Below are 72089 nucleotides of genomic sequence, written 5' to 3'. Positions count from 1 at the left end.
TGGCTGAACAATTTAGGCCACCATGTGGCCTTAAAAGAGCCACAATAATTAACAAGAAGTTTAAATTTATAATTTTTATTCCCTTGCTGCAATATACACTAATAATTGTGCACATTTGTGCATGCCTCCCTAGGAGGAAAACTGTCAACATAATTACCACATTTAAATATTATTTCTGAGATCAAATTGGTTTAAACCAAAGAAAGATATAGCAACTCACTCATCTTCACTGTCTGCCACTTCTGCATTAGCATTGTGGAATGAGTTTTTCCTTTCAGCCTTTCTAGGTAGGAAACACTAAGCTTTCCATTCCAAACTTTCTATGTGCACCCTGTAACAGCTGTTACAATGCCAATTAAATGTGTTACTGCTGTCCATGCTGTTCTTCAGCTAGAGCAGCCACACTAGGCTTCTGTAATTCATAGCAAGTCATAACAATAATGTTATTGTCTGTGGATAATCATCTGTGAGAACTGCTGACAGAGGGGAAGGAAAGACTCTCCATTATGTTAAATCCATAAAAGAGCCCAGAGGGAGGAAGAAGCACAGATTCATGGCCCTGAGGTGCTTTCAGAGCACCCTACTACACTCCATGCAATATCTTCCCTCAGCTTTCCAAAGCTCTGACATGTCCAAGTATGGCCACACAGCAGGGCCAAAGGCAGCTTGTGTCTCTCTGCAGCAGCTCTGTTTCTTGGAGACTCTACGTAATAAAATGACCAGAAAGCCAGAAAGGGGATTGAATGCCACCTCCTATTCTACAAGACAGAGGATGAGGGCAGAAAATATTTCTTCTGTAACATCACCCACATTATGGAGAAAGCTTGGCTTATCACAAGAGCCTGTGTTGTCTCAAGAGCATTGAGAAATCAGGAGTTTAGACCTACACGAGTGCTATGGGTAGACCTACAGGACAACCTTTGCAGCTTGCAACTATCCCACTCATCTTCAGTGGCATTTAATAATGAGCAGCAAAGCGAGCACTTTGTTGGTTTGAAGATTTTTTAAAACAGATTTTCTTCTACAGGTGTGTAGAATAGTGAAAACAGAAGGGAAGGCTGCTGTGAAAAATTAAAGTAGATCAGAAAAGAGAGAGAAAAGAAAAGATGTTATATTCCTTCACTGGTGCAGGTGTGCTGTTTTGCTTCAGCAATATGTTTCTTGCTGCTGTGAAATAGGACATTGATTGGAGAGAGTAGAAACAACGAACCCAAAAAACCCTGAAATATCAAAATTGCTTAAGTATGTCAATTTTAGGAAATATCTAGTCTAGAATACTCCAAAGAGCATTTGATCTTTGCTTTATTTTCTTTTCACTCTCACTCACAGCTGTAAATCTAGGTCTGGAAAAACAAGGGTTTAGTTGCAAAAAGAAAAATATTAATTTTAGAAGATGCTTTATGTCTCTTATTTCTGATTATCAGGTATGTAGCATATTTGCTCATGTTTGCTTTTTCTTTGTTCAAGTAGAGGTCCAAATTCATTAACATACTGTACTTGTTTTATTCTAGCCCAAAGAAGAAAAGCGGCCATAAACTCTGCTGAAGAATGCCTGATTACACTGGCTTTGTATGGACAGAATTAAAAAAAAATATCAGCAAGAATATATCAGTCAGGGTGGAAATAAAAATCAATTTCTACTCGTAATAGGTAATTTGCCATCCTAAAATGTTAAGCTTTAAATGGCAAATGTGCATCTTTATTTCTGACATAATTTCCATCTTTGATATAACATTGAGATACATCTTAAAAAATACACAGTATGATTGTAGTTCAATTTTTTTAAAGGTTACTTTTACCACATTTCCAAATCTGCTGATGATTGAGCTTAAGCACCAGAGGAATGATTCCTGTGATGGCTTTGTTCAGTGTCTTTTTCTCTCTATTTCCTGAGAGAAATCAAATCATGAGGAATATTTAAGTCCCTGGTCACATATGTGAAAAGTTCAAAAGAGACTTCTGTATTTATTTTCTAAGAGAAAAGGGATTCATCTTGTCTGAATTACTCTGTTTATAAAGTGCTACATCCAAAGCACACAAAAGTCAATTCAAGTCTTCTGAATAACATTAGTAGACTTAACATCAGGCCTTAAAGTCATTTATGGGAGAACAAAGATGTCCCTGTATGCCTGGATTTTTAGATTGAAAGCTGTTGAACTTGTTCATTGTGAATAAGTTGATGATTTAAACATAATTTGTTGTGCTTTCAACTTCAGATACGATCCGAGACATCTTGGATGGCCACTTCATCATTTTCTCCTCACCTCCCTTACTGTTACACATTGCAGCCAAAGACACTGTCAGGTCTATATGCAGCAATCTGGGGGAGTACACACAAGATATGTGTGTTATTCAGTTGTTTTCTTTTTAGTTTGCAGCACTTTTCCTGAGCTGTTAATGGAGCTGTCTGGGTATTGGCTCAGCCAGACCAAGAGCTGTTTACTTGTCTTCCTCTCTCTGCTGGATAATCTACATTTTCACAGGAGGTAGAAGATGAAAAGTTCTCAAAACTCAGTGATTTAATACACTCACCTTTTAAAAAATGTAACACCTTGCAGATCTCAGTGACAATCAGCAATGCAATGTAGAGGTTGTTTAACTAGAATCCCCCCCTTCACTGAAAGTTTCACAATATTTTAAAAAGTTTGGAAGGTTTTTAATTACCCTAGAGACAAAAGAAAGAAACAACAACTTTTTTTTCCTCTCTCCCAACAGTGTCTTCATACCAATTTCAAGATACTGTTTTCTTTAGGAAAGACACAGTCAGCAGACCATCAGCTTGTAGTGTTCAAGTAAAAGAAATACATTGTTGGGAACCCTTCCTGCTAGACTTCAGCTGTGCTGCTTATTTAATTTCTTGATTTAATAATGCAATATTCCCTCTTGGACTCATCTGAAAGCAACAATATAATATTTTGAGGACAGAATTTTAAGCAGACCTACCCTGAAGTAGTAATGATGCTGGCAGTGCAGTGCATGTGATTTGCATAACTTTTAAATGTAGTTGAAAGTATTAGACTGCAAAGACTGAAGAGAGTTTCTAACAGACCAGGTGCAATCTTCACTTTGGAGTTATTGGATCCCAAATCACCAATATTGAATGAGTCTCAATCACCCTGAAAGCATCCTGAGTTAACAGCAAGTGAAACTCAGATCTACCAGCAGAAAGGGGCTTTCCCTGGTTAGTCATTATTGCACTCTAACACTTGGATGCTGAAACCCTGGGAACTTCTTCCCTGTTGTTCTTGCAACTTCTAAAGGAGCAGATCTTCCTTTGCTTTTGAAACTCAGAGCCATTGTAGCTTATTAAACAAGATGAATAGAGTTGCCATCAGACATGCAGAAACTCTGAGAGTCCTGGTGTTAGGAAGAACCAAGTCAGAGCTTCACCTGACCATATTCAACGTGACAGGACAGAGATATCTCATATGAACAGAACAATTATACAAAATATGAAATATAGATAAAAGGCCTCCTGAAGAGGGAGTCATACTCATACAAGTTTTAGCTCTTTGCTCAGCAAATTTGCCATAATCGACAGGATTTTTGTCTTTTTTGTAGGACAGTGATAACCCTAAATTTCTGAATGTATTTTTTTTTATCTATGGATTCTAGATCCCTCCTGTATGATGGGTACATATACCACCTATATGGATGATATGGGATACATTGAAACTGAATTCTGAAAACAGGACAATCTTTCTGATTTTTACAGTAAGCTGATGCATTGCCCCAGTGACTGTTTTCATTCTCCTTCAGTTTTTCACTCATAGGAAGAGACTAACTATTTATTTCTTTTAATAAAATCCTTTGACTGAATATTAATATATTTATATGAATAAATTCTGTAGTATGAATAAACTCTGCAACACTGTGCTACCAATAATTTCTGTTACATAAGTATCACAGCATATTGATTTTTGAAGAATTTAAGGATTAATAAGATTCATATGAATCTTGATTAAATGTCTGCATTAAGGTAAAACACTTCACAATGCACAGTACAAAAGGTAGCTGAAAATTTTCAATGCACTGAGGACAATCCTTCCTCTTAAGCCAAGTACACATGAATGTCAAACACTTCAAACAGTATCAAAAATGTCTATTGCTTGGAAAAAAGGGATTAAGAAAATAAATTGAATGTGTCAGGGCTGAAATTAATAATTTCTGAGATTAGACTTCTTTTTGGAGCCTCATGTGCAACCACTACACTCTTAAGCAGACCGTACCAACCTGTTCAAAGGAGGGGAAAAAAACCCAAAAACTCCAACAAACCAGAAAAAGGAAGAAAACTTACTGGAATTTGGAATATAATTTATAATCTTTGTGCTAACACAAAAATATCATTGCTGTTAAAGTAATCTCCTTAAACAGTTTCATGGGTTACAAATTTCATTTGAAACAAATAGCTTTGGCTTAAGTCAAGGCACTTGAAAAGATAATTTTTCATCTGTTAAAATTTAAATTATCATTATTTTCTAGAAAATAGGTGATTAATTAAAAAGACACTGAACTCCCTTTATTGGGACAATAAAGTAGTTTTTATTTTTATTCTTTTTGTTGTTTACTTGGTTTTGCATTTTTTAAAAACAAATAATAGTTCTAAAAGCCCAAAATTTGTCTCTTACATTATCATGTGATTTTATTAAATGAAGAAATGAAGGGAATAAGGGCCTGAAATAAATATTACTAGCTCTGTAGACATAAGGAACACAACATAAAATACCTGGGATTTACCACCAGCTTTATCACTTAAGAAAAAAACCTACATGAGTAGAAATACATTATTTTTTTTCCCTTTCCAAATTACAACAGATATCCCTGAAGAAAAGCCAAATGACCCTGCCTTCCCATTTTAACTGCATATTGGCTCAGCCTCATTGCTAATCAGAGGTCATTTCTCTGAAACACAGGATTGTGGAACACAATTACTACTCCTGCTCTCAGGGCCTAACCCTTGCTCTAGAAGGGTGACATCATTGCAAGCACCAGTAAACTGAAATAAGACCAAGCTGATTTCCTGTTACTTTGTGTACCACCCTGAAAGATGTACTTTACAGTCCAAGTTCATTGCCTTGCAGGAAAAGGATGCTTATTTTTAGCAACATCCTTGAGTGTTTCGACCAGTGTGCAGATATAGAAGCAAACAGGACAATTGCTAAATCTCAGTGCTCTAGGTTTTTTTTTTTTTTTTTTGTTACTGAAGAATAAAGTTAAATAGAATACAATGGTAGATTTATATAGTACAATCAAGCATCAATGATTGGGAAAAAAAAATATATAATAATCTTATGTTCTTTTTATTACCTTTTTATTAAAAAAAAAAAAAAGTAAGAAAACAAATTGAGGTCACAACTTATTTTTCCAAATGGTATGATTCACATCTACAGTTATGAAAACATTAAAAAATTCTGACTATGCAATCAAATCCTATGGTAATGCAGACCAGATTCAGAAGATTTGACTTAGAAACCTCCAGCAGCAAACCTGCACTTTTCCTTCTCTTCCCACACCAACAGCATCTGTTCTGCCATAAGATTCCTGAAAGGAATTCCATTCTATTTCCTCAGAGTTTTCTTCACCCCTCAGTTCAGAACCAGTATTTCCTGAATTGAGACAAAGACAGAAGTTGCAGATTCTCAGATTTGCCATTTGGCAGCTCAGAATTCACATCTCTGTGGTAGCTTTCCTCTGTTTTGGGAAATCTGAAGTATTCCATATGATATAACTGCATGGACTCAGTGCCTCTGAGGCATTTGAAGGACTCAAACACATCATCATCACTTTCCTGCCTCAGTCACAAACAGCCCACCCCAGCCCCATGATGGTAAGGCAAGGAGCAGGAGCATCCCTGCATGGCTTGGGTTGTGTTTGTGTGGGCAGGAGGATGTGCCAACAGCAGCTACCTGCTGGGGACACATGGCATGGGATCAAAGCAAGCAGCTGTGGGAGAGGGACACCACAAAACATGAGTCATGCAGTATGGAGCACCTAATTACTATCCCACTGGCATCTTCCCTGGCATACCCACTCCACCTTCTTCCCACAAAACCACTCCAAGTTTCTAAGACTGCTTATCCTCTACCAGGACAGCCCAGCCCTGGTATGGATCCCAAATATTGACTTCCCCAGAAGAAGGAATACCAGTAGATTTTCCTGCAGTATTTTGCTGCCACCAGGAAGAGCAGCAGATCCCATAATCCCAGATGTGGCTGAGAAGAGCAACTCCCAGCAGAAGGGCATGTTTGCTCAAAGGATGATGTGGCTACTGCGATTAATGACAGAGGGAATCCTTACACCAGTGAAAAGGCAGCAATCCAATCCCTTCCAAGCATGCAACAAGGAAAAAACAGGAATGGACCAGTAGTATCAAACCCTTCCCACAACAGACCCAGCCCAACACTCCCAACTCAACTGCTTTTCCCACAGAAAAACCCATTCCAGGTTCCCATCCCTAGCCTATTATGAAAACAGGGAGATCATTCAGACTGCACACAGGACACTGCCATCCTCTCCCTGTCCACACCGAAGGATGCTTAGCAGTACTTAGTAAATTATTTCAGTAAACACCCTTCTCTGGATATCTGATAGCCGAGTTGTTCACCTCCAGAGGAATTTGCTTGCTTCTGGCTCTGCCTTAAAGGACTCCTGTCACAATCTTTTCTTAGTTGAGCTACACTAACACCAGGGCACCAGTTGTGCGGCCCCTCAGGGCCTCTGAGGCTCCCTTGATGGAGGAAAACTTCTTATTAATAGTTTTGTGTTAGGATTGAGAGACGCATGGGACTATTTTGGTTTTTAAGTAGTTAGCAACAGGCATTTTACTTGAATAAATCTGCTTCTTGCAGTCTGTGCTGCTTGCTATCAGCTGTAGCCAAGGTGAGTGTGAAACAAGTGATCCACAAGCACAGGTGAACGAGAGACACACTCCAAAAAAAAGCTAGAGTTGGTATTGCAGCTGAACCACTGCACAGCCCAGGGAAGCCACTGCAGAGCACAAGCAAGAACAGCATGGTAAAAAGCCAGTCTGCATGTACTTGGAAGGAGGACTTAAATGTCCCCCCAATGATCCTTACAAAAAGTATCAGAGACACAATTCTCCACAGATTCTTTCTATTTGCAAGGTGTGATACAAGTGTTCTGTTTTCCTCTAATGGATATAAAAAGCATGTCATGCTGGAACAGGTCTGGCAATTTGAGTTTCAGCTACCAGCTGGTTTTAGTACCAGCTTTTATGAATCCTTTCAAAGATGTTCAATTTTGCTTTAACAGGATTGCTGACAGATCATATTGTAAAGTGTTAATACATAACATTTACTACCTTGCATCTGGGCTTGAGAACACTATATCTAAAGAGAAGCTATGAAATCTATTTTCTATGGAGAAGTTAATACCACTCTGAAGTCAGCTATTTTTAATCAGAGAGAAAATATGATAAAACCAACTAATTTAACATAAGGTTCATATAAACATGTTTTCTAGAAGGAGATAAGCACACATTTTCCAAGAAAAAGGTTGTAGATCTAGTTTCTAAAGTAGTATTTCACCCTGTCTCTTTGGAAAGTTTAGACTGCTTTTCTAACCTATGCCTTTAAAGAAAGGCTGAGTACCTTTCCAGGACATGAGGGTAATTAAATACTAAACAGATGATCTGTACTACATCACTGCAGATCAGAGAGCCAGATCTCAGAAATAGCTAAGGGGTAATAGTGCAGTTTTAGAGATATCTAAAGAGTAAGGCTGAATATGATTATCTCACACTCACTTGCTCTGATGCAGACTTCACATGTAAGAAATGTATTATAATGAGTGAGGTATGCCAGGAAATGGTCTTTCAGAGATTCTACAGAAGTCAGTTGGCTTCTGTTTTCAGTAACAGAGTAACACTTCATGCCATTTCCATCAGTGGAAAAGAAGTTCCAGTTTGTTCTTACAGAAAATATCTTTAACACATGATAGCACATTATAGCATGAAAAGGGACTGTTTTACGGGTAGAAGAACCCTTCTCACCTATACTGGACATGGTATTGTTTATATAATAATTCGTAATAAAAACAACTGAACTCAGAATGAAAGGGGGATTTTAAAATATACAGAAGAAACATCCAGTTGCTAGCATTACATGAGGTTATTGTTTATGACAGCATTTGGATTTTATTGCATCAGACTAAACAGAGACCATCTTAAATGCTCACTGGATACTAAATACCATGCTAAAAAGTTCTGCTATTAAATCATTACACATCAGCCAGCATCCATTATAAGTCCTGCCATGTTAAAAGGTGGATGCTCACTTGACTTACTGGTCAGCATGGGGTTTTGTGGTCATCACAGGTAAGTCAGCACTGGATTAGATGGTTGTCCTCTAACCTTAGTGGAAGCAGAATTCAGCTGTGTGGGACAGACAACGCTGCACACAAAACTCCCATCTATGTTGCCAGCAAAGCAATGGGAAGCACTTTCAAGTATGTTTTAGCATTGTATTTTAATTACAGTACCTTTTGCTTGGGTCTTGAGAGAAATTCTCAACCTCTGATGCTGGTTTTGAGGGATGAAATGTGATGTGTTTTGATGTTTGTGAGGTTTTTTTCAAAACCCTCTCCAGAGCAAGCTAACACCTCAAGCTTATTTACAGTAGTGAAACCCTGTCTGACTGGTAAACCATAATGCCCCTTGCAGATGCTGCAGACTCCTTTGGCTGTGGTTCACTTTGTGGAATCACTTCTTACATCTCCTGAATAACTGTGGGGAATTGAATACTACCCATGTCTTATTCATTAAATGGTATTCCAGACATCATTTATGGGAGCAAAGCAAAAAGACGTTTGCATATGTGGTCAGAGCAGATATTTGTGTAGGAAATGAGGCAACTTCCAATTCAGGATGAGTTTGTTCACTTTACATGGCAAAGATCTAGAAAGTCTGGTTTTGGTAGTCCTCTAGCTCATCTTGGACCATCACTGTTTCATCTCTGATTTAGCATGGTTTCACAATTGGCATTCCACTGCCTTGGGTCAGGCTGACCTGCTGTGTCTCCCACCATAAAACAGCCAGGAGTTTTTGTTCCATCAGCAGTGTAAGAGTGACTGAAAACAACACTTTTAAAAGTACCAACCCCAATAAAGCCAAATGATTACAGTTTATAGTGGGACATAAAGCATTTAAGAACACAACACAGTAAGTGGTCAGCAACAGGTACTGAAATTTTCTTTGATCATACATAAAACATGTAGCTTAGGAGTTGCATGGAGGACAGCTAGAGGCTGTGTATATGACCATAATTTGGAAGCTGTTACAGAAGAGGAAACACGTAAGGATTCTATATTGCTTTAAATGGGCTTATTCTTTATCTTTCCACAGTGTGCAGATCTGACAGCCTCTTTCCCTCTGCTTCCTCTCCAAAACACTAAATATGGCATTCACAAGACAGATGTTAAAATCTTATTTTTCAGCTATAACACATCCCACAGCCACCGGCATCCTCAGCTGCTTCCTCTTCCCCAAGATCCACTCACTACATTTCCTGTTACCTCCCTCTCCTAATAAAAATCCCCCTAAATCAATTCATCACTTGGCAAGGGCATTTATAGTAGCTGCAGATAAATAATAAAAGAGAGGCAAAAAAGCCCTGTAAATAGAAAGGTACACTGGTCACAGTTTCATGGCACTACTCAGCTTTTCTCAAAGTGAGTTTTGTGAGCTAATGGCCCAAATTAAACTACAGAGAGATTTCAGGCAGCTTGAACTAAAAAGTAATTTTCAAAAGCACAAGGCTTCAAGTGCAGTACTAAAACAGAAAAAGAAAACATGCATGATGTTTCTAAACTGCAGAGGAAACAATTCTTGCTCTCCATAATAATTGATGTATCAGCAAGACTATAAGTACTTGTGGGCTTTTTTAAAAGTATTTTTAACACAGCTGCAGTACTATAGAACATAGTAAAGAGTGCAACAGAAAAAAATAAAAAAAAGACCTTTAAGTTAGACCCATTAAATATTTAAACACATAGCAGGACAATGAGAAAGCTTAGTATAGTTATTTGAGGTATTTTCCACATATTGTGTAAGATTATAGCTCTAGAAGACAGATAGTGATGAGGGAAAACTTTCCAACAAAGACAGTACAATTTTTTTTTTAAAGCATTACAAGCTACCATGGCCACAAAACCACCCACCTGCCTCTTGAGCTGAAGAGCCTTCAGGGAACAGCTCAGACCTAAAGCAAAGATCTATTGAACAAAACTGTTCAAATATCCCACAGAACTACTGAGTTCTGTCACTTGGCTCTAGCTCTTCCATTATCTATAGTCTTGGGCATCAGAAGCAAAATCATCCTGGTGAAAAAATACATTCTGATTATGCTGTTCCAGGATTATCATTCTCTGTGGCATGACTTCCAGGTTGTTTGGCAGCAATAAAAAAACAAATCAGATATTAAAGATTAATCAATATAGGAGGATAAATGATTGTACTTTTTCATCATACTTCTCATGGCATTTCTCCTTCAAAGAATTCAGCCCCACTGGGCACCTAACAAAGAATACAAATGAAGAGGTGTGCTGATAGAATGGCTAACAGAGTACTTTACTTTGGTATAATGAAATGCTATAAACATCACTTTGCTGTGCTTAAAGCACAGAAGCCTGTGTAGACACATTAACTCAACAATTTTATGTTCCAGAACAAAGCTCATAAGAAAGATCTGCCTTAGAAGCCCAGCTTATACCTCCTGAGCCATTGGAAACTTGACTTCCTAAGAGTTTCTTTTGAACACAGCAAAGATTAATGGCTCTAAAGCAGAATAGTGGTTGGCAATGAGGCGAAGAAATGCTTTTATAGCAACCTTTAGTTAGAGCCAATTCAGGCAAGGGACAAACACCTTGCAAGGAAGCTGCATGCCTTCATTCAGCAATTTAAAAGTGTTCCATTATCCAGTTAAACTCCTGCAGTCCTGTTTCATCATTCAGCCTTTACTCAGTGTGCCACCTGAATTCTTCTGGAATGAACAGAGCATTCTGATTTTGTCTGTCTTTCCCTAGTCTAATGGCATCATGAGTTAATGAAGCCATCAAATAACTATCCTTGTCTGACCAGAAATAGGACAGAGGTAAAAATGGGTTTTAGTAATTTATCAGTCTTATTTTCAATCAGATTTTTTTAAGTGTATTAAATTGTTTAGTAATCTACAAGCCTCTCAAATAATGTCTAATCTTTAGGAATGGAAAATTTTGAAGCTTGTTGAGATGATTCAAACTGGTATTTTTTTAGTAAGACACTAATTTCATATTCCATCCCCATCCATCTTACCAAAAGGAAATTTAAAAAAACCAGCTTTCCACTTTTAAACCCCTTTCATTTATAAATAATTTCACAATTCAAGATACACAAGGAGAAATAGAAACTGATTAAAGAAAAAACTGCGAGAATGAATGGACTAAAAAACGCATTGTACAGAAAGTCTTCTCAGGCCAAATCCATCCAGCTCAAAAGAGAAACAGCTGAAGGATGACCAAGTCAGCTGGTAGCTCAAAAAAGTATTAATCTCAAATTGAATTAGACATTGTGAACTATTACAAATAAGATGTTATCTGTGGGGGGAAAAAAGTCTGTAAGGATGATTTTGTTATGATCCAAAGCTGAAGAGGAGGGACAGCAATATTCTCACACACCAGAGCACCACTGGTTCAGGTCCCCCCCTCAGGATACTGACAGAGTTCAGCTTCAGTTCAGAGCAAGGAGCTGAGTAAGGGTCTCACTCTGAGACCTTCTACTGAACTTATTTTACTTAGTAAAAGATACAGATATTTGTTGCAAAGGAACGAATGATTAGTATTGGTAACTGGGACCTAGATTCTAGTCCTTGCAGGAAGTCAGTATCATATAAATGAAATCAAATCAACAGGACAAGGTAAAAAAAATAATTTTAGAGTATTTACTTACCCACCATGTCACTCAGATTTCAGCAGGCCAAATGTAATTCAAAAATCAGACTGAGTTTGGGTCTTAGCATGCCAACTGCCAGCTGAACATCATTGCAACTGGACTACAGAAAATACTATTAGTAACATCATCCCCTCACTTTTGTAGAAAGTATGGCAATGAGAAATGCTACTTGGCATAGATCTATTTCAAAAATTGAGTTTCTGAAATGCTGGCATAACATGATGATGTGTGTGTTATTGAAAGAATGCAAGTCTTAGTTACCTAATATGCAATTTTAACTTTTCAAATTATTTCCTTAGTGATCATGCCTTCCTTACTTCTCAGAAGTATAAGTTTTGTTGTTTTAAATAACGTGAACAACACATTTGGTAAAGGTTCAGAAAATATATTACTCCATGTCAGCTGACAGGCAATCACTTGAGAAACTCTTTTAACTCACTTGAAAAGCTGAACATTAAAGTGGAGCAAATTATGCATTTCTAGCAGGACTGCTCATTGCTTTCTGCAGTCCTTTTAAGGTGATGGAACAGGTAGCTCCTTTCAAAGCCTTTTCTGAAAGTCAGTTTATGTAAACAACCCATCTGCAGCAGCCATCATAGTTTGGGCTCAAATGACCTCAACATTTGTACTCCTGTAATTTAGGGTCTTACATATTTCATACAATTCCAGTATTTCTTTCTTCTTGGCCAAGCATGTCAACTATCAGCGTACTGGATTAAAAACACCAGTGCTATCAAGAAGTGCTATCAGTTCTTTGTTGTAATTCCACAGGAGATACAAATGCTTCATTCTGTTTCTCTTACAGCCTAAGGAAGCATCATATTTCAACACTGGTCTTGGGAAGACTCACACAGAGCACTTGGAGTTCTCTATTCATCTTCATTTCACAGAGTTAAGGGGGGAAAATGAAGTGATATAAAATAGCTTGTTCCTGTCTCTGCACTTTAATATTTAAAACACTATAAAACTCACTTAACCTCACGATTTATCTTTCAGATCATCTTTGAAATGCTGCAACACTAAAATTTCTGGTGGTGAAGACAAAAGTCATTCAAGAGTAACAAACTATTACTCTGCAGCTCTACTAGCATTTCCTTCTGGCATAACTTTTAAGTAGAGGAAGAAAGATCTTGAAGCACTGAGAATGTGGATAGGACAGGATGCTCCAAGTTTAAGTGTACAACATACCAACAACTGTCTCCAAATACATTATCTCTACTTGCAAAACTGTATTAAGCCCTGATGCCATTCAAATACAAGCTTAATAGACATCATAAGTGCACCTGTGTCCGTCCTCCTCTTCCACTTCTCTTCCCTACTGAAGGGTGCTCCCTCTCTCCTCTCCAGGAGGATCAGGGTGCCTCCTGCCCATTTCTTTTTGCTGGGTAGCTAAGAACCCTTTCCCTCTGTGGATGCCAGCCTGGTCAGGGAGAGAGAAATGGCAATCATTTCTCACAGTGGCTTGTGAGAATTTTTAGGGAGCTGTAGGTATGTGTTAACTTGTTAGTATAAACAATCTGCAGGTGGTGTTTTTCCACCTTGTTTTTCTGTTCTTCTCAAGGACGGTGCGTGAGAAAGATATTTTTATTAACTAGCCAGTCAAGTAGAATGTATCCTATTGGTCTATATAAGCTGGAGAATCCTTTGTATTAAAGCTTCTTTTTTCCTCCTGCAATTTGGTCTCTCATCTGTTCTTGTGTCATACTTGGAGCAAGAGTGACATCCCTCAATATATGGAAGATCAGGCTCCGTGGGCCTTTAAAACACAGACATTAACAGCCTCACCTGGGAAAGGGATAAGTAGCTGAGCAACTGCACACACCTCACTGTTATTGTCTCACTAGAGCTCCAGACAACAAAAGCAGGCAAGAATATACCAAAAAACAACTTTATACCACAACACTCTCTCAAAGCTGCTTTCTTCAAATGTTGGACAGAGCTGTGAAGATCATTGCTGAATATTTTCTTTAATGCTTTCCCAGAACATTAATCTCATATATGCCCAAGTGACTACAAATATCTTGAAAATGTTTTTTTTTTTTTGTCTCAGTAGATGATAAAATTTATTACTTTCTTCCATTCCTTAAATTGAATCAGAGGGCCAAAGACTGAGAACTCGACAAATAATTAAGTTAATAGGTAGAAAAACAAGGCAAACTAAGGACTTCTAAGCCAAACCAACATAATTTGGCTATGAAAGATATGGGCAGAATCTATATGCAACAACTTCAGATTTTGATCAAACATACTCATGTTCATGTGCAGTCCCTAACAAATTCAATTTTTTTTCAATCATCTGCCCAGAAAATTCACATCTTCAAGATATGTTCTAATGTTTGCAGCAATAAAATCACAATGTAATTTTTTTTCTGGTTGTTGTGTTCAGTTTTACATTCTAACTTATGCAGTTGATAGCTACAGTTCGTTTTTTGTTTTTTTTTTTTATAAATTCACCTTTAATTCTCATTAATAGGAATAGAAATATAAGTTTTGGCAATTCACATCAAGTCAAAGTTAATAGTATTCTCACAAAAAAATCTGAGTTTTCATAAAGCTCTTGAAAGTTAGACAAGATGTTATAAGTTTGTGATTTATAGAATCAAAAGAGGAATAGCTTCATCTTTGTTTTAATCTATAAAAAAAAATCCTGACTTACAGGACAAGTATTAACATTTTTTAATCAGAACTATTTAACATTCTCAGGATGACAGTTTCATAGCATTTTTAGAATAGATTTTGTGGGTTGGGGTTTTTTTTAATCATAATTCAAGAGAATCACGACACTGGAACAGAGGAAGAGTGAAAATTTGTGACCGTACCTCCCTGTATTTTTTCCACAGGAAGATTTTATAGTTCCTGAGACAAATTATTACGAAACTATGTACAAAATAGATGGTTTATTCTTTTGATTTAGTCTAGAAAGCTGTTCATTTTTTCTTGACAAATGGAGAAAACCTAGAAGTATGTTTCTATTTGCAATGTGTTCACTCTCAGTCACTTGTACTGTACTCTCTCACAGTGCCTTCTGATTCTGTAGGCAGGAGGACACTTTTAAGAGGTATTTGGGATGTGTGGATCACTGTGGAACTGTAAACTACAGAACTAAAAAGCTTCACCTGCTCAAGTTCCTTGTTTCCTAGACTTCATACTTTTCTATACAAACACATGCAGTTTTAAGTACACTTATTTTCTAATCAATCTGCATATTCTTACATTACCTTAATAATAATCTTAAATCAGGCATCTGCATATTCTTTAACTGCAAAAGAAAGTACAGATCAGCATATTCTGCAGGATTCAAGGTACCCATTACTCATATGTTGACACAAATAGCACAACCCGTGAGGGAAAGCACAGTGACACCACCTCTCCCCAAACTTCTCTTAGTGGGAGGATGGAAAAGGAGGAAGACTAAGGTAGCTGGGAACAACTAGTTCTGTGAAGCTGCAGTGACTTCCAGTGACAATGTATTCGGTTTTAAATGCCTTTTGTTCCACTGCAATTAAAAAGAGTCAATTTTCAGATAGCACATTCTTATCAGTACATCCTTGCATGCATAAATCTTTCTTTTGTAACAGATGCTCTGACATTCCTTTCAGAATTGACATATAGCACAAGAGAAGTACAGTTCTACAGACCTGTATTTCTACACGGTGGGCTCAATTTTTCCTGTCCTAATACCCAGAAGGGAGTATGACCAAAAATGGTATAGCATTACACTGCCCTGTATAGATCTCACCCTACTGACTTTTAAAAATAAGCCTAACTAAGCCTTAGATCAAATAAATTACTCCTACAACAAACTGCTCAATAATCCTGATCTCTGTTGTGTCAGGTAATAGTCAAAGTCTTCTCACTACCACAAAAAAGAAGACACAAGCAGAGCAACCCAGCCAGAAGCACCTTGTCTGGAATCATGACCAACTTTGAAAAGCACTGCTTCTAAATACACTAGGGACAAAAAGCTTGATAATTGCATTTTAACAGCCATTTTTAAGTACAGCATATTTTCATAACTGAGAAATATAACCAAGTAAAACTCCGGTCCTAGTTCCCTCGATGTCAAACCAGCTTCTTTGCAAGAACTCCAGAGACAAAACCAAAAAATGGTTTTCTTGCAGCTATGCAACTGAAATTTCAATATTACTGTTCATCAGAGTCCAAAAACTCGACAATTTTTGCAAAAACTACAAGCACTGCTTATAGTCCATGACTGATTAAGTTCCTCTTTTACCAGTCTCATGTTCCGCATTCATGGACTGTGACTGCACTTCCACAGGCTATGAATTATTCAAGGATGAGGTGCTTAAAGACTCTTGTTGCACCTTCTACACTTTTTAAAAAATGAAATATAGTCAAGGCTTTGAAGCTTACAACCCTGGCATTACTCTTTGACCCACAGGATCTTAGTTACTAATATGAACTATAACAACTTCAAGGCACATTCACACAGTAGGATAGCCAGCATCCTGGCAGGGTTCCCTTTTTGCTTGATTTGAAACAGACAATTATCCTTTAATTTTCCCCAATTCTGAATGCACACCAGCCACCATGCTGTTCAGCATGCTGTAGATGGATCTCTTTTGCTCCCTAAGGTTGAATGTACACTTTAAATCATGAAGCTGCTAATCGCCTACACGGAACCAGAAACAGCAATCCAGTAAATCTACATTGTTCCCATACTGTGATCCTGGACCTTGTTTTAATTAATGAGAGATTACTACATTTAACATCAAATTAACCTCCAGATCCCATAGGTGGCATAATGAAGCCAAATAGCACATTTTCCAAACCACGCTTCCACAGTGTTAAGCCTCTTAAAATAACTACATGTTTAATGACGGCTGCATTTTACTGAGAGACTTCAACCACAGATGTGCACAAGACCACAGGACTGGAGAAGTCTCCACAAAGGTGTGGTTTTTTTTACATTTGGTACATTTACAATATCCTGAAGGAATTTCTTAGGTAATAGAGCTTCTTTGTGTCATGCTAGAGAAAGCAGTTTGCCTGCACACTCTGCAAGAAGAAAGCAGAGGAATGGGAAACTGGAAGAGAACAGAGCTCAGGCTGCTGAGGGCCAAGACTGTCCCCCTTAGACAGTAGTGTACCTGCAGCATTTCCTCCATTTTCTGCAGTGCTCTGACAGAGAAGCAGGTTCCTGATGGAAGAGAGATGTGGAGCCTTATTACAGCTGCAGTGAAACTAAGTGTATGGCTCCCACAACTACTGCATGGAAATCTTCTTGGAGCTTTTCCTAGAGAAGTGGCCTAAGCTGACAACTTTATCTCTGGACAAAGATTGATCTACCAGTGCAGCACCTCTACAAGGAAGCACCTCTGCTGGCTATGCATCAGGTCAGAAAAAACAAGATTATCTGTTGATTAGCCAGGCAAATTAGTTCACAATTTTGTTCTGTGTTAATGTACGAATACTTCATAAACCACTAGTTACAAAATTCCAAAAATTCTCCAATGGAAGGTGCTAAGAAATGTATTAATTAATTAATAAAGAAATCTAATGCTTCTAGCACGAAGTTTTTACATTTACTCTTGACTTCCTATCTTCTCATTTTTACTACCTAGTTACCGCCACAGAATGGATGCAAAGACTTCCATCAGCACATTTAATGAAAAACATTTCTTTCAAGCAAGGCACAAAATTTAGATTTATTTAATTTGATTAATCCCAATTTTTGTTTTACATTAAGTACAAAAACCAGCTGGAACGTAGGTGTAAATACAATTCCACAAAGTAGCTCAGTGAGATTTAAAATCATATCCAGAACCGTAAAGCACACTTAAAAGCAGCCCAGGATATACAGATTGCTTACCATAACTGCTGAAAGAGCTCATAATGTATCAACATATTTAACAACCTCCAGCAATAACTTATCTCCCTTCTAATCTTTCATTTAAAATGCATTTAGCAATTCTGTACCTAACAAAGAAAGCTTTAAAGAATGAGAAAGGCAGGTAAGTTTTACTCAAGCAGAGGCCTAACTTAAACACATACACAATCAAAATTTAAACAACAGAACAATGACTTCAATATTTTGAACATTTCGAAGAACATAAATGCTAAGATAATATAGAAAAATAGCCACAGGCTCCAAGACTTATTTACTTCTCAAAGAACTTATGGTGTACTGTAGCTGCCTGAAATATTTTAACAATTATAGAAAATTGTATCTCCAGGTTTGGTACGTTCGTGTTTTCTAGATGACAACATACATTTAAGACAACCATCAACTTATTTACAGTTACAAGCTTATTCCTTTTAAAAACTGTATGAAAAAAATCAGTTTTGGCACTATCCCTAAGGCAATGGATGATAGGTACCTAAGACAGCAAATCACATAATGAAAGCATAACCAGAAGAAAATAATGTTTAACTTATAAGAAACTGTGAAGCTATAATTAAAGAGGAAATTAAAAAATCAGCACTTCTAAGTCACTAAATCACCCTACTCAAAACATTGAAGACTCTTGCTATATGCAACAGGAATTTGCTTTAATCTGTGAAGCCCCCTTGTCTTGTGGGGGAACCCAGTCTTTCTATGGTTATTAAGTTATCCAACTAGTTTTATTACCAGAAAATAGCAAAAAGTTTAAGGAGAACATGAATTTATGTTTTAAGTAAGCAGAAAAAACATTACTCTGAAGTTCAGCCTTTGCTGTCTATTTAAAACACCCCAAAGGTAATTGTTCCATTCCATTCACTGAGTAAAGACCACAGCATCGATTTTTTTTATTGATATGAATAGTTTTAACAACTTCCTTTTTGCATTTCCATCAGTTTCAGTCGTAGCTGATCCTTAAACAACAATTTCCCAGTGTTACCACATTTCCACTGCAAAGACTGCAAGCCTGGATTTCATAAACTGTGGATTTAATTTAAATTTTAAAATAATCTTTGTGTTTATCCTAAATTTATAAAAAGATTTTTTTTTCAAAACTTAAGGCAAAAAATAAGTTTATTGGTTATGTTTTCTTTAAGTCTGAGAAGGTGAATGAGGCTGTTTAAATATCAAAAATGCTAACGCCATATACAGTATTACCAACAAAAATAAAGAATAAGGCAGCATGCACCCTTAAGATGAAAAGAAAATTTAATTTTACAAGATGTTTAAATAATCCAAAGGCAAAAAGTGTCTGTCTCCTCTAAGAGTATCTTCATAAAACATGGAAATTTTAGAGGAATGTTTTAGAGGACATCAAGTTACTAAAATATTCCATTCAACGTTTATACAAATACATTACTACAACTGTAAGTTTACATACAATCAACTGACATCTCAGTGTTAACTAATTACTTAAATTTACAAGACAAACATAAATAAAGCTGTTAAAACAGGCAAGTACAGTACTGATCTATCATTGAGCACAATGCATTTTGTACTTCTTTCACCTTGAAAAGAATAAGATTAGAATTGTGCGAAGTCTATCTCCAAACCTAAAAATAAAATAAAAGAGAATTAAGTATATCTATGCAGGTTTTACACAGCGTGGGCATATTCCAAATGTTTAAGTCCTGTTTTCAGGCATGTAATTCACCATTGAACAACCTTTTGTCTGTTCTCAGAAGAGGCCACAGTCCTTAAGGTTATTTTTAATAATGACATCAGTTACAGCATCAAAAACAAACTGCACATTTTTTGTGTCTGTGGCACATGTGAAGTGAGTGTAGATTTCCTTTGTGTCTTTCCTCTTGTTCAGATCTTCAAACTGACACTGAATGTAAGCAGCTGCTTCTTCATAAGTGTTTGACCCTAGAAGAAGAAAATTGCTCAGTAAGAAGGTTTCCAACAGAGAAGAACGAGTTCCTTCCAAAGAGCTATCTTTGAAGGAAGGGGTTCTTTGGAAACAGTTAACCTAAACCTGAAGAGGAGAAATTCCACACCACTGCTTTAAGATACCATTAAAAAAACCTTGGAAGGAGACCTTTTGAATGCATTTGTAATATTAAAAACTTAGCACTCAATTCAGTTCCAGGTGCAGGAATAGTCTCTCCTTTTACTCCAGTGCCAGAGGAACAAATCATTAATGACCCTTCACTTTCCTAGTTTAGGATATATTGTTTCCTTCATTTAAGTTACTTGCTTTAAATTTTAATGTTTTTAAAAGCTTTGAGGTTTTCCCACACTCAGTTAAAGACACTTGGCATACACATTTCTCTCAAGCTTTTTACCTCTAACATGCTATTTTCTGTTTGAAGTTACAATGAAAATGATACATAAAAACACTAAGACTTGTTAAATGAATTAATGCTCTTTTGTTGTATATTTCCTCAATAAGCCACAATGTCAAAATGTATGTACACTCCCTGTTCAAAAACCTCTCATGTATCTCAGGAATTCCTACTTATATCAAAGTACAAAAGTAGTTTCTTTTTTCTTAGAAATAAGAACGGGCTAAATAAATAAGCCTGAACAGTTGCAGCAGTAACATGTAAATGCTATCAGTGGACCAGCATTATTTCACCCGGTTAAAAACACTTAAGCACTGTTTTGTGACCCATCAGAACAACCCCCATCTTAAATTTTAGGTCATATAAATATTTATCCCTCCAATACCTGCATATTCAGGATAGCAAATAGTGAGAGGACTTCTTTTGATTTTTTCTTCAAAAAGATCTTTCTTGTTCAGGAATAGAATAATAGAAGTGTCTGTGAACCATTTATTGTTACAGATACTGTCAAACAATTTCATGCTCTCATGCATCCGATTCTGTAATTGAAAAAGAAACCATCACTTTCTATTTTATCAGACTTCAATAGTAAAATAAGGATACATATTTTTAATTACTTACAAATGAACCAGTTACAAAACTATGTTTTTAGCAAACAAAATCACATTTTACTGCAGGGAAATACAGAGAGGCCAAAACTACCACAAAGATCACTTCCACAAGCAGGGTTTAAGAAACTACTTTTTTCTCATTTCCAGGTTTAAATTTTCAATATTTCAGAAATTTTTTGTGTGTTTCGACATTTTGCAGTAGAGATATTCTACAAGAATTGCTGAGTTACCTGAATTCGTCTTAACACTGATTAGATCTTCTGGAAATTGAAAATAAATTCTGCACCTAGCTGATATTCCAGAATAAGGAAGAAAGTTCTACAAAGCTAGAGAATCAAGTAAGCAGGTATTTTAACTCTTACCATAATATTTAACTCTGTAGAAAAATTATCCAACATGTAAGTACTTTGGCCAAGTTCCGGTCATTTAAGTAGCAGGATGCTAGCTACGACCTTCTTTGACACTATATTTGACTTGAAAGGTTTTCTTATTTCTCTTTCCTCCCCAAATTATATTTTATAGAAAGTTGCAGAACACAAGGAAGAGCATAAGAGTCTGTTAATGATTCACATACAGAGGGTAAGCATCACTTCAGACCACTCAAGATAGTAAAATGCAGCCTGTGCACAGTGACACAGAAGGAGTAAACTCTTGAAAGAGGAGTAAGGAGCCGAGGGTGTTGGAAAGGAAAAAGAAGAGAAACATTTCTGCAACTAAGACAAGAGATTGGAGAAACACAGTTAGAAAGAAACAAAAACTGAAGACTGAGGAAGGAAAGGAAAACAAAATGTAGTAGATACAGGTAAGTAAAAAAATTTCTTACTATGTACTTCTAGCATCCATAAAGAGACTAAAATGTGTATTACTGACAATGTATCCTCATTAATTTATGCTTCCTTTAAAACATGAAAAGCGTAGCTAAAAGAATACTTATCTCTTAGTATTCCTTATGAGAATACAAGGAAATACTTTGGAACCCAAAAGCATGAATTCTATCACCATTTCACTGAGACCTTTTGCACAAACCCCATCCATCTTATAAAACAGTAATACTTCAAAAGACCCATTTATAGCTTTTATTCAAAGCTTAGCTTCTGTCCAACCACTATTCCCTTCTTCAACATTATGGTACTTGCCATTTCCTCGTCTTCAGCCAAGACCAAATCATAATCACTCAGTGCCACACAAAAAATAATTGCTGTAACACCCTCAAAACAATGAATCCACTTCTTCCGCTCTGATCTTTGGCCTCCAACATCAAACATTCTGCAAAACGGAAGTAAAAAGCAGTGAATGAACTTTGGAATCTTTAGCTTTCTGAATATTAATCAACAAAATCTGGAATTAGCAGCTGTGTAAGTCTGAGAACAACATCTTAAAAAGAAGGCAAAAAACTCTGTATCTTATATTTTCTCAATATACACTGCAATTTTAATAAAGCTTTGAAAATCTTCCTATACATTTTAGATAACATAAGACAGTCTGAGATGAAAGAGAAACAAAATCAACTATTTACAATATTATACTTCATTAACAAAGTTAATTGTAATCTGTATAAAATAAAAACATACAGTTAGCTTTACTAAAAAGTCTACCATAATAAAAGATACTGATCAACAATGTGGACTGTCAGTCCTGGTGAGTTTTAGCTCCTCTCTTTTCTAAGTCAAAATACAACTTAAATCTGTTCTTCAATTGGTCATGTTTAAATGGGATGTTTTTACGAGATTATCATAGAAGACAAAATAAGCATTATATAGTAAAAATAACCCTCACTTTCCCTCCAATAAAGGCATTTTTTGAAATGCAATTAAGTTTTACATATGACACTTACTGAAGCTGACTAGTGTTTTTTATTAGCCCCCTTTCCTGTTTTCCATGAGTTGTAAGGTTGCAAGTATGGGGCAGGTAAAAAACTCTACCGATTTAATCTTAGTACGCTACACAAACACTCTAAATTGCACTTGAAGGGATTCAATTACAGTTGTTATTTTTAGATCTCTTCAAGTGTTCCAAGTTGCTAGGTTTTAATTTGAAAAAAAACCCACAGTAAAAGTAAGTAGAGAAGGAAACAAATTAGAAGAAAAAGAAAGTCTCTTTGCTTTCTCGTGGAAAATTGTCAGAAACACTGTAACCTTTAACAAGGTCTTCTACTTGGGCAAACTACTGCAGAAGTGACAATGCTCACTGCACTTTTAATGTTCTACATTGAGATAATGCCATGTCAAAAACACTTGAAAGATAATTCCTGCTGAAAAAAAGGATTCCTTAGAGGTGCTCCTTACCTTCAGAAAAATCTTTGAAGGGAAGTCTTTGGATATCACTCTATACAAATGTGAGCCAGCCACCTACTACTTAGTTCTCAAACAATTAGCAATGGCTGTACCTATAGAATATATTTTGTACTTAATAACGAACTTTGTATTGTATCTTAATAATTAATCCCTTATATTTTAGTAATTACTTCTGTCAATTCTAATGCTATGTTTTGTACCTTTATACTGAGACCTCATTTTCCATAAGAATTAACACTTCTACAAAAAAAGTGTTCTTTGAACATAAAGGTAGTAAATAATCACACTCAATTTTTGGACTAGGCTATAGAAACAGGATGAAGATGACTTGCTATTTGCAATTTGGATTGAACCAATAATCAAAGCCATGTTAATTGCTTTATAGAGAAGGCTGAATTGAGGCCCAACCTGAAGGAATCTAAACACACACAGCAGAACTGGAAAGAAAAGAAAATGAAAGAAACTGATCCTGTGCAGCTAGTCATACTTATGTACCCTTGTCTTAGTATAATCAAGCCTTTCAGGTGTTTGGCTGATCTTAAAAGTTCATTTCAAGGTTATGTACGAGTGTACTTCAAGCCCTCACAATAACTCATTAAGTCTATTGCCTAAGGCACAGGTACAGGTGTTTGAATGTACAACATTACAGCTAAACAATTCCACAGGCCTGGCTCAAAGATACATTTTACAGAAGTGTAACCATATGGTCCTTGTAACAGTCACAGTAATCCACAGAGACTGGACCCATCTACAGTAGGGAACAAGAAACATTGGAAAGTGAGAAGATGGAGGGCTCCTGAGAATACTGAAGTTTTCTATTCAGGTTGGGCTAAGGACTACTCTTCTTTGGTAATGAATCTCTTGCAAACCTTTTATCAGCTATTCTTTTGTGGATTAATACAAATTTTGTATTCTTAAACTATAAAACAAGGAAACAAAACAGATTTCCACAGTATTGATTGTCCTGAAGTATCCATATTTCAGTATTTGCCAGGCATTTCCATGATAAAAAATATTTTCCACAAAGATACTAAGCAAATATATAATACAGACATGCTGAAGAATTTCTGCAGAATCTAAATCCATATTTAAAGTGTGTTTTACTGAGTTTTCTTCTCATTCTTCCTCACCAGTAGGAGGTAGAGTATGCTGATGGCTAACACTATCTTGTGTTTTCACATTGAATGCTGCACGTGCATCAGGGCAAACTTTTTACAAGAGCATATTGTGAGAAGACAAGGGGGAATGAGTTCAAAGTGAAAGAGAGTAGGTTTAGATTAGGTATTAGGAAGAAATCCTTTACTGTGAGGATGGTGAGGCACTGGAACAAGTTATCTAGGGAAGTTATGGATACCCCATCCCTGCAAGTGTTCAAGGCCAGGTTGGATGGAACTTTGAGTAAATGGGTCGAGTGGAGGGTGTCCCTGCCCACTGCAGTGGGGTTAGAACTAGATGATCTTTAAGGTCCCTTCCAACCCAAACCATTCTCTGATTCTATGTCTTTAAACATAAAATGCTCAGAATATTATAATTATTTTCTAAATCTCATACCACAGAAATGTAAGTTACATTCTTTCGTCTCTAAAATACTACCTTGAAGTATAGGACATTTTTGAATCCACCTCTTTGGGAAAATGGATAGTAAATCCATACAACACCAGTAAATTCTTATAAGCGTCCAGTTCTCCAGAATTAAAACAAGAATCCAATAGAACAGCTATTTAACATGGCTAAAAATGCAGTATTTTGTTTTGAGATTTAATTTATATCAAAAGTATCCTTACAAAACATTTTCAATGTAACAAAAACATTTATTGGAGCTCCAACAACTCTCACATACCTTCAGAAAACTGAGTCAAGCGCAAGAATTTTTTTTTTTTCATAAAAAGTGGGGGGAAATAATCAAACTTGTGGTTAGACAAATTTGTTAAATTACACCATTGAATGCCATATTCCATAATTTTACAGGAACTTTGATGGACATATAACCATGCAGCATTATTTACATACTTAAAATGAAGATCCTTGAAAGTAAAGTGAGTTTCCACTATTCCTGTAGTTTTCACTCTTGTCCTGAGAACATCCTGTTGAGTTGGAATGTAGCTGGTTTGTGCTATCCTGTCCAAGTCATTCAAGTAACTAAAGGTAAAAATAAACACTGCTTTCAGTTATTCACAAAACAGCAGCAAAATAATTACAAAGAATTACAGAAGTTTTAAGTCCATTCATTACACTGTGCTTGAATTTTATAAGACAGTTTTCTCTGAGACACAAGACACAGTATTCTACTCAAATTCCCAAGTTTTTTCAAAATAAGCTTTTGAGACACGATATTTCATCTTAGATGAAAGGAAACTTAAGCAATTTATTCCATTATAAAGCATTCTTCTTTAGAAATTCCAAAATGCAAACATGGTTCCATAAACATCCATGTTATTGACACTAATTATAACTTCTTCATCTTTGCAACCTACTGAACTGCAGGTTACTTTGAACAATAAACAAAGCTTGAAATCACTCTACTTGATAACAGACAAGAAAAGAATAACTCAGTGTTTTGGCCAGAATTAATGTGTCTAAGAAAATGCCTAATACATAACAATTAACTTTCTACTGAGAATTCCTAATTGCACGTATTTTTTTACAATTAGTATGCTTTCATTGCCAAACTCCTTGCAATGTAGGCCATGTCCAGTGTTTCCAAAAAACTATACAGCTCTTACTTGTACTTTTCTCATAGGAAACAGGGAAGGCATTGTGTCCTATTTTCTGTGTAACAAGAAGTTAACAATTTTACAGATACATTTATATGGCCAGAAGAACAGTTTTCTTATGAAACTTTAGTCACAGTTGTCTAAAACAACAAAATAGTCCACAGAAGGTTAGCACAGGATAGTATGTGAATCTCCAAATGAAGTGTTCCATATAGAAAAAAGTTCATACAACTGAGAAACAACTTCAAACACTACAAATTACTTCAGAATCATAAAAAAATTGCACTACAAGGCTTTATCACTGCTATTGCCACTCTTTACCATCTTGTATTTTCTTCAGTGGACTCTTTTCCTTTACTGACTTACCGTTACTTATTGCCACAGCATTTTATTTTTGCCTTCCTAGTTCCTTAATGTTTTATTCTCTTACTTAAGTGCCCTAGCATAAAGGATACATTCTAATTGTTTCTTGGCTCAACACATTTCCAATAGAGACCATTAATTAACAATGAAAACATAGTAATGTTGAAATAGGAAAAAACTCTATTAAAAAAGAAAGTCGTATCCTTGGTAATACAGATATAGATCATGTAATCACATTTTCTGGACACATTCAGATACTAAAAAGGTACTTTAGTCATGCTTTTGTAATAGAAAACCTATTAAAGCACCTTAAATCAATCTTTGTCTTCTTTAAGGGAATTAAACATGTGGTCAGAACACACAAGTTCATAATTACACTATGCCTTTTCCTTTCCAACCTCAAAGTTTTGCTGCAGCACTTTGACCCAAGCAGACACACTCTATGTCCAGTTACTTCTGTGGTTTCCATCTGTGTGGGAGCAGAATTTGTCAAAACATGACACCTCATACTGCTTTAGCTACTAGTTAGATGGGAAAGAGAATCTTGTCTGTCACAGTGCACTTACTAGGCAGCAGAGTCATTGAGCTGGTATTCTCGAGATCTGTTGAAACAGGCTTGAACCCCAGTGTCTTTCCACAGTCTCTTGATAACTCCCGCAAGCTCTGAAGTCATAAATCCTTCTTCTGCTGCTCCAGCCAACACAAAGAGTTGACGAGCATCATCCTTTCGGATGTAAACACAGGGTGAAGAAAGAAATATTGAGAAATACAACAGAAGTATTATCACTTAAGAACTAGATTCAGCAAATGCATTACTTAACCTGGTAAATGCAAATGTAACCAAACAAAAAATGTAAAAGAAAATAATTTATTTTAGTGTTCTGCATTGGATATTAATTCCCACATTTTTCAACAACAGAAAAAGACTAGTAATTGAATTTATCATTAGCTGACAAAGCTTCTGTTTATAAGTTGAGCGAAGTTTTTATAAACAGGAGTAGTAACATATTTTGTGCTCAAACCTATAGTAAACCATATTTACTCATAAAATACCACATACTGGGTAAAATGGTTACAATACAAACTAGACTATTCAGAAGGGTAGCTGTATCTCGAACAACTGAAGAAAACACATTAAATGCTTAATTTTAATTAATTACACTACTTTGAAAGTGACAAAAAATCACTTCTTCCCAAATCATGCATCAGGAATTCGAAAAACACTTTTAAAAATGTTTCCAGATAAATCAGCTACAAATATCCATTGCCTCAATTATTCTACAGAGACCAGGTTCTCTTGGTAATGCAATATCAAGCAAATATCAAGATTTTTAAGAGTAAATACTGGATTTTAAAACTATATATAATAACTGGATTTGAGAGTGAGGCTAATGGAGTACAGGATGTAAATCCACCATTCCCCTTTTACCAGCATTTGACCAGTTGACCAGTGACATCCAACTTTGACTGAGCAACAAAACTTAATATTTTATTTTCTGAAGTATTTCTATTATATTTAGACCTGTAAGGCACTGAAGGAAAGACAGCAGTTGGGTATAGGGAAGATCCACATTAGTACTCTCCTGGAGTAGCTGCTTGACCTTGGTTATTAGCAGAACATGATCCAATGCCAAGGTACGTCAGCCAGGAAAATCAGCTTGTAACAACTACCCACAGCAGGTACTGTTTGTCCAGTAATTAAAAGAAAGAGAACAATGAATCTGGAAAGGAGGAAGGAGAAAAGGGAGACTCAGACATGTCAGCTGGGAACTGAAAGTGTTTCAAGAAAGAGGAGGATTTAAAAAGGCAACATATAAGGTTATTCTTACAAAATGTAAGTGAAGACACATATGCAAATCTGTAGAAAAATCTGTCACTTTGCTGTTCCAACACAAAGCTGTAGGAAAAAAAAACCTATTTGCAGGATAAGCACAGAAAGTAGCGATTGTTCTAAAGGTACTGTCCACTGTAGACTTAAATAATCAAAGATTGTGTGAGCTAACAGGGAAATTGTTTGGATGGATTGGGTAATACTGAATTTCAGAGGCTGAAAATGAAAGGCTGGCAGTTCAGTGAACTCAAGCCAAACTTGAAAAGATTTTTAGGTATACATATGAAGAACAGGTTGTTGATGTATAGTTGAAAGTGTCTTTTAAAAGCTAGAGTAGGTAGAAATTTAAAAGAGCATTTGTCAAACAAAAATACTGGTTACTATACATAAACAGAACAAACTGTGGACAAACAATAAACATTTAACACATTGTACCAATAATTACATATAAAACCCAGAGCTGTAAAGATCGAAGGGTTGGATTTCAGGGGCTTTAATTTGAACACTATGCCTGCATAAAAGAAACCTGAATGACAGTTCTGATCTTGAATACTGTTTGTGGATGCAAATGCAAGGACCTACAACTCACAAAAGCAGTCAATCTTTAAGAAGAGACAATCTATTAAGACACATGATGGAAACAGCTTAGAAACTGATAGTTTTGTCACAAAAGATGATGACATTTTATACCTAAGATGGTTTGACTGTCATGTATCTCTATATGCTCTCAAACAGGGGAGTGGGGAAAGGGAAGGTAGAATAAGAGAATTGATTTCAGCTTTTTAAAAGGCCAAACATTAAAATGAAAAATGGTCTCTGTTACCCCATCTTCCTTTTGCTAAAATGGCAACTACCACAGACACCACAAGTGAGGCAGTATGCAATGATCAAGTTCTATTTTAATTATTCATCAATGCTAGATACTTTCCTTTAGTTATACTGAAATAGGGCAACTTCCTCTACAGGTGTCACTTTTTTAACCAGATTCCATAGATAAGGTAATGTAAAATAACCAATTTAATAATCTCTTTAATAATTTAATAACTAGTGCAAATCTCACATTCAGAAAGTGGTCCAGTCATTTGAAGCACATTCACTAAATGCTTCTCAAAACACAGTTTCTACTTAAACTGTCCTGCAGCACAAAGGAAGATAGATCAGATTTACAAATTATTTGGTGGTGTTATCTGTGCTCCCTTGATTCAATAACTTGAAAAAAGAGAACATTCAACTCACTGCTCTACCATTAGTCTTATGACAGAAATAAGAGTATGTAATTTTCAAAGGAACCTTACCCCATTTATAGCAAAACCATCAGAAATTCGACTCAGAAATTTAAGAAAAATAATCTGAATGTAACAGTTTACACCAAGAGTTACAATTTTGAGCTATTTTTCTGCAAAAGACCACAAAATTAAAACAAAATTGAAATAATTAAGGTATGAACATACTACTACTAACATCTAATGCTAATGTTCCTCAGCAATGTTCCTCTGAAAAAAAAAATATTTAGATCACCAAGACTTGACTAAGTACAAAGGGATGGACAGCTATTTTAAGATTGATCCTGACACAAGTTTGCCTCATCATTTATACAGCTCTCTGAAGTCGAGAAACTCAGATGACTTAAAACTGACATCACATATAACATAGCCCTCAAAATCTTCTTGTTAGTCATTTTATGTGCTAACACCTAAATTTACTCCTCCTCCGTTTTCTCTTACTACGCATTCAGTAACATAAGTCTACCATCTGCCTCTTTCCAGCATCAACTGCCAGACTCCAGAGAAGACTGCACAAACACTGAACTAACAAGTACTGAAATAGTGTCGCTTTGGAAAACTTAGGTTTCAAGGGCAGACTACAGCAAACATGAGAGCAAGTGTAGAGAGGAATAACGAGAGAAATGGAAGCTTTTACTAGTTATGCTTACAACTGAAGAGACATCAGGTAGAATTAACATATGTACATAAAATAATGGCCATAATTGGCTGTCAATCAGATTTAGACTTCAGATACAACTTTATGACTCACTATACATAATTTTACAAACATCTTTCTTATGACAACCATACATACAGCATTTCACAAGGTTACTGAATGAATAGTGTCTAACATTTATAAATTGATTTTCAAACAACCAATAAAATCTTGAAGACTGTCGAGAATGAAGCATCTGCATACTGTTTCTTACTTTTAAAAACCCTCCTTTCCTCCCAAACTGTAATTCCACCTTAAAGTGATGGAAAGAACTTATGACAAAATATTCCTGACTACATTACATATACTTATGAACATATTCACGAGCAACAAAATCCTTCCTCCACCTTTCCTGTGAGACAGCCACAATGTGGCTTCCAAAGCAGTACTGGAGAGCATTCTGCACTGTGACTGATTTCCGTGGAGAGGAGATAAAAGCATACATCCTGAACCAACTTTAACTACTGTTCAGATTAACAACTCTGGGGATCAATTTCAGCACTGCAGAACAGACTGTATAGAGTCTTGTAATGAGAAGACAAGCAAAAAAACATAAACTGAGCACTTTACAGAGATATTACAAACATCTTCCTGCCTGACCAGATGTGGATGTAATCAGGGTCACCATAGGTAAGAGCACAAGATCAGGACTGGAGATACCAATAGGTGGGATGGCAAATAAACTCATCAGAGATTTGCATGTGGGACATTAGATGAAATAAGATGGAAAATGTACGGAAAAGCTGTACATTTGAAAAAGCTGAGACCAGAAAAGGTCTTGTTTCTTGGGAAAAATCCTAGTATTAGTATCATTAAAAAATAGGATTCCCGCAGCAGGTCCATACCCACATTTCTTTGAGCAAAATAAAGACCCTCAACACTGGAAATCAGAATGAAACAGGGTCCAGCTCAGAGGCTGGCAATGTTTCAGGCACTGCTATGTCTATGACCTAATAGAGAAGTGCAGGCAGTACAGTGTAGGCAGTACAGTGCAGAAGTAGCTGGATGCCTCCCTATTTAAGCAGTATTTTTTAAGCTGTCTAACTTAAATTACCTAGTAGCACACCAGTCCATACAAATAGAGACATGACTGTGGACTCCTTACGATTCAGATGTTTAGTTCTCCAAATTTAGACAGAATTCAGAAAATAGTATCTAAACCAAATAGTTGTTTTGAATCAACCCAGTGCTGACTGCTCTACAGGTCACCTTGTGGGTAAAGACCAAAGGCATTTAGTTATCAAACACTGTATCTCACAAAGATTTCTGAAGGAAATAGTATGGATATTTCAGCTGTATGTCTGTGTGTGTACTTCAATACTCACAGCCCTGATTGGATCACCAAAGTCTATCTTCAACCTCCCCATTGCTCTAATGATAGCAATAATGGACTGAATGGTGTTACTGTAGACAACAGCTTTGTACTGTTTACATTCTTCTTCTGAATAACCAGCTTCATGGATAATCCTATGGAAGAAAAAAACATAAATTCTCTATTCAAATTAAAAAATATTTCTCTATCACAGTATTTCACCACACTTACTTCATTTGCTTGACAATTGTGCTTTTCCCCGATTCACCAGCTCCTGAAAAATAAATGTGTGAAAATTCACCATTAGGCTTTTACTAATCTTTGAAAATACATTTTGATTCTACGCTTCATGTATCTAACCAATATAAAAACCTCCAACAGGTTACAACATGCTGAACATGTTACAAATTGATTTTTAATATAAAAATGCACCTTCATCTGGAAATTTCAAAATCAAGCCATTTTAAGTACAAAATCTCAGTTCTAAAAAGTCTTTTCTTTTACAGAAGTGAGCATAATCTTTACACAGTTTGCTGGTGCTTCTAATGCAAACAGGCAGTAAGTTGCTCAACTTCAAAGGGATCTAAAGCTTAATTCCTCTATCTTTTCAATCAAAACTTAACCAAAATCCATCCTTCACACTGTATTAATGGTCTTCCAAAGTTGCAAATGAACACCTTAAAATTCTTCAAGGCTTTAGTCCTTGTAACTGTGTTTTGACCCTTGCATGAATAAACCAACCGTCAGCCTACTTTTTGTTAGAACAGATGGCATGAGGTTTGCCAGTCAACCTGATATCATTTTAAGTGCTTAAACAACAAAACAAAAAGCTATGTTAAAATGCAAAGCTTAGAAAAACAGTATCTGTCAACAGACAGGGAAAAAGATGCAGGTTTTGCTGTCTCAACAATCTATCTTTAGCCTGCTTCTTACTCTAAAAAATATATGGAACTCTTAGGTCATATCCATTATAGGGATTAGCTGCAGTCTAATCCCTTTACATAGCAAACTCCCAGTTTTTCTGTGATTTGTGCTGAATTCTCCCTCTCTTCTCAATATAGCTTTGCAGAAGTGAGTACAATCTTCATACAGTCTACAGGTATTTCTAATGCAAAGAGATCATCCACTATCCAATTCCAGTATAACCAAAGAAAACTCTGACTACAGAAAGGTACTGATAAAGGCTGTACTTATTTGTCTCCAAAAGAAGGGCAAGAACCTGATGCATGACAATCAACCTCATCTTAGACAAAGTAAAGGTTATTGAGACGTGCCAACACAGGTTTCCAAAATACAAACTGCCCTTAGTAAGTTTTCATGAGTAAACAGGTTGGTTTCAGGGTGAAGGACACTAACAGATGTAATTTACTTTGACTCTATTAAGGCTTCCAATGCCACCTTCCATAGCAGCCCTTGTACCAAGCTGGACAAGTACCAACTCCAGGGTGTCTGAAAATCCGCCTAGACAGGCACACTTAAAGGCTTGTGTCATTGGTTCAAAAATCTAACTGAAAGGTGTTTAGGCAGTCTCCAGGAGACAACACTGGGCTAGCACAGTTTTAGCATCTTCACCAATTACCTGAAAGTAAATGCATTGACATCAAGGTTGCAGCTGACATGAGCCCAGGAGGCCAGGAAGTGATTGTCAGTGTTAGATAACAGAAGTGCTACTCAGAGGGTCTCCTCAACACACTAGAGGACTGAGCTGAGGAATCTCAGAACATAGACAATTGTGGAGTCCTGCAAGTGGCACAGCATAACACATTGGATTTGGGACTAATGTGTTGGGAAACTGTGGGGCTCAAGAAACTGAAGAGTCAGCAGTGGGGCCTTGTGGGTTAGGGTTAAGGTCAATCGCATTCCAGGCTGCTGCACTGGGTCTGTCTGGGACAAATTCTCTTCACAACAGTCCTTATGGTGCTGCACTTCAGGTTTGTAACTAAACCAGTTCTGGTAACACTCATTAGTACGAGAAAGTGATGGTTCTCTTATAGCTGAAAAATGCATGCACAGCACTAAGGCATTTTCTCTTTTCCACCATGTCCCCAGCCTTAGTGAGCTGGCTGGGTGTGGACAAGACCTTGACAAGAGAGACAGCCAGGACAGCTGACCTGAATCAACCAAAGGCATATTCCATACAAGAATGCCATGTTCAGCAGTAAAAACTTAGGGAAGGAAGGAAGAGGGGTAGTAATTTCTTGTTACAGTGTTTGTCTGAAGCTTTTTTTGTTATAACCTTTGCAAGTGTGGTTATAGCAAAGGGTCTGGGACAAAATTCATACAAGAAGCAGCTGAGGGGACTGGGCTTTTTTAGCCTGCAGAACAAGAGGCTCAGGGGAGACCTCAACACTCTCTATAACCACCTTAAAGGAGGTTTTAGCCAGGTAGGGTCAGTCTCTTCTCACAGGTAACAAGCGATAGGACAATAGTAAATGGCCTCAGGTTGCACAAGGAGAGGCTAAGACTGGCTATTAAGAAAAATGTCTTCATCAGAAGAATTATCAAGCATTGAAACAGGCTGCCCAAGGAAGTGGTGGAGTCACCACCCCTGGAGGTATTTAAAAGCTATCTCAGGAACCTGGGGACATAGTTTAGTGGTGGGCTTGGCAGTGCTGGGTTAATGGCTGGGCACAATGACATTATAAGCTTTTTCCAAACTAAACGATTCTATGATTCTTTCCACACAACCATTATGCATGCCAAGGCCCTGCTTTCCAGGAAGCTGCCGAACACCTGCCTCCCAGTGAGAAGGAAGGAATTCATTCTGCTCTTTGCTCTGCTAGTGTGTACAAGCCATTGCCTTCCCTCTTAAAACATCATTTTGATCCATGTATCTTCTATTTTTTCCTTATCCCAAGGGAGAGGAGAGTGATCACACAGCTGTGTGGGTGTTTGGGTTGACCCTTCCTAACAGCTCGAACTGCTGTGTAGACAAGTCAAAGCATGCTGTTCTTCCCCAGCAGTCAGCATTTGTTACACTGTGTCCAAGTACTGTATACAATTCTCCTCCTCAGCACTCAATAAAGGAGATAGACAAAAAAAAAAAACAGTTGAAGGTCACTTCGATTTTTAGAGGGCACATGACATTCAAGGAAAAGCTACAAGGAACTGGGCATTTTAATCCTAGAAAGATTGGTGTGGGGAGAAGAAGGTTGGATGTCTGTGTATTTCTGTCCTTTCCATAACACCCACTTAAGACAGCTTAAAGCAGAAGTAAACCTGTCAGACCTACACAACAAACAGATGTGAGGCAATTAAGAACCTTTAGCACAGCCAATTTCAGAGAGATAGGAGAAGGAGGTGGAGGGAACCTGTTCAATGAAGAGGTTGTACTGTCCACAGAAGAAGTAGAAACTCAGCCTTGGAGATCTTCAAGATTCAACTGGACAAGGCTCTGAGCAACCTTATCTATTTTGATAGGTCTAAACTAGATGACCAAGGCTTAAACTAGATGGCCTCTAAGAGGTTTCTTCCAACTCAAGTATTTCATTGCTGTAGAACAGAGTATTTCTATGCTTAAATACTATAAATTGATGCTTTTAGGATATTCCTCTTATTAAACCAAATATGTAGCTTCAGGACTGGCTCAGCCCAATTCAAGATTGGCTGCCAAAGGTCATCCCACCTTCTCCCACTGCTACTGATGTAGTTACACCTCTCTGCCTCCAACACCACAGAATAAGTGCTGGAACCTAGAGGAGACATTGAGCTCAGAGGAATAGAGCAGGCCTGTCAGCATCAATCTAGATTGCTTAATGCCATCTTTAGCTCATGTCAAAGCAAAAGACTTAGTTCTTTATAAATCTGCAAGTTGCTTTATAAAGCAGCAATAGTTCTCAAGAATATGAGAATCTGGTCATGGAAGTACATTAATATAAACCGAAATCAGACACCAGTACAAAAGTCAGCTGTTATTTAGACATCTGAAGCATTTATAAGCCAAATAATCTCAAAATAGCTAATTATGTACTTAAGCACAAAAGGTGGCAAGTTCCAAGATTAGCTTTATTAATGAAATTACTATCATTTGCTTTGGATTAATATTTTTATTCAAATAATTTGAAGATGGTATATTCCTTACATTCAAAAGCAATTGGAGATACTAAGAAATATACTACAGCATTTAATTTACAGAACCTCATAAAATGTTTTGTTAAAAATGTATCACACTTGACTAACCAAGAATGTCAGTATCAGGGCTAGTTACGGTATAAAAATTTATTTTTGTCATACACTTTGTACTCCATTTTTGTCATACTCTTTGTACTCCATTTTTTGAGTCAGATATGTATGTTTCTCTATGGTGTTAGAATTCACATGTACCAAATACCTACAATTATCATAAAAGCTTTCTCAGTAAAATAACCACAAATATCCATAATACATGTAAAGAATAATTAAGTCATTTATTACAGAGTACCTAACATCAGCAGTGAGTTCCCGGAAGGTGCATTCCCCTATGTTATTTAATGGGAAACAGAAATGGTTGTTTGGTTTGGGTTTTTCCTTTAACTGCACACTGAAATGACTGCAGCATTCCTAATAATCTTTGCAAAGTAGACAGGAAAATTTCACCTTACTCATTGTACCGTACTGAAAGGAAATTCATTATTTTTGCACTCCTGAATGCAGAACTCAGCCAGGTTTTCTGACAGATATACTTTGTAAAATTCCCCCCTTTATCTCAGCATAAATAAGTTGCCCATACAGCAAAATGAGAACTAACTCTGGTTTAGAAAGTTTTAGACAGAAGCAAGCAGTATTAAATATTACATGTGACAGCTGCGTGTAAAATGTCAGAGCTAGCTATACTGTCACAACCAAACACTATCTAAATTTAGACAGACTTGATTGAATATTCCTCAAGCATCTAGTAAATGGTGCTATTTATTGCTTGCTATTTAAGTGTGATACTTGATTTTAGATCACTACTGTCAATAATTTGAACAGTCTTACTGGCTCTGTTACTATTTATTTATAACAAAAATATTATTTAAAAGACATGACAGTTCTGCTTAGACTAGAAGAACAGCAGCACGCTATTGCTGAATTTAAAAGAGTAGTGGGCATTTTGTGTTTGTTTACTTTCGAATGGAAATTTAAGTTAACTGTTAGGTCATTACATTAATGAAAGTTTTAATAACTGATTAGTCCTTTCTTCCTCTTGCACACTTTATGTCCTTCATGTGCTCCTCAAAAAGAGGGCAATACAATCTACAAAAATCTAATTTAAAGAATTTTAAAACTTTTGTTCATATATTTGAGTAAGACTATAACTTGAATTAAACCTAATACTCTTCTTACACCTACTTGCCAGAAAGCAGGTAGATCCTTATGTTTCATTATGCAGACTGCCAAAGTATGGGAGCAAAGCACATGCAACTTAAATAGCAAAATTTCACATTACCCCCATAAATTCTACTGTAATCTGAAGGGTCATCTGCATCAAAGTTTAATACTCAGGCTCTACCTTCACATGCCATTATTTCCCAGCTGGTATTGTGCTATCCAAAGCAGTATGTGCCTGGATCCAGCATGAATTCTGACAGCACTCCATGAATTCAGAGCCAGCACATAAACCCAGGCCTGTGACCAACCCTACCGTACCACCTGCAGTACAGGGAAGCTGACACTCAGCTAAAGAAGAGGGACTAAGCTCATATTATGATTTTTTTTTAAGGCCAGCTCTGTACTTTGGAAACGGAAAAAAATCAAAGCATCTTCATGTTAAAAAAAAAACCCCAAACAATCAAAAAACCATTTAACAGATCAGTCTCAATGAATCTTCCCCTTGAAGGAACCAAGTAAGACAAGCAGAGCTCAAACAAATTTAAGAAATAGCTAAAGCATTATTTGATTCTCCAAGCTGTGAATTGGTCAATTCCAAAAAGAATTAAAAAAAAAAATTAAAAAGACTGGGTTGGACTTGATCTTAAGGTTCTTTTCCAACCTAAATGATTTTATCACCCTATGACTCATTACTATGAAATTGTAGCAAACACCATCTTAATTGAATATTCTTTCCAAATGGAGCAAATCTGTGTTTAAAATTAATTGAAACATTTAATAATTTGATTAAAAATAACAGGTAAGCAAAAATGTTACTTTAAACTACTTAGAATGTCTCATGACTTATTATCCCACACACTGCCTACATAGGAAGCATTCCAGAACTACTAATTTCTGGAACAAATGTTTTATGCACCCGTGTACCAAAAGGAGGGGCTGAGATCTTAACAGTAACATTTCTAACTTGCGACACATTTGCTAATTGGTTGCTGAAGAAAAGTAAAAAGCAAGGTAAACTTCAAGCTAACAGTATCCCTCTTTGAACAAAATCAACTCTCAAGTACAACCATTTCTAATAGAATAAATACAGTCCTCATAATACTAACAGAGAAAAAAATGCAGACTAAATTAAAATAACTTAAGCATTAGATAAAAACTAAAGAGAAAAATTGGGCCGGCTTTGAAATAACACCAAATAAGTCAGACTAGGGAGCAGAACCCACAAAAAAAGTAGAACAGCCTTGTATGTTGCCAGAAGAAAGTTCAAGTATGGACAAGAGCAATTAATTTAAAACTTTCAACAGATGTTTGCCAGCTTTTCAGCCTGTAGAATAGGACACTCAGACCTGATTGACTTAAGAATAAAGAAACATGTGAAATTTAAAATAAAATACACAGACTTGTAAATTTTTGGATTCAGGTTCTGCAAAGTTCTCTCTCCACAACTTTCCTATTCAATTCTGTCAGACACTTGAATTTCATAGTAGAAAGCACAAGCTGAATGGTGCCTGTTTCTCAGCTGCCACTCATCTGCCTGCTAAATACCCAGTGATTTCTACTCTTCCTGCTATGGGGTCAGTAATCTCTTACAAAATCATGTGCCTTTGTAGCTTGGAAGTATAATCTCTTAAACTTATCACTTCATGACACATCATCAGACATGAGATCAAAATTAGAATGCAAGCTGCTAATCAGTGTTACTATACTCAAAATACATCAATGCTAGTACAAGAAACCCACAGTGGAAACTTTGCTACAACACACTCTGGACAGGTCGAACACCAAATGAAACATTCTCCAAAACCCACACTGCTCTGCCTGATTTTTCTTATTTTGTCCACTCCCCCTTTTTGAAGTCACCCAACAGCAACAGTTATCTACCAGCTAGCCCTCACAGTTTATGTCTCTTTTCCCCTTCCCAACTGTTTTCATACAATCAACCAAAGGTAGATAGTACTCATTACTTCTAAGGTGGAATTAGTCTTGGAATTTCCACAGCTACTGTAATTTGAACATGCCAGGAATCTTTCAATGAATTAAGAATCTGTATGATTAGTATCTGGCAGAAAATATTTCAGTAAATTAGCCACGTAATAATAGAGTGAATCCCAGATTACGTCACTGATTTAAACCAGAGAAGTGACAGATTCTAAAATTATGGCACTGACTCAAATAAAAGAACTGAGATAATTCTCAAGGTTTCAGTAGCTGCATGCTTAGTCCTACAGAAGCAATACCATTTACACCCATACGCCACTGTCACTTCTGTAAATTCTTAAGAAATCAAAAATTAATTACAACTAATTATTTCTTTCCTAGGTCTTCAGTATTGCTCTTATTAGATGTTCAAAATCAACTGTATATAATAAAATAATCAATCTATTATACATAAAACATAATTTAAGAAAACTGTTAAGATAAAATGTCATCTCAAGAAGAAATAAACTCATGGTAGCATCCCGTATGTTTATTCAGGTCTAGATATCTAATAGACTGCTCTGAGTTTCTTAAATTGGTATTTAGACTGTTACTAGAGCAAACACATAAGCAAATGATAAAGACAGTGTTAATTAGTTTAGTATTGAAACAACAAGGAAAGAATATGGGTTTACATTCAATATAACCCCTGGAACTCAATGAATTCTAAAAATAAATCTTATGGTGAAACAAGGAGGGCACAGACTCCATTTTGTAAACCTTAAGGTAACGTCTATTCACATCTTTAGAAGTATGAATTGAGTTTTGAGCTACTTGCAATCTTCAATTAGTGCTTCATATCTTTTTATGACAAAGTGTTATGAAGTGTTCTTTTTGCTTAAAATTCAATCATGTGATAAGCAGACATCTAGCAGAAATTACATGCAATTTTATGTACCATACAAAATTAAATGTGTACAGCTTTTGAATACAAATTCTACCTAGCTCTTCAAAAACATTTCTATATTCCTTAGCTGTTTCAAATTACTAGCTACTGCTACATAGTAGGAACCCTTTTATCATTATGTGCATCACTTATAACTGCACTGGGGAGTCATCTCACTCTAAAGGAGAGCACTACTACAATGCCAAGTGTCATATTTCAGAAACTTTGTGAAACATTCAAAAGGAAATGTGGTACCTTGGAATTGAAGCTACTTTAAAAAGATGTATCTGTTCAGAATGTACAGGAGATCTCTTAAACACCAGTATCACCGCCTTAGACAGGGACAGTGCCATTGAAGTTTTTCCTTCGCTTAAGACAGAGGCATAGCTTCCTTCGTATGAAGTGCCAAACCCAGCAGGACCACAACAAGCTAAGAATCAAAGGCTTGGAAATAAACTTCTCACTTATGCCAGAAATTAAATACAGGTGCTAATGCACCTTTGGTGGTGAAAACCACTTGGTAATCATGCTTGCTGCCTGACAACTACATGGCATATCACCAGCAGCTAAACATTTGTGGCATCAGGTTTATATAAGATGCCAATACTGACACCAGCTTGGTAAGATTTGCAGTTGGCTACTTAAATGTATCAAAGGCCAGCATGCACACTACTGTCATCTAAAATACTTGGAAATCTCTTCAAAATTCAAAGCCCAAAAACTTGTTAGTATTTTGAATGGAACTTCAATATAGCAAATAACTATCTGCTCTACAAAACTGAAGTAACATTTAAATTTGCTACTTAAAAAAAATCAAGTGGCTTCTTCCATGCAAAGTAGTATGCTCAGAAACAATTAATACATGATTTAAAATCACTGCATGAAAGAATATGATTAAACACCTTCTTGAACATGAGCTTCAGTGATTGTTGTATGTAAGCCCAATCTAGGAGATAAATGCTGACTGCTCCAACAGAAAGAACCAAGTCCTTTACTCTTACAATGTCTATCAAGAATCCATCAATTTCTGTCAACAGAGTACAGCATGCCTCATCCAGACTTTCAGATATATATCTAATAAACCTTCCAAAAATCCACAGTGCCTTGACATTGCTCTCCACAGTGTGGTTGGCTTTCATGGCCTTTTACAGTGCACCCTGCTATAAATACAGTGTGCAAAGATGGCAGGTTCAGAGACACCAGAGCAAACTTACTAAGCAGGCTATCATTAATCACAACCAAAAATGCTTTATAAAAAATTCTCCTCTGCAACCAAGGCATACTTTATGGAGGTTGTTCTGACAGAGAGATACAACAAAAGAACTTGGAATAACAACATATTTTCCTTGCAGGCCCCACTTCCAATTCAAAATAACACTACTGATCTATCTACAGTTTTGACAGAACCTACTGTCCCAGCTACCTCATATAACTATGTAACTTCACAGAGTTGGGACAATCAGAAAACTGCGTGCATTTCTAGCAAAACAGGAAAAAGATCTCTCACGTAAATCTCAGCTGATTTTATTCAAAGCTCTACTGGTTGCATAACACCAAGGCATTCATTGCAAATGTGATAAATGGGTACTGTCAAAGTTTATACCAGGGATAATGCAATTACACTAAAAGCTGTCCCATTATTGTAGAAACAAAGCAATAAACTTCAGTTCATGTAAATTTTCAGTATTCACCCACACCTAAGTAAGGAGTTTTTCATCCTGTAGCTCAAGGACTAAGATGTACAAAAATAAGGAGAATAAGCATATTGACAGTTGACCTAAATTCACTTCAATGTCACCAACTCCGCCAGAACTTGGATGGACTTGAAGTGACAGAGATTAAAATGCAAAAACATCCTAGATATCAGTGAACAATTTCTCTCAAATACAAACATTTTCATAACTCCTATTTATTTTTGAAGCAAGAAAGAAAATTCAGGAGCACAGTCCACCTTATTTTTTGTTACATGCACATGCATTTTGCACATAAAACTGCCCTGATGTAGGGTGAACAATACTTTAAAAAGACAGTTTTTTTGGGGTTTTGTTGTTGTTTAAACAGAATTTGTATTTAACCGGTCTCATATTAAACTGAGACAGCTTTGAAGTACATAAAAAATTCAACCCCCCTCCAAGACAAAGTTGTACCCAATAATCCCAGAAGCAAGGACTAAGACCGACCCCTACATAAATAGGTGTTAGTCTTCAAACAAGTACGTAATCAAAGGCTGATCTAACCTAACCCCAAATGCTTCTATGTTCCAGAACAGCAGATAGAGAAAATTATATAGACCCTCATCTAGGAATTAGATGACAGCTTTTGCTAGCCAACACTGCAGCCCTAAAGCATATTAGAAGGGATCCATGTCAATGATTTAAGAGCTTTATACTTAAGCATTTATATGCTTTAGAAAGAATATAACTGTTTTGCCAAGAGTTTACCAGATTTATTAAGGATCTGCATAAAGCTGAGAAATCCACTTTCAAAAGGCTTGAAGAAAAATTTAATGCATCAAGAATACAGTCAAGACTTCAATGAGACTTCACAACTTATTTCACTTTCAACTTATTATTACTGTATAAAACATTACTAGCAGACATGAAATCAACAAGATTCAAAATAACATTTCTTTAAATAAAATCTATAAATACTCAGAAACAATTGTCTGGCTTACTCCTAATTTGTTTATTACAAGACCCATATCTCCAGTAATAGCAAGTTGTAAAATTACATTCCAATACTGCATTCACACTGTATTCTATTTTAATATTACTACGACTTCACTGTTGCCTCCATTCTCTTCTCTACTGTTTGGAAACTGGGCTGGCAGTTCTTCACTACCACTACTTCTTCACTTCTTGCCCACTACCATCTTGCATTCTTCACCAAGAAGTGCTAGGTAGAAGAGGATTCTTCCTAGTCAAGCCTACAACCTACAAAATAGAAAAGCGTGAAGAAGCACAGATCTGATGCTCCCTGGATTTGGAATGAAAAGAAACTCCTACCTCTAACTGGCAATCAGCACATTCCGTAACGGGGCCTGTCTCTAGCTCCTATTGTAGCAAAGAAGCCTTAAAAAAGTGGGTTTTGATTAGAGTTTAACATGTCTACCAAGTGGACCTTGTGGTTCCTGAAAATTTCATATTATTCCTAATCCCGTTCTACAGTGAATTGTGACACAGAAATACAGAAATTGAAAGCATCCTATTCTGCATCCATTTTCCCCTCCACCTGCTACTCTGCATTTCCAGCACTCCATCTGGATTCAGCACACATCTCTGCTCCTCATTATGCTTTTAGTCAGGTCCTCATCAGGCCATTATGAAATACCAGTTGAATTGACCACTCTAGCAGCAAACTAAGTCTAATCAGGACAGCCGGTTTGACTACTCAACCAGCAAAAAAAGTGAATTAAACATTTAAAAGTGACAGGGAGAGGGCAAAGCTATTCAGCCAGATGCTGCAAGAGTGCTTTCCTTTTTAGCAAGGCAGAACCTCAAGAATAGCTCTGCTGCTTGTAAGGCAACATCCACTGCTTATTTCCGGCATTCCAATACAGATTTAGAAAGTAGGCAAGAACCTCTTTAGTTTTATTGGAAACTATTAAAAACCCCCAGAGATTCAGAATGTCCTTACAACAGCGATCAATAAAAAAAACTTGTAGTATGATTCAAACAACTACAACAGCTTCGTCCATGTAAAAAGCTCAAAGTCATATGCAAAAAATTATTTTATCAACTTAGCAAAAGGAAGATGGAACTACAGGTAGCCATTTGATTGCACCAATAACGTCAATTCAAGAAACAGGTTATATTAAATTCTAGACTATTAATTATAAACCCACTTCACAGTATCCACAGGAATTTTCATTACAGTACATTGATTACTTCTATAAAAACAATCTGCTTAGAGCAATGATTGTAATGAGTTCCCGTTCATTCTGGTTGACCAGATATTGTTATATTTCACTAAAGATTTAATCAGTTACCTTTGCTAAGTACATTACTCACTACAAAGGCAACACTACATTTCTAATTAGTATATTTGAAAAAGTAATGAGGTCCGGTCTATTTCAGAAGTTGAAGCACAGTATACACGAATGGTGTTGATTCATTTAAATAAGTTGCTTCACAAAAAAAAAAATTCTAATTTCAATATCAATTTTATAGGTACATACAATATTGAAGTTCACATGTATTGGTAAGTATAAATACCAAGTATGCACATAAGCATACATCTATATGACTTGATTATCAAGTTGTTACCAAAACATACAAGAGGTGATCTTATTTCAAGCTTCAATGACCCTTCAATTATCAAAGCCAGAAATTCAATTTACTTGCCTATCAAATATTTAACAGGAATTTACTTGCTTATCACATATTTAACAAGTCTTTTATTTAAAGAACTGGTTCTTAACTGCTTTATGTCAATTAGTCCCATCAGCTGAAAGAATTATACCAAAAGTAACTTTAAAAAATAACAGAAATATGTTTCAAAGGAAGGGGTAGTCAGCAGCTGAACCAAATTGAAACAAAGTCAAAATCTAACCTCAACAGGTAACACACTTTCAAATCATGGATTGGTGCATATGGGCATCTGTGACTCGAGGTGATACTTCAGCCTATAAGCTTTAAGCTATAGATAACTCCAGAGACCTTGAAGCTGGCTCCATAGCTTTGCAAACTCTAAGGGCAAAGCTGTGATGATGGGAAGTATCTTCCAAAACCCCAACTCTAACACTTCTTACACCTGTACTGTAAAAAGACTATAAGCAGTCATAAATGTGGGTAATTAGTCTAAAAAATCCTTTACTTCCCATCCTTATTAAGAAATCTTATTTTAGCTTGTCTGCTCCTACTTAATGGTCAAGAAGAACAAAATGTTTAGCATTAATAAGAGTTCAAATCTCTTACTGAAGAAGCATACAGTCCTGGTACACAAGTGTCCCAGCAAAACCAGTTTATTTTTGTCCTAATGGTCTCATTTCAAAATCTGAGTTATCCTTCCACTCAGAAATGTCACTAAATTAAGTCACTTAAAAAAACTGGACTTCTAAGAGTGAAAAGTTTTGAGTGAGAAAAATCCAAAGTTCTGATTTTTCCAACTACTCTATATACCTTACCAGCTTCTATACTTTGCAGATACAGAATCTCTCAGGTAAAGCCAACTGAGTTCCATTTACAGAATAATTGTGTAATTTACACACAGCCTGAGGTAACAGTAGGGCACTAAGCAAAGAAGGGGAATAAATAGAACAGCAAACCTAGGTAAAAGCTGGACAATGACTAAGATTCAGAATTGGAAGTTTTTATTAATACAGGTTCTCCTATACATGTCTTGGAAAAAAAAAAAACCCACAAACTTTTAATAGCAAATTATCATGTCAGTTATGATCTTTACTTCAGTGTTTCCATGGCAAAAAAAGAAAAAAAAAAGAAAAAGAAAAAAAAAAGAACCCCCCCCAAAAAAAAAAAAAAAACACCCTCACACTTAACAGTACATCTTAAATATCTATTTTCGTCATCCAGTTTTGCTGTACCACAACATTTGCCAGATAGCATGTTACAGGAAACACTGCAGACATCCATCAGCTAAACAGCAAAACTGACTTCAAAATTTTATGCCCTCTGAGCCACACTCATGGCTTGGTTACAAATTATTTAGCCGGACTTTACGATGTGCTGGCTACTCAATTATTCCTTCTCAGAGGACCAAAACAACTAAAGGGTAAAACACGGCAGCAAAAGAACAACCTACTTTGGCAGTATGAGTATATAAATCACTACAGCCTAACTACAGAACAAAGACCCACGTTCAAGTTGTGCCAACACAACTATGCTGGGAGCTGCATTGTAAAGTCTAGTTCTGATGTGAGTTAAAAATAACTTCACAAAAGGAGGCTAGCTGAAATACATAACAACTTTGGTAATATAATCCACAGGATAGAATAAACTGTCATATATGACAATGATGATACAATAAAGTGTGCTGCAGAAAAAAGTGAGACACTAATTACATCATAGTGTATTACAAAATTTATGAGTGGCCTTGAGGTACCACTGCTGCTAGGAGTGGACAGCTTATCAAAAAGTACCTTATTAGAGCCTCCAATTGAGAAAGAAATAAACAACCAGCAGCACTGTTTTTGAATAAAAAGTTGAAAAAAAACATTTCTCAAGCTTAAAATGTTTTCTAACTCTTAAAATATTTTTAAAAAATCCTTAATACCTGGTCCAATACAACTAATTTTTATGTATACATGACTAGATTTTTTAACCAAGATTTAATAAAAGCAAAGTATACTGCTACTGGTATCTCAAGATAGCACATAATGCATAGTTTCTCTTTAACCCTTTCTAAAATAATAGGTACTGAAGTAAATTTTGTCTTAAGAATACTAAAGAACTTAAATCACAATATAATCATAAACAGTGATTTTATAAAGTAACTTCCAAAAAGAAGAAATAACGCAACAGAAGACCTGAAATCACTAAAGATAATTTGTATTGAAGTCTATATACACATTAAAGACCGATATTATGATGTTGTGAACTTTTACACCAACATTCAAATAGATGGAGACAAGCATAAAAGATCTCACACTGCAGTAGTACAAACACAACCATAACTAAATGGGTATGCTTTCTGCACATCCCTGAGTCTCCTTTCACAAAAGCAAGAGGGATTATCACACTATGAAAATCTAGTCACTCCACATAAGTAACATCCTGACTGGCAGAGTCCAATTGTACCATATTAAAATCCAAGAGTGCCTAGTTCAGAACTCCTGCTAAATCTAAGGAGGCAGGCAGGAATGGGGGGGCAGAGGTGTTCACACTAACACAGACAAGACCAAGAAGCAAAAAACCAAACCCAAACACTAAACGCTTTTAGGTATCAGAAAACAGCTTTTAAATAAGAGATGAACTTCGTAAGCATCTGTAGATCTTATCTCTGAAGGCATGACAGGAAATAGTTTGTTAGAAATGTTTTAGACTAGGCTGGCATAATTTACAAAGATAAGGTCAACAACTCTGAAATGTGCAATGCTTATTTGTGAGAGAGTAAGGCTTCTTTGAGTGCTCCCTTAAGTACAGACTCCTAAAGTCTTTCTTGTCTGCAAGTGTGGAAAAAATTTTCTGGAGGAAAGGCAAAAGAAGTAATGGTACAAGCAGCATAAATGTATTTTTTCAGTCCAATGTGCAATGGGGTCTGGAAGAAACCAGGCACTGCCAAGCACTGTGAGGATCATGCTGCTGAAAAGATGAGTATGCAGCAGGAGTCAGTTTGACTGAGCAGACAAAGATATAGGTCTGGAACAAAAGAAAAGGAGACAAAAAGATGCCTGACATGTGAAGAACTAGAAAATTAGAATCGTTCTAGTTACCATCTTAAGAATCAGGAAGCTGCAATGGAAAAGATTAAATGCAGCACTGCCTGCTAAATGTCACTTATCTTTAAGAACATGATATGCACACATTCCAGTATGAATCACAATGATCTATTCAGGAACAGAAAAGTGGCTCTGCTAGTCATGAGGATGAAGGTATCCACTGAACTTATATCTACAAGTGTGATTATCCAGAAAGGAGACACACAATGACAGCTGTCAAACACATGGCCTGTGACTTCCTGGATCCCAGAACCCACTCCTAAAGAATGTTCAGGACATATCTATTGCCTTTTTCATCCAAGATACAAAGAACCTTAACAGCCAATTTGCTATGCTAGGTGAAGGATGTGATAATTCAAAAGACAAAGTGCTAATCCTATAAACTCATGGTGCCAATTTGAATGTATTCATAAAACCTGATGAGTTTAACCTCATACCAGAAGGCATTCTCCTAAATGAGGTACTGCCTGTTCTCCTGCAGTTGGCATAAATTCAGTCTTATGTGCTCTAATTCAACAGAAATGTGCTTAGGGATGCACACCTGACCAGGATCACATGTCTATTAATGCAGCCCACAGACTGGTCATGCAATCACCACCTCCCAAAATGAGTAGAATTACATTCATTCTGCAAGCATCACTAGAACTTTTATTTGTTGAATATTGAAAGTTAAGATGAGAAACCGTGGAAGAAAAAACCAACTTGGATCTACTACTTTCTCTGCCTGGAAGCCAGCCAAAGTCTAAACTGCTTTTCAAAAACCTTACACCAAGTATATGAGTTTATCTCTTAAAAAAAAAATAGAAGATATTATTTCAATTAGAACACGAAGTTTAGGAACTGTCAACCTGTCATAAATAAACTGCTTAACAAAAAGTATATATTTTTGTATGTTGAACTATTAGCCAATATTATATTTTTTGTTCAGTTCTCATGAAATTTAAGTTACACATTTGTTACACATCGATTGAAAAAAGTATTAAAGTAAATAAGCTTGTTTATGTAATGGTTTTAAAAGATAAAATCATCAAATCTCATGTATAAACAAGCATTTTCCATCTGGCTTACCAACTACAAGGTCAAATTCAGCTTACTTCTAAGAACGATGGTTCTCAGAAATTTTCCAGGAAAGGCTCTCCTGCTCTTGGGATAGCACATTGAAGTGCATAGAATTACAAGGTTAAAATAGCTATAAATGGATAATGTTTAGAATCCAGTATTTTTATTCCTAATACCTGCATTCAAAATTTTAGGAAGTGATGAACCAATTTACATATATGACAAAAAACTTTGACAATCCAGTTCAATAATATTTTGGGTAGATTAAATATATTTGCTTATTCCTAGAGGCAGGACAACAAAATATAAACTTAACATGGATCAGTGTTATTGTTCACAGTGAGAGTTCAGTACAGCAATGTCACATCTCTCTCAATTAAATCCCTGCAATTTCCTGTTTTAGAAAAAAAAACTTAGAAAAGCATATGATGGAATAAATTAAATTTCCAATCTAAAAATCGATTAATTTTATGAACACATCTTCCCTCAATTGAACATTCTAGCTCAAACTTCAGTAGGATTCTCTAATCACCATGCAAAAATATTTTTTATATATGCTGGAATAAATCCAATTTAACAGGTCAATTATAATAATAATAGGTGTACAGCTACATGACCTTTTTCTACATAAACAAGGTGTTTCAGATGCCACTCACTCATTGCATTTTCCTGGCAGCAGACCACAGTTTTTACTTTTCCTTTTATTTCAGTACTTTTTTAGCAGAACAAACCCATAAATAGATGTAGGAGTACAACCGAGTGGATGATAAACTATGACATGTGGGCTGAACAAGCAATTGGGAAAGTGAGTGGTGAGAAGAAAGTGACTCTAGTGGAAATAACTTTAAATACTTTTGCCACCAGATAAAGCATTCACATCACATTCAAGACACCTGACAGACTTGCAAGGAAGAGGCAGGAAAAAAACTTTCATTCCTAAACATGTGAAATACATATGCGCATCCATGGGTGTATACACAAAGCCTCATCCAGAGTTCACTAAACATTTAGGCAATCGTTGTTAAAACAACAATCCCAGCACGAGTCCCAGGAGAAGCCAGGCTGCCAGCCTTCACACCTCTTTTTAAACAGGGGAGAGGGAAATGCTAACCCAAGAGAACTGCTGCTCAGAGCACCCTGAGAACCCACAAGTAATTTGACCATTTGTTCCATGTTCTTAGCTCTTGTGAGAGCCCAGCAGAAAGGCTTTCCAGCATTAGAAACAGAGAATTTAAAAAATTTAAGCTCATAACATAGGACTTAGTACATAACAGCATTAAAATAGTGACAAAAACCATTCTTAAGTTTAAAGCATCTTTAAACAGACGTCATCTATATCTAAGAATTATGATGCAAAATAGGAAAACAAATACCAAACTACAGGAACTACAAATTCCATACAGAACAGCAAAAAACTGAAAATTAATTTCAAATGGCTTGTCAGATGACACAAAGTGTTACCTTACCACTTTTTAAAAAGGCAGTAACATCTACAGTATTGCTATTATCACATACAGGAAAACCTTTCCACACAGCAATCTGAGGATTCCAAAGGTGTTCAGGACTAGGCACAGTACCAGCCCAAAACCTAACAGATTTAGGTTTCCACCAATAGGCTTCCTCTTCCATTTCCTGGAGAACAATACAAGCTTTTGTTTCTGGCTTATCCCACAAGTTAAATTTTAAATCTAGAAAATAATTTTAGGATCTTTGTTTTTCCTATTCTAGATTTGTTTCATTTTTTCATCTACAATAAAATTTGCTCAGTCTTTTGTCCCTTTCTGGAGCCATCTTAGAATTTAGCAACGGAAAGTTATTTAAGAGATCTATTACGTTTGTAGTGAATAGAGCACTACAGGAAAGCAAAATCAACGTCGAGGGGAGTGAGATATTGTGCATCATTTAAAAAGTTTGCCTGAAACGTCACCTCTGAGAGGGAAGCTGCAACTCAACAGCTATTTTAACTTGCTATTAGATCCAGTCTGGTTTAGCTATACAGAATATACTGCGGAACTTCCTACAACATTAATTCAATGCAAATCTTGCAGCATTCAGTTGTCCCCAACCTCCAGTAGTTTTAGTCCTGAACAAATTTACTCTATTTAAAATTCTCACTTCCTTTTTTCTTGTAATTTTAAAAATAACCTTATATTTACACACAAGAATATCTTAAAATACACAAAAAGGCAAGCTTCAAGTAGTTGTGAGCAAAACCGAAGAACACACGATGGCATGCTGTAAGTCATTATATTACACACGTAAGTAGCTACATCAAGGTGGTATTTCCCGTTGTAAGATCCCAGAAACACAACCAAGTTCCACAAAATTTAAAAAACAAACACAAAAAAAAACCACACACAAAAAAAAAAAAAAAAAAAAAAAAAAAAAAAAAAAAAAAAAAAAAACCAACAACAAAAATCCACCCAAAAGTTAAATGGTGCTTTGCCTTTTGTTCTTTTGGCACTTTTCTCTACTTTACTCTGTAGCAACAGTTTAGGAGTCGTTCGGGTCTAAAAGAAACATGAAGAGTAAATATCCCCCCAACGTAACGTTTCCTTCCTTTCAACAGAGGAACAGAGAATCCAGGTCAAAAGTTTCAGGCGTTATCCCTTTCCTAGGATAGTCAGGGCCCGGGCAGCCCACGCCGTGCCGCTTCCCCGGGGCGCTGCCTCTAATCCTTCAGGCAGCCGAGGCGCCCACCTGCTCCAAGAAGCTGCTGTGCCTCCCGCGACCCCAAAACTTCTGAGGGGCCCCGAGCACGTACCCCGGGGTCCGAGGGCAGCACCGCCCCCCGCCCAGCCCGGAGGGTTCCTATAAAACTATACCACTCGGTAGGCAAGGGAGTTTCGGGGAGCGGCTGCCTCAAGAGGAGCCTCCCCTCACGGCATCCCTTACCTAAGAGGAGCAGCTTGACCTCCCTGGCCGCCTTCTCGCCGTCCTCCCGCAGGTTCCTGTCGATCATCTTGCTCCTCTCCACCGCCGCCTTGTCCTCGGCGCTCAGCGTGCAGCCCATCTTGGCAAGGCGCTGTGTGGCTCCGCCGCGAGAAGTGAACCAGGGAGCGGCGGGGTTCGGCGGCGGGGAGGCGCTGAGGAGGGAGGGGGAGCGAGTGCTCCCCGCTCGCTCTCTCCTTCCCCCGCTCCCTCACCTGAGGCGCAGCGGCGTCGCGGGTACCGCGCGCCGGGTTCGGCTCACGGCCAAGACGGGAGGCAGCGAGCGGGAGGGGCGTGGGGAGGCTCGGCCGGGGGAGCGGGGACAGCGGGGCTGCGGACGGGCGGACCGAGGCCTCGCACCGGGGCCGCCGCTCCCGCCGCCGGCCCTGAGGCTGCTGCGCGCGCGGCACCGCCCCCGCCCCGCCGGAGGCGCGCGACCGCGCGCGCACCGCCCACGCCGGGAGGGGAGAGAGGAGGGGCGCGCGTGCACGGCGGGAACAGGGCGGGCGCGGCCGCGCGTGCGCACGGCGGTGGCGAGGCGTTTTGGGCGGGATGGGGGAATCGCAGCGGGAGCGGAACGCGAGCGGGGCTGGAAGCGGGGGCACAGCGGGAGCGGAACGCGAGCGGGGCTGGAAGCGGGGAAACAGCGGGAGCGGAACGGGGCTGGCAGCAGCGCGGCCCGCAACGCCCCCGCGCGCGTGCCCCAGGCATTTGCTGGGGAGGGGCTCGAATTTAAACTGCTCGCGCGCTGGAGGTTCCATTGCTCGGCGGGGCGAGGGAGCGCCGGGCTGGGCTGTACCAATGGGGTACCCCGGGGGGGTGCTGGAGTCGAGCTCGTTGTCCCCCTGTCCCGCCCTTCCCCCTGTCCTGCTGTTTTCGCTGCTGGGATCCAGGGAAGCACCTCGGGGTCCAGCCCCGGCGGCGCTCGGCGCTGGCAGACGGCCCTCGGGAGGAGCAGTAGCAGGGCTGGCTCTTACCTGGACTCATCGGTCAGCAGTACTTTACCTCACGAACCCAAAGCCAAACGAGCCGTTCCACCTCACGGCTCAGAGCTGCTCATCCCGCTCTCTTTTCTGATGGACCTTCCTTCATCCATGTATATATTTAACTGGGGGAGAGGGTGCCAGGAGGAGCCGGGCTGTTCCCGGTGGTACCAAGCAGGAGGACGAGAGGTAGCAGAGAAATTAGCGCACGCATAATTCTACCTGAACATGAGAGAGAGCTTCACTGAGCAGTGGCCGGGCGCTGGAACAGGTTGCCCAGAGAGGCTGTGGACCCTTCCCCACTGGAGATACTCCAGAACTATTTGGATGCAATCCGGGGCCATGTGCTCTGGGATGACCCTGCTAGAGCAGGGAGGTTGGAACAGATGCCCCACTGTGGTCCCCTCAGCCTGACCCACTCTGTGATTCTCTGCCCTATCTCAGAGTCCAGGCATGGGGCTGTCTGCACATCTGTGACCTGTCAGGGGTTGTTTAATGACTTGTTTTTTTTTTTTTTTCTTTATTATATAAACCCAAAGGAAACTATGCAATGTTTACGAGTCTTTCCCCACCATGCACATGTTGCACTGTTTGGATTGCAAAAGAAAGATCCCGTTACCCAATAATAAGATCACAGAACAAATGGGGTTGAAAGGATCTCGGGATAATCCAGTTGAGCTGCAGTGTGATTGGGACCCACAACCCCATCTGGTGAGCACTGATAGGGTGAAGCAGTGATTTCACTGAAATTCATGGATAGAACTGTGCACAACCGATAAAACTTTGTGAATGTCAGGAAAAACTTCAGTCAAAACAAGGCGCAAAAGCTGACAAGGCAAATCTGATCAAATTAAGATTCATCATTCCAGTGAGTCCTTAGGATTTTTTGTTTCTATAGAATCTCAAGAACTTCTGCCCCCAGAATGAGCTCAAAAAGAGCAGCATTTTACAGCACAGAAGGTGTTTTAGCATTAGAGTGCAAAGACTTTAAGTCAGATTCAGCTATTACTATACTTAGCAAATTAAAAAGCTTTTTTCCTGTAATACTCAATGGAAAAGTTATAGTATCAAACGTTCTATTTTTATTGGATGTGTTGGATTTTCTTATTTGCAGGGGTCTTTGGATGCTGACAATGAATAAACCATAAGTAATGGTGTAAAAAATGAAGTAGATAACACTCAAACTATAACTATATTTTTCACATCTTCTGATTGGTAGGCATGCTCTCAGCCCTAGCAAAGGATGGTATAGATTCTTTCTTAAAGAACCCCCAAAGTACATCAGTTCTCAAGACTTTATAAGACTTCTGAGACAATTTATTTGGCCATCTTCATTGTCCTACTGCTATGGAGAATGCCAGGGCACCTGAGAGGTGTTTGTTGCTTCTCTGCCCTCCTGACTTGTTGAGGTGTGTAGTACATTTTGTGTTCTTTTGGGCAGACTTCCACTCTGGTACTGCATGGAATAAAAGCTTTTACAAAACAATTCTTCTCACTTATGGAAACCTAGTCTTGTTTTAGGGTTCCTGACCTCCCCTGTGGTAGAGGGAGCAAAGTCAACTGCTGCTCAGGAAAGAACAGAGTTAGCGGAGATGAAAATGAATAAGCTTAGGGATACTTTTCTGATTTGGAAATCAAGGATAAAGGATGATTTCTGAGATAAGCAACACGTAGTTAGGATATTTGTAAGTGAAAGTACAGATTAAGGGATAAGAAAGTAGTAAACAGAGATTATGGTAGGTGGAAACAATGTGATAATGAGAGCAGCAGATGTTACAGAAATGGAGATACTACAAGTAGGACGCCTCAACTTTGCATGGATTTTGTTTCAATTAATCATGTGTATAGAGCACACTTTTCTATACTTTTCACCAGGAGTATTTGTTAGGCTGTTCTCTCTGTGTCCTTTTCCCCTTTAATACTGTCACTATATTCATAGGCAAAAAGCATGAAACAGACCCAAGTTCCTGTTCTTTTTATCACCCTGTATCTGGAAAACACAACTGTATGGTATCTCCTCTTTTGCACATATAGCTTAGTCTTAAAAATAAAGGTTGAGTGGTCTTTTTAGTTCTATTTAACCCAAACCCACTTTATTTCATAATTAGGACTTTTCTACTACCTTTTCCTATTACAACCCTGTGGATAAATTTTACCTGGTTGTACATGGACAGTATTACAAAGAAACAGGGCAACTCCTAAGAATTCTAATGTGCATTCCTTTGAAATTTGAAGCCAATTGGTATAGATTTTTAATTTTTCAGAAGTGGAACAGGTTCACCAATATTTCCTTATGCAGCCTTCTTTGAAATGATAACAGATCTTTTCAACAGTGTTCAGCAATGTCAGTTGTTTACTTCTACTTGTGCAATAATGGTGCAGGGGATAAATTATTGTACTCTAGTTACTTCACACACATAGCAGCTCTCAGGATCATGGAATAGGAGAAACTCTTTTTACAATGCCCAAGAGGGCTGAGGAATGATTGTGCTAACTCTGTTGTGGCCAGGAAACTCCCTATATTCAGAACAAAGGTTGTCAGTGCAGTGCTTTATAACAAATGTCTTACATGGTGCTGTGGAGCAGTGTAGTCCTGAATCACTACCTGGAGCTACCACAGATCTGTACCTGATGTCTGAAAGGATTTTCTTCTAAGATAAAATAGTCTACTAGACAGTGAAAGAAACTATAGTTAAGTAGATAAATCTAGTCTGTATTTGGACAGTACACCACTGATTCCTATATTTTATTCCAAAACATAGGGAATGTGTAAGCTCTAACTCATTGATTAGCATTGCCTCACAGCAATATGGTTATGTGAGACAGCGTATTTCATCCCTGCAGTTTAGAACTGTACAGCTTTTACCTTCATCTGACAAGCTGGGAGATTGCTCAGGAGCTGTGTGTTTCATGGCCTCATTCCTGAGAGGCGATTATTTCAAGAGATTTTGTTGTTTTGCTTTAACAACAAATAGCTGTTGTTTGATATGACCTCCTTTTGAGTCTGCATCATCAGCTCCTGGGCTCATTTTTCTGTAAGATTATCTTTAGCTGCTGCAGCATGGGCTTAATAGATAAATTTCTTGTGTTTGCTATGGAATGCACAGTGTTTTATGGGGATAATGATCAGCCTTCAGCCTTCTATTTTGCTGTTTTTCAGATTTTAATTTAAATTATCTAATTTAGTAATCTTATTTGCTCTTGTCTTTAACCAGACACAGTACACAAAAACATATATGAGAAATTGAATACAGTTGTTACAAAAGAAATAGAGGAAAGTGGGCAAGAATTTGAATTTATGCCTTTGAAAAAGTAAATAGAGCAAGGTAAAATTCTTTCTGAATAAAGCATGTAACTATATGCATAATTATATCTCAGTACCTGAACTACAATATTTTTTACTTAAGTTATTTAATTTCCTTTTGTGCTAAGAAAATAAAATGTTCCCAAAGTATGATGCAAGGTATCTTCCATACTGCTTATTCCAACCCTTCTGCCATGGGCAGGGACACCTTCCACTAGACCGGGCTGCTCAAAGTCCCATCCAGCCTGACCTTGAACACTTCCAGGGATGGGACCTTCACAGGTTCCCTGGGCATGTTGTTCCTGTGCTTCACCACCCTCACAGTAAAGAATTTCTTCCCAATATCTAATCTAAACCTACTCTCTGTCAGTTGGAATCCATTCACCCTTGTCCTGTCACTACACGCTCTTGAGGAAAGTCCCTCTCTGTCTTCCTTGTAGGCTCCCTTCAGCTACTGAAAGGCCACAATGAGCTCACCCCAAAGCCTTCCCTTTTCCTGGCTGAATAAATCCAGTTCTCTCACCATTTCCTCATAGGAGCAGTGTTCCATCCATCCAATCACCTTGGTATTCCTCCTCTGAAATTGATCCAACAGGTGCATTGATCTTCCTGTGCTGGGGACCCCAGATCTGGATGCAGTGCTTGCAGTGGGGCAGAATTCCCTCCTGACCTGCTGCCTGTGGTGCTCCAATGCCTCCCAGGACACGGCTGGCTTTCTGAATCTAAAACAACAGCTGTACTTCACCATTTGACACTTAAACAGATGAAAAAATAATTAAACAGAGCAAATACAAGCCCTCCATGTGAATTAAATGTCAAAGGCCCCTCTGCCCCACTGCTGAGTCTTCTGGCACAGTGCTTGCAGTCCACCTTCAAGAACCTCTGGATTACACTGTATGCATACACAACGCTGATTCTTCTCTCACGTTACTGTGATTAATTAATGGATAGTGGATACTTTAGATATTAATTAGCTAGGATAATGTCCCTGTTCAGCAATGTCAGTAATGACAGGGCAGAGCTCATGCAACGCCTCTGTGAAGGGCCTTTCTGACTAAGAGATTTTATACGCTTAGTTCAAAATGAAATTTTTCTTGGAACCACAAAACAAGTTTGGCTTTAAAATTTCCTGATGCTGTAGATGAGCAATACTGAATTGATTAAGCTGTAGCTCGGTAGCATGCTAACACCCATAGTGCTTGTTAATATGGATGCAAATAATTATTGTCAGCACCTTGGGAGATTCCAAGGTGTATATTGTGTGCAGGAGGTGCTGTTGGTGGGGAGATGAGACGTGTGCTGTGTATGCCACTGAGTGCTATGCACATCCTAGTACTCACTGTTGCCTTGAAATAAACAGTGAGAATTCTGTTATTTTTAATGAAGGCAGTGTAATTACAGTGATACAGGAAGAAAATCATCTTTGTGTATGCACACTGTATAATCCAGAGGTCCTTAGAGGTGGACTGCATGTCCTTTTGCTAGGAGAAGGCTGAGCAATGGGGAAGAGGGGAATTTGACTCTTCATTCATTTTATGTCAAGCTTTCCAAGAGACCAGGTTTCCAATGAATTGTGCAAGTATCTAAGTTCATGATTTCAATGTTCAAAACACTGTAGATAGGGCCTCTCCTAGAATATGACAGAATCAGGAGTAAATGCTCAGCAAAGGAGATTTCTTTTTGTGCAGTCAGCATGTTTTTGAAATATTACTGTGTTAGATTTAATTTTGAGTAGTTATAGCAGAAGAAACTACGTAATCTACTGTCTGTTCTACCCCTGACCTACAAATGAATCACGGTACAGACTTCATAGTATAAATAAAGGAAAAACTCATTGAAAAACTGACCACTTTATTATGAAGATTGTATTAATCTATAAGAGAAAGAGACTGATAATGTGTCTCCATAGTGCTAAAAGGCCAGCACAAAATCCAGAATTAAAATTTCAGGACATAATGTCTTTAGTTTATCCATAGCAGAAATGGATTATACATAAATTAAATCACAAAAAATCAGGTAAACCTGTAATATTATGAAATACATGGCTTTTGGGGATGTGATCCAGGAGGTTACGTTATGTTTTGTTCCTTTGTATGTATTAGTAAATTGAAATTATTTCCCAGTTAGTGTGAAACAGCAGTGAAACACTAAGTGTTGTGTTTGTGAACGTTATTGCATGTTAATAAAAATTAGATACATAAATAGGTACATTCATGCACAATTGTCACACCAGCAAAAATTAAAATTGTGACGTTGAAATAATTTAACTCCTGTAAACTCTTTTTATAGTGCCTGTATCAATTTTGAATTGTAGGAAGTAAACATCAGCATATATAAGCAAAACTATCAACCAGTATAATATTTCCTATTACAATGCTAGATCTTCATAAATTCATGTCTTTTTAAATGATTTTACAATAATGTACATTTATTTAAGATTCGTAAAAGTACAGTAAATGAAACAACTGCATAAAATGTTACACTAAATGAGATATTCAGGAAAATTGCTGCAGGAATGGTAAATTTTTGTCTCACATAAGCTCAACATAGCTATAAGACAATACAGCACCTTTTTGACTGTCATTTCTAAGTGCCTTCACACATGCTATGAAAGGTAGCTCATATCAGTAGATACCTTGAATAGTCAGTTTTCTTTTACTGCATATGAAAATATTACCTATTATGATAAATTAATTCTATAATGTATTAATACAAGCATTTAATTCCAGTTATAAATATAGTATAAATTCAGCAATGATTTTGCTGACAAGGCATATCAACAAACCAAAGAACAGGACTCATTACTTACAGAAATTCAGAGAGTTTTCCAAAAATTGCAATTTTAAAATAATTTGTAGGTAAAGTGTATTGATTGAAAGGAATAGATTTTGACCATGTTATCCAATAAGTATTTTTTGTTTTGTTTCAAATGAAAGTTGAACAATATTTACATGGAAATGAGAAGTGCTTTTTTAATATGTAGTCCTTTATATTTTTGCAACTCTTTATGTGTTGGCTATGACAGTAGTCTTTCCATTTTAGAATGCTGAACAACTGTGAGTGCTGATCTATAAATACCAAGTAAAATAACTTTGAAATATTTATCAAAGTGGGTTTGTCCTTCTCCCTAGGCACAATGACAGAGACCCTAATACCAGACCTTGGGATTTTTATTTTATAACTCCAAAAGATTCTCCTGATTACAAAAGATTAAGAAGAAGCAAAGTGCTAAAACTGTCTGCCACCTTCTATGATTGTTGTGAAGCAATGGCATGAAGCAGGTCTGAATGAAGGCCTTTGCTGTGGTTTTGTGTTTACATGTTTGCTGACTCTTCAAAATATTCCTCCTCATTCTCAGTCATACCAAGTCCTAGATTCAATCCAGAGTTATACTTACACCTATACATTCTTTTACTCTCAGCTTGTAATTAGCTCTGAATTCTGCAGCTTTTGAAGAAGGGCTTGTGTACCCCAAATATTTTCTTTTTTCCTTAGCTACACCAGTTAATCTAAATAAACCAACAAGCCTTAGTTTTAGGCACTTTGTTAGAAGTAATGAAGTTCGTGGTTCTGGGTACACTGGAGTCAATGGAAATGTGACTATTACTATTACTTTATGTAAATTACTGTATGTAAATACAGCCAGAATTTCTCTCTTGGAGCTGCTCAAGTGCTTCAAGTTACACATGTGTTTAAGTGAATTCCTGATCTACAGCCAGACTCCTCAGCATCTTTCGAAATGGTTTTGTAGTTACAAAAATTATGCTGACACTGTGATGCAAAAACACTGTTTTTACTGGGTGAATGAAAAAGGTTACTATACTTTTTATCTAAAATCCAATCCCAGGTTATTTGGTAGGAAAGATGCAATTCAGGTTTATAACTTGAATTAGTAACATCTAAGTTTATTTCCATTCAAAATGTTGTGGTTTTGTTGACTGAGTAATTTTCTCATTTAATTCTCCTTAAATGACCTCAAAAAGGCAGAACACTTCATATCATCACAAAGACCTGAATAAATATGCAGGGTATTCTCTAATGCAGTGACAAGACTGGTTATATCTTGTTTATTTGTCTGAAAGTAATTTCTCAGAGCAAAGCAGGTATGAGCCTTATTGCAGGAAATAGCGGTTTCAAATGTTACTTCCTTTGTCTTGCAAACAGGAACACGTAAACCCAGCACATATTTGGTTATATTCCAGTGCCCCTTTGTTTGTTTTGGCATTTGCTTTGCTTTTATATAAATTAGTAGAAGTTGCCTGGGAAATGTTTTTCATTCTATTGTTTGTTTACATGTCCAATGTCCTTAAAGCTTGTAGAAATCATGGGATGTTACTTTTTTTCAAGTAGACTATAGTTCACTTTTCTCATATCTATGCCGAATACAGATGGTTGCAAAGTTATTAATTTTTAATTTTTATCGTGAATTGGATACTATTATGGTGTTCATCTGAATAATACATTATGTCTAATGGTTCCTGGCATTACAAATTGCAGTTTGAACATAATATTTACGTTGGAGTATTCTGTTATCAGTTTAAATCTCACCCCTCCACCCCCCAAAAAAACCTTAATGTGCTAGAGGAGGATCCTGAAGGAAGGTTTTCTTTTCTTGAGTAAAGTTTGTAGAATCAATTGTGTGAACAAAATGAAATCAAGAAACAAAAGCAGGTTTTTTTTTTATAAAAACGCAAAGGTAAAGCAGTCATGACATCTATATGTAAAAACCATTAAAATATGTTCAGATTTTTTTTGTCTTAAAAGTATTATTATTAACAATAGAAATAAAATGCATTAGCTAAACACTGTCAACATTATTAACACCAAATCCCAGGTCTATTGTAAGGATCACTGACATCAGTGATCCATAAGACTTGGTTGTAGCTTTGCATTACACAATGTTGGAGACAATGGTAAAAGAAGCTACAAATAAAATAAATTGTAACAAAATAGATTCTTCTCTCCAGTATGCAAAAATAATTCTTCCCTGTCTGTCACAAGATGACCTGATTGAATAATCTGGCAAACTACTCCACACAGTTTACTCCATCATGTTGAGTTCTGGCTAATACATCTAGGATTCATTTCCAAGAAAATAGATGATGTTTTCAGGCTTCTCTCACAAGGGATATTTGGAGGATCCAGATATTTCCCTGGCTGACCAGAACTATAAAATTGAGTTGTGAGCCTCTGCATAAAGAATTTGGAGAACCCAGATTAAGAAAACTATGTATTGATAAAACTGTCTAAGGGAACAAAAACAGGAAATGTTTTTAGATGAGAAAGAACTATCAGGAATTTAAACAGGAAAGGCTGAGTACTGTTTGTTACTGCAGAATGCTAATGCTGTGTGCAGAATGACCATTGCCCTGACTATGAGAGCTTTGACAGACACTCTATCCAAGGATAGGCAGTCCAGATCAATAGTGCAAAGTTGTTCACAAGGTTCTTCATGGGTTAAAAAAGCTTAAAATGGAATTAGAGTCAAGGGAGTCAGGCATCCAACTATCCCCTAAATTAACAGGACCAAGCTGCAAACAAGAATTGCGACCAGAAAAAAGATCTCGGGCATGTTAAAAAAGCACAGTCTTGTAGCTGAGGTCAGAGAAGTCAGAGGCAAACTGAGGGAACCAGACAAGCAGTGAGCTCCAGCTGGAGCTGAGTGTTCGAGTACAGAGAGAGTAATCCAGAGCTGGTCTGGAGATACAAGCAGTACAAATGGAGATACAAATGGAGATACAAGCAGGTACAGTGCTGGCACTCAGAATGGTTTGTCTTCTGCAGATCAGAGAGCCTTGGAGAGAAGGAGGAGGGTTCAATGCCATCATGGCAGGTGCTCTGTGGTATGAGTGCAGAGCCGCACTGCCCGAGGCTGTCACAGGTGGGCTATGGACAGGCACCTGTTGGGCCAGGGGCTCACAAGCTCACTCATCCCTTGTGGGCTCTGGCTGGCTGAGACAGCTGTGCAGGTCTCAGTGGTTCCTCTGATGATGGATAAGGATGGTTCTGACAGTGAATGGCTGCAGTTCTCAGGTTTCAGTTCCCAAAGCTCACAGCAGTCCTTCCTGGAGCAAAGAGCTGGGGCAGAGCTCTGGTTTCCCAACAGACCTGTAAGCCATGGGCAGTTTTCCCCCAGAACAGTCTTAGAGTGAAACCAGATCGGTGTAGGAAGTGAGCAAAAGAATTTGGAATCCATAAACTGCATTTTTACAAAAAAATTCAAAACAGCCAAACAAAAAAATCAAACCACAAACAACCCACAACCCCCACCTTGCAATCTTCCCCAACCCTCAAATCATTCTCAGAAGTTCTAAACTGACTTATTTGGTAGGTTTCCTTCATATTAAATAAGCCTTTTCACTCACTGACCTATTCATCCTTTGTATATTGGAGCAAAATAAGAGTAAGTCCCAGCTCAACTCTTAGTTTTGCTAGGCAAAGTTGGCATGAGTTTGGGCTATTCCATTTCTTTTCCATTTCTGAAGTACTTTCAATTAATGTATAAAGAATAGGTCTCTACAAGCATCTGTTCCTACAAAACCAGATCTGATGTTATTGTATTATCTATTATAAAAGCAGCAATGAGATTATACCTATAGAAAAATTATTTTTTAAAAAATTATGGTAATAACATTGCAATAGTTCTGCTAAGATATCCCCTGCTACAGCAGGCTGGTTAGTCTGACCAAAAATAACAGAAAACAGATACACAATTAACTTCTTTATGAAGTAAAAGGTAGGATTAAAATTAATTCCAACCAATAGTTACTGAAAAACTTATCTTTTTACTTTTGTGATGAAAATGTCTAAGGTTTTGACTAAGTATTCCATGACACTCAGACTTCAAATGAAGCAAAATGCTTTTTCCATGATTCAGACCTTAGAGGGATTGCAGAGAAGTAAGCTGTTAGATTTTTAAATATATATGAATTTTTGTGTCTTTATATAGGTATGTATTTTGGTTGTTTGTGACACATATGTAAAGAGTTTGTCCAGATTTTCATGGATGGATGGAATTTGTAGAAGGGTTCTGCAGAAAGCAGGACTCATTTCTGTTCTGTTCAACGTAGTGCGTGGTAACTTCAAATTAGTTATCATACCATATCTGATAAAATGTGCACATGACACACAGGCCAACCAAACATTAAGTAATGATGAGGCTAAAGCACTTATTTGCAATACCCTAAAATTCTTGTTCTGCAGGGCCCTGGGAAGGGGAGGTAAGAGTTGTTTATATAGCTGAACAAAGAGTAAGTGTATGAAGAGGCAGTTTTATCTCTCCTTGAGGTTTTAATGAGACCAGTATTGAAGTACTACTTGGAGAATTAAAAAAAAAAAAAAAAAAAAGGAAATTGAAAGTCTACAGTATAAATCATCATTAAAATGCCCAGGGAGAATTCTCTAATGAAAAGGATGAGGAATGTGATCAGGAACAGAAGGAATTGGCTGCCCTGTGTCTGACAGCAGCTTGGACAGGCTCTCAGAAGGTGTCACACATCCAAGCGGTACCAGGGAACAGGCAGGGATGGATGTGAAGTGGCTGTCCCATGCCAGGCAGGGCACTGAGGAGACCACTGAAACTTTCTCAATGGCAAATATACAATTTAAGGGTCAGTGAGTGATGGAATATTTAACTAGATCATCCACTTTTTATACTTCCTTAATATCAGCAGGCCTATAAGTAAAAAGTAAAATAATTTAGGAATAAACTGTGACAAATCTCTGATTAGAATTTGCTTCAATATGATCTTGCAAAAGAAGGATCCTTCAAGTGAAAAAAAATTCTCAAAGCAGCATGATTGTCCTCTAGTTAAAATAAAGTTGTGTGACTTGCCACAGAAAGCTGTGATACAGAATTCTGTAATTTGAATAAAGGGAACCTTTTAGTTCATTCTGAAACATGGTAGAGATACATGGTAACTTTGATGTTCCTTTGAACTCCCTTTTAGCTCATTGCTAGCCAAATGGCTGCTGGGCCTTGCAGATATAGTTCAAAGCCTGATTTATGTTACTGATTAAAAATAATGTAAAAGCCTCTGGAAAAAAGAAGTCTGGGCACATAATAATGCAGTACAGGGCTATCCACCAGCTTTACTGAGCCATTTACTGGATCTGGCTACTGAGTTTTCATTCTTACTTACTAGTTTCAGAGCTTGGTGAGTGGCAGGAAAAGGAAGTTGGTGCTAGCACCAAAACCTCACTTTGGTAGTGATGTTATTGTGCAGAGCAGTCCAACTCCTCAATCTCTCATCCCTCTTATCTAAACAGGATAATGTATGTAACTGAATAAATGTGAATAAATGTGACAAGAGAGAAGAGATAGTGCTTTCCAGTTGTGCCATCATGGGTGAACATGTGATGTGACTGTGTGACTTGACTGTGGTGATCACAGGCACCAGCATTGCCAGGGAGCTGGATTTGCCCAGGAGTCCCCGCACTGTGCAGTGCAGGAGCAGGACAAGTTCTGAGCTAGTGGGGCTGTGAAAGCAAAAGACTTTGCATTATTGTTCTCCAGGGAGGGCTCGTGGGGACAGGCAGTGCTGCCATACCTGGCTGCACTGCAGAACTGGGTCCCTGGCCCCTCTGGCCCCTCAGCACAGTTTGAAAGTGTCTGTGTGACCTGGACACCCTCTGCTAGTGTCCACAGTACAAACAGTAATGAATGCTCATGGTGTGCCCTATTTAAGGCCATAAGACAGCAAACAAGCCAGATTTCAGGGATGAAGAACGACAAAGGCATCATAGAACCATGGCCTTTTCCTTAGGAATAGGTGTTCTTCAGTACTGCCTTGGTCACAGCAGCCTAGCCCATCCAAACATAAATGTTATTTTTCACAACAAACTTTTTAATTTTAACTTCCTCTTTATGTGTGTGTATATATTGTTTATTCACAAGCATGTCACAGCTTCCAGTGGGTTGAAGCAGGCAGTGTGGTATCTCTATTCATACATTTCTGCTTTTTAATAGGATCTATTCAGAGCAAGACAAAAGGCTGATTGAATGCTGGAAGAAATTTTGTATCGTAGAGTCATTTAAATGTGAACTAGGACATTCTGTGGAAAATTACATAAAAATGGCTAGTGAGCCTGTGTACAATACTTGCTTTCAACATTATCCAACACCAAGACAGGCTTTTGACAGTTACATAATGCAGATGGGTCATGATCAGCCAACTCAGAAATGTTCAGCATTGTGCAAAATAAGAAACACATTTGACAAAGTTGAAACGAAAAAAAAAGTAAATAAAATCTTTCATTTTCAGTGTGCTGATCAATTTTCTAATTAATAATATCCAAATTTAGAATCATAGAGTCATTAGGACTGAAAAGACCCCCAAGATCATTGAGTCCAGCTTTTGGAATTTTATTTGTTTGTTGTTTGAAATCTAAATACTGGTAGAAAGACTGGTAAAGGCTCAAAATAAAAAGTCTGGGAGGGCTTCAACCTTCGCCACACCTGTTTGCAAAAACATCTGCAATATATTGTAAATGGTTTGTGAAGCTACAGATGAGTGACCATATCATATTTCATCCATATGAAATATGTATATCTTCATTTAGAGACATTTTACTCTGACTCTAAAATAGCCATAAACTATGTAGTTACAGAACTGAATTCCAGAATTCACAAATCCATATAATTTAGCTCACTGCTAAATCATCCTGCCACCCCTACTTTTCTTTCTGCTTTCTCCACTGCAAAAAATTATGCTTAGGACTTTGCGTTAATGCTTATTTGCTCTTTCTTATGCCAAAACAGTAATTTCACAGAAAAATATGAACAAAATATCTGAAAAAATGTATTTGTATCAGTAAGCACCACATGACAGCAGTGTGATTTTTCTCCCAGTGGTAGTAAGGTCTTAAACTACATAGAATTGTGGTGTTTCAGTGTACACAATTTGTACTGTGTAAGCCAAAGGCTTTATACACAGATACAGATATACAGATATATAAATATGAATATATAAATAAAATAAACTGCAGTAAAAAGTCTTATAGGTATATTTATACATTTTCTGCAGGGGAATTATAGCACAAGCTTCTTTGATATTTCTGCTATTATTTTTTCCCTGTAGCCTGAAGAGAAATCTGTTGATGCAGAAGGATAATTTATGGTCTTCCTTTGCATTCTCTTTTTCTCTTCCAGGATGAGACTGTTAGTTACTAACATGCAGCAATCGTAATATTATCTGAAATTAATTATACTTTTGTGGCATTCCTTTCTTGAGAATAGCAGGCCCTTAATGTAGCCCAGTAAGTATTCCAAAATACTGTAATGGACAATCAGGTAAGAACACATCAACATGGCAAACTTTTTGTAGCTGAGACTTCAAAATGGTTTGTTTATACTAACTGGTGCTGCAAGTATTGGAATCTTGATTTTGTGTGACTAAAGAAAATATTTTATTATTCACTCTGGTCTATTTCCCCCCTCCTTAAACCTTCTTATAGTCACAAAACTATTTTATAGTAGTGAAGAAGTGAATTATAAGTTGCAGTGGATAGAAGATTTCCGTATCTGCCTTTAGGTTTCTGATTTTAATATGTATAAACTGAATTAGAGTGGTGAGTTTTATCAAGATGTGGGGTTTTTATGTTGAATCATAAAAAAAGGCCTTCATTTCTTATCATGCAGTCTTCTGCTTCAAGGCTAGCTAGTTCAAATTGCTACTGCTTTTTGGCAAGATGTGTGCTGTCAATCTGGAACAAGTATACAAAAGACTGAATGTAAGGAAAGTGAAAATTAAATTTGATTCAAAACAACACTGAGCATTGAAGAAGTTTCGCTTAATACAAAATGGCTTTGTAGCTTGAGTTGTCAATCAGTGCTTCTTACCAATATGATTGTCCTGAATTTGATACAAATTAATGTCTTGAGGCTGTTTTTGTTTTGAAGTAGTGCATCATCTCTGCATTTCACTGTGGAGTCAGGGCAATAACAAGCACAAATTCAGACTGGGTGAGAAATGAATTGAGAGCAGTCCTGAGGAGAAGGTGTTGATGAGGTCCTGACATGCCTGACATGACCCAGCAATGTGCTTTTGGAACCCAGAAAGCCAGTTGTGTCCTGGGCTGCATCCAAAGCAGTGTGGGCAGCAGGGAGAGGGAGGGGATTCTGCCCCTCTGCTCTGTTCTTGTAAGACCCCACCTGGCGTTCTGAGTCCTGGTCTGGGGTCTCCATATATAAAGGACATGGACCTGCTGGAGCAAGCCTGGAGTAGGACACAAAGGTGTTCAGAGGGCTGGAGCACCTTTCTATGGAGGCAGGCTGAGAGAGTTGTGGTCATTCAGACAGGAAAAGAGATGTCTCTTGGGAGACCTTTTTGCAGTCTTTTAGTAGCTAAAGGAGGATACAAAAAAGCCTAAAAGAGATATTTACAAAGGGCATGGGAACAAGATTAAGGGAATTGTAGTGCTTTACAGCAGAAATTATATGAAAATCTTATTTATACTTTTATCGTGATCCCAGTGAACTTATAAGTAAGAGAATTGCAGAGAACTTCTGATAATGCTCTTGCTGCACAGAGTATATAATAGTGGGCATCATCTACTTCAAGTCAAAGCAAAAGTACAGACTTATAAATATTTAATCCTTTTCATTTTGCTTGGGTGAATTAATCTGTATAAGTATAGTGTTTAATAACATGGTTGTATTTCTCAAAAGCAGATATTACAATGCTGCCCAAACTCACTTTGGGTCATTAATCTCCATTTAAATTTTCCCTGTGGTTCTTCACAGTTGAAAATGTTATACTTTACTAAGCTCTTTGGAGGCTCAGCTTGATTTTTTTTTCATATTAAATGTAGCTAACTTTTTTATCAATTTTCTGCCAGCCCCTTTTGACTTTACTGCTCCACTCCATTATTATATGTAAAACTGTCCACCCATAGTGTAGTGTTGTTCCATAAAGTTTAGTCAAGGCTCATGCTAGACAGGCCCACTAAGGTCCACTGTGTTCCAAAAAGCCACCTACACTTAATTCAGTCCATAAGTAGTAATACAAAATACAAAACACCTGGTGACAGACATGTAATTTTTCTGTTCCAGCTGCTCTCTAGCAACATTGCAATCAATGGTAAATGTCTACATTACTCAGTTCTTTGTAGTAAACTCTAAATATAAGTTGCCATTTTTGTTAATACACAAAGACTGTTTCGACATGGAAGACGAACCTTGGATGAAGCAGAAACAGACCATCCAATCCCTTGGATGAAGTTCTTAACATACCCATACAAAAATGTGATTTTTTCTCACAAGTATAGCATGAGTTGTGACGGATTCAAGGAAATAGATGTATACTAACTGTTGTCCGCCGTGGAGAGAAAGTGAACTTTCTTGATATTCACAATAGTGGTTTGTTGTGAAAAAACACACAAAAATTAGGAAATATATAGCAAAGGCTTGTGGGAGAAAGAGTCCTTATTCACTTGTTTTCTCGAGAATTTAACCAAGTGATTTCCCCCCACACCATGGGAAGGAAAATCTCTAAAAGCCTCGTAAGACATATAGTGTAAATGTAGAATTGCATGAGGAAAGCAGCCTGATGAGAACACAGTATCATTAAACTTATATTGACTATAAAATGTGAGCAAAGCCAATGTTAAAGTCAGTCAAGATAAATGAGAATTTGCAAATGGTTGATGAAACATGAATATGAAAAACATAATGCACACAGTGATGATGTCCAAAAGTGTCAGAAGTGCCGTATTCCCTGCTGTTTGCACTGCTGAAAGCATTAAAATAACACCTTGCATCTCAAATCACAATTACCAGGCCTCTTTGCTTTTGTGCTGAGGAGAAGAGAGGGATTACTATGGAGACAATATATAGCTAATAGCTGGAGGGTAGGTGGAATAAATTCAATAAATAAACAGTCACAGCTGAAAAGAAGGAACGAGGGATGACAACCAAGTCTGACAAAAAGCTTCTGATTTTGTATTGAAAATTTGAAAAGTATGTAGAAATCAAATGCTGTCACTAAAAGCTGATAAAGCCATTGAATCAACCTGGGAAAAACATCAGGGATATCTAGTCTTCAAAATGACAAGGTAGCAGAGAATCATAGGACCTTTTGCTAAACTCTACAGCTGTTTCTATGCCTTTGAATGGGTCATTTATATTATTACATTCTTTGAACATCAGATTACTTTGAAATCCCTTTGAGTTTTTAGTCTGGGCATTGTGTGAACACTTGCTCTCTCCATTTAGCCTGTTCATTTCTTCCTGTGCTCTTAAAACCAGCATAAAGCTCGGCTGGTATGACAGCTGACTCCAAGGCATACAATCTTACAAATCACCTGCTAATCTTAAAAAGCAATTATATGTCTGAGAAAGGTCATTAAATAATGCATAGTATGGCAGGTGACATAGAGTCACATTAATGGAAACACTTAACACTGTTACAATGGTTAGTGTGAAAAACATGCCCAAAAGGGGCTGGTGCTGTTGACTGCCACTATTGATTCCAGAAAACCTCATTAGTTCTGCTTCTCAATTAATTATGAAATACTTGAGAAATGCTTGTCATTGTTTTCTGTCAATTAGAATTAAATATAACAAAAGCTTAATCTGTTTTTTGTTTCTGTATTTCTGCCATGTCCACAATGTATTATTTACTTTTGATCAACAGAAATATTTTAATAGTGGGAAAGGAAAACTCTGACTGCAGTCATTACCTTCCAGTTGACATTCTGGGTACCTGGTCTGGCTTCACATCTTTCATTGTACAGCCAGATCATAAATATTTTTCCTTCAGTGACTTTTCCCTCTTTCAATCAGATGTTTTCTAATCATTATCTTGTGCAGTTTTATGTTGCCTTTCCTCAGTTTCACAGCCTGGTTCTGGTTCTTTCACTGGCCACATCTCACATCTCAGGAAAGGAGAAGGGTCATTTTGGTAGGCAGGAAGAGAAGGATGGAAAGGTTGAAGAGTTGTTGAAGTTTTTCTTCAAGAGCCTCCAATTCTCCACATCTCTGCTGTCACAGTTATTCGCCCAAACTGTAACTAGTCAGGATGACAACTTCGTTAATTTTTGGTGTGATTTGTAAGAAATTAGATTTGTTCTTTTTATTAGCACAAAGACTGAGTTCTCAGAGTTCATTTGAGTTTCTCATTACTCCTATGTAAAATAATACATATTGTAATAATTTGCAAATACATCTGACAGCATTATGGTTAGAAGATTGTGCTCAGCTCATTTTTCTCCCTGTCATCACCCAGTATCCTTCTATTCAAACATGGCTGGCAGTGACCTGTAGAAGTTGAGAAGCTGATACACATTGACTTTTGCTCCTCCTATTGCAGACGCAATAACCTGCTGCAAAGAAAATGTACTGACTGCCGAGGGCAGTAACAGGCTGAGATGACTGGATCCAATAAGTGCTACTAACCAGGGAAAGTTGTGAGCTCTTCACTTTATCTGCTGTCATAACTGGTGGAAGGGAGGAAGTGGGTGTGTGAAGTTGAAGGAGGAAATAGGCGGGAGCCTGGACTCATACTGCTAACACATCCTCATTGTAATGCAAAAGGTATCAGGAGGAGCTATATTACTCAAAATGTCTTTTATAACATGTTGGTATGTAGTGGATGTGAACATGCATTGTAGAATTTTCTATACAGAGAAATAAAAAGAATTCTGAAATTCTTCCAGGACAATGAAAGCTAGATGTGCTCAGTTCAGTGAACTGATGTGCAGTAGTACTCCTACTGTTCTCTGACCTGTCTATCTCTCTCATCTCTACACTTGGCTGGCACTACAGACATTGCAGCAGCACATGGCCTGTTACTTGCCCTGTGCTTGGTACCTGTAGGAGCACAGGGAGAGCACCCTGGAGCTGGCCACAGGTTTACTTTCTTTTTGGCTCAGGTGGGTTCATAGTGCATGCTGACATCTGTGCTGCCATAGTGGTTAAAGGTATCTCCAAATTCCCCTCCCCTTACTAATGGGTCAAGATTTATTTTTTTTTTTTTCCTTCTCATTTTAACAGTCTAGAAATGAAGTACCTAATCCAGGCTATTTGTCTAGTCAGTGTTACCTGGATAGAAGCAATGTGGAAGAGACACTTCTGAAAGACATTTTGTCTCCTATTGTGTTCAATCATTTGGGGATTAGATGAGTCACTCCTCAGATTTATCAGACCCTTTATAGCGATTACAAAGGAAACCTGTATGACTAACCTAGGTTGTAACACTTTTCAGATGTTAAAGCTTGAACACAGGAATTCCACCTAACCTGAATAGCAGGGAAATTGGTTGAAGAAGCATTTCAGTGAAGGAAGCTGAAATATAGGGCGGCATAGAAGGTAACGAGAAAAACAATAAGAGTACTAAACCATAAGATCCACATATCATTGTAGTAAAGTATTGTAAATGGGTTTCTAGTGCAATGAAGCTTTGTTACAAAATGCCATACTACATATCCTAAAAGTGGAGGTATCACGTGGTATGTTAAAACTTTTATGCTTCCACTGAAAAAAAGATCCTCAAGGTTAATTAATTTTATTGTTAATTATTATTTAGGAATAATTTTAATTATGGTTGGTCAGTAATATTTTAATTAATTAATGTGTAAATGTATTTTGTATTTTTTATATGCACTGATAATGTTTGACAATATTTTAATGGATTTGAGCTATGGATATGTCTAGGCACAACAGCTCTGTGAGCAGATTATCAATTTCACAAATGAACAGAATTCCACTAAGCACAGCAAAACTGATTTATGACAACTGTGATTTTGGAACTATGTATTTTGATGGAAAGTTTTGAAAAAAAATAATTCCATTATTTAAAAGATGTAAAGAGAAATCTGAAAACAGAAATAATTGCTCCATTTAACTGTCCAAGATGAAACACAATTGCATCTTTTCTTCTTTTGTGCATTCTTATTTATAGCACACAGTAAACAAACAGCATATTGTGTAGCTTTGAATAGTGGCTGACACTACTTCAAATAGATGATCTTGACAGCATGCCCAAAGAAATGTTTCAGCTTTAGAGCCTAATTTTTTTTTTTTCTGTGAACTAGGTGCTCATATAAATACATCTTTTAAATTAGGAGCACAGTGTTTATTTCATTGTGGGTGCATTGTTCAAGCTCGTGGTCCTACAGGGAGGACAAGGAGATCTCAGAAATGAGTGGAGTACTGGTTGAACCACACTGCTCATCTGAAATAGCATGAAAACTGTTCATACAGCTGGAGTGGCTGACTCAGTACCGTGTTTTCATCTCTAAGAACAGCATTAGCTGCCAGGGCTGAGAGCAGGAGGCATGACCCACTCCCCATTCTCCCCACATGAGGCTGTGTGAGCTCTCTGGGTCTGCACCAGCGCGGTGGCAATGTACAGACTGCAGCTGCAGGGTGACAAGGAACCAGGCTCTGGGGTTTGGCATGTGAACACACGTCTATGAGTTCAGGGTCTATCAACTCCAAAAGAAAACTATGGAAATAAAATACATTCAAGAAACCTGATTGTATCAGGCCGTGGATATTTTAAAGTTTCTATCATATTTATATGTTTGTACCAAATGTGTGAGAGGCACCTAGTTTGAAATGCTACTGACATGAGAGTGGAATATTAAGGATTGCTGGACTTTCCTTTTTCATGCACTATACTTACAGGTCACTGACTTCCTCTGCTGCCCAGGGAGGTGGTGGAGTTGTCGTCTCTGGAGGTATTTAAAAGAAGACTGGATGTGGCACTCAGTGCCATGATTTAGTTAATATGGTGGTTTTAGGTCATATATTGGACTTGATGATCTCAAAGGTCTTTTCCAACCTAGTTATTTCTGAAATAGTTTGGTCAAACAAATCACATTTGTCAAGCTCTATTAAAACAACATTTGCTCAAAACAATTTTAATTAATATAGAAGCATGTGAACAGACCAAATTCTTCTGACAGTTTTCATCCCAAGTATCAGAGTTAACATTAATTCTCTTGGTAATGTTCCCCTTCAGTCACAGGGACAAGGAATCCAAACATTGCATTGTAAAAGGCTGCAGATCAGTCATCTTCACA

At 37.4% G+C, this 72089-nt stretch overlaps 1 protein-coding gene across 1 annotated transcript; it reads right to left on the bottom strand.

The window, feature by feature from the left end:
- Positions 1-17594: 17594 nt before the first annotated feature.
- Positions 17595-51130, bottom strand: GNAI1 (G protein subunit alpha i1). Its single transcript, XM_053977776.1, has 9 exons — positions 50742-51130; positions 31471-31513; positions 31253-31394; positions 26683-26840; positions 25050-25178; positions 21882-22011; positions 20520-20673; positions 19501-19715; positions 17595-19399 (listed from the first exon to the last, which is right to left on the bottom strand). The coding sequence occupies exons 1-8, from the start codon at positions 50857-50859 to the stop codon at positions 19525-19527; spliced, it is 1065 nt and encodes a 354-aa protein (XP_053833751.1). The 5' UTR covers positions 50860-51130; the 3' UTR covers positions 17595-19399; positions 19501-19524.
- Between the last annotated feature and the right edge of the window lie 20959 nt (positions 51131-72089).

This window comes from Vidua macroura, chromosome 5 (assembly GCF_024509145.1).
Source record: "Vidua macroura isolate BioBank_ID:100142 chromosome 5, ASM2450914v1, whole genome shotgun sequence".
NCBI classification, from domain to species: Eukaryota; Metazoa; Chordata; class Aves; order Passeriformes; family Viduidae; genus Vidua; species Vidua macroura.
This window is presented reverse-complemented; position numbering and strand designations above follow the sequence as displayed.

Coding starts and splice junctions, on each gene's coding strand:
- GNAI1 (XM_053977776.1), bottom strand. CDS start 50,859: ATGGGCTGCACGCTGAGCGCCGAGGACAAGGCGGCGGTGGAGAGGAGC. Junction 25,179..26,682: donor CTCAATGACTCTGCTGCCTA/GTAAGTGCACTG, acceptor TTTTACCTTTAG/TTACTTGAATGACTTGGACA. Junction 19,716..20,519: donor TTGCTATCCTGAATATGCAG/GTATTGGAGGGA, acceptor TTCTTCTTCTAG/GGTCAAACACTTATGAAGAA.